The sequence below is a fragment of the Dryas octopetala genome, chromosome 4 (assembly GCF_963921425.1).
Source record: "Dryas octopetala chromosome 4, drDryOcto1.1, whole genome shotgun sequence".
Lineage (NCBI taxonomy): Eukaryota > Viridiplantae > Streptophyta > Magnoliopsida > Rosales > Rosaceae > Dryas > Dryas octopetala.
Window position 1 is genome coordinate 5,392,737 of NC_141369.1, and position 72,089 is coordinate 5,464,825.

Consider the following 72,089-nt stretch of genomic DNA (forward strand, 5'->3'; position numbering starts at 1 on the left):
ACCGCATCGACCAACCCTTCTTCATCTTCTTCTTCTCTCTTGGTTTCTGGCAGCAAGCAGCTTCTTCTTCTCCTCTCCAGGTTTTTCTTCTTCTCCTCTCCTAGTTTCTGGTGTGCAGCAACTTTTTCTTCTTCTCCAACCTGCAACCTCGCCGCCACGATGGACGACCTTTCTTCTTCGACTGCTGCAACCTCGCCGCTGCAATGGACGACCTCAGATGCCATCGCCGCGATGGACGACCTCAGATGCCGCCGCAGCTTCTTCTTTTTCTTCATCTTGCAAGTCCTGCAACCATCGCACAGCCACACCCAAACAGATGCCCTAAGCTGGTCGGTTTGGATCCATTTCGAACCGATCCGACCGTCACTTGCGGTTTCACCGACAGTCGGTTCATCGACAAAGTCTGTGGTGGCAGCGGTTGGCTTTTTGCCCATTTCGACCCTAGTCGGTCGGTCGGCGATATGTGGCTGGCGGTTCGGTTACCGACACCAACTCACCCCTAATTAAAAGCCATAATTTCATTTCCTTTTCTCTCATAACTCGAAACCTCACTCCATGTAGACCATGATCACAATTTCATGGTCATCATCATTGCTTGCCAAGTCTATCCTTTTTTCCTTCAATCCAAGTAAGCTAGGGTTCTAGTCCTAGTTACTAAGGTCGGTCAACTTCTAGGGTTTCAAAGGCCAAACTTTTGATCCTTTTGTATTCCTTTTGTCGAATTTAACAATTTAATTTAACTCAAGTAAAAGTCACATTGGTACACTTGCATGAGCATGCATGTGATCTGAGAACATCACTTAAAACACTTAAACAGATTGTTTGGTTCCACAATATGATTGGTGCATGCATAATAAGTTAACATTTGGAGGAAATCAAGATTGAGCATAAGTAAGTAGATTAAATCATGAAGAGTATATAGAAGGAAACAACTTCCCATAGAACTAAACTTGTGGATTAAATCCACATTTGTGTTTGCAACATGTGAAAACTTAGTTCTAAACTAAGCAATTAATTTGGTAACACCCTTAAACTAAAATCATTAAGATTTGGGGTGTTACAGTACTCGATAGGATAATCTTAGTTTATGCCCAAACAAGGATAGCAAAATACTTTTGAGAAATTAATTGCATGTGTGTCTGACTATGGACATGTGTATGGAAATTGTTTTCATCAATCTAACAAATTAATAAATTGCCAATTAGAAACTAGTGTTAAGAGGATTAGTGGTGGAATCGAAGCCTTAGTGTTCGTCTCATTGATCTCAATCTAATTAGCTACCGTTTACTTCTTTAGTTATTTTTTAACCAAATCAAATCTTTTGTTGAATTAGTTAAGTGATAGTTTAGAATTAGATTGTTCTAGTCTATCTTTGTGGGTACAATCTCGTTCTTACTAGTCTTTGCTATAATAGATTTGTACGCTTGCGAGTTTAATTTGATTTAAATTAATCTATTATTTAGGTTGGTTTAAATTCACATCATCCATGTCATTTGAAACTAACTCTTTTTTTAAGTAAAACTTTCCACATCATTATAAGTTATATACCCAATTTACCCTTATCTGCAGATCTGGAAAATTGTCTTCCTCATCTGGATTAATGTTAGCTTCAAGTTGGATGCGTCTTGTTGCTTACTGCAATGTCCAATATATGTTGCTTGCTGCCTGATTTGGTAGAGAGAAACTTGCATATCCCCGTTATAGGGGACGTATGATGAGTGTGCATTTTGCATCACTTTATGATACTAATTCCTTAACCTAGAGTGTTAGAACTCGATGTTTTGTGTTTCTTATCTTGTTTTTGTGTTTTCAGGTCAAATGAAGCAGAAATGAGAAAAAGAAGCAAATAAAGCCATTTTGGGACATTTCATGGTCAAACTAGGAAAATGAGTGAAATCCTGGTCAAACCAAGTAAAGTGCAGAAATCCTAGTTAAATAAGGATTCCTAGTCACACTAGGAAACATCAAGTCCAGAACCATCATTGCGGAGCCAGAAATGAGAAACCCTGATTGAAACAAGAAATCCTAGTTGAACTAGGAAACCTAACCCAACTAGGAAAAGGAGTTCTAATGACACTAGGAGACCCCAGGGGCAATATGGTCATTACGAGAAGTCGAAATGGATAAGGAATCCATCATTTTCAAGGAATCCTAGTTGCACTAGGAAATGTTGGTCAAAGTCAACTCTACAAGTCAAGCTTCTAGAAGGTGGTGGACATCCATGTAAATGAATAGAGGGAAGAAATGAATTTGAATTCAAATGGAAATGAGGGGCAAAATGGGAAGTCAAAAGTCAATGGTCAAGGGTCAAAGATGGAAGACAACAAGTCAAATGGGCCATGGGCCTAAGGGATGCCGAACTCAAGATGGGCCATGCATGCACATGCATGCGCCAAACCCTAGCAGCCCAAGCCTATGCACAAGGTCCAAGGTGGTAGTCCATTCATGCGCATACATGCCATGCAAACCCTAACAGCCCAAGAAGCCCTATGCACAAGCCCAAGGTGCAAGCCCAAGGTGGAAGCCCATGAAGTGAAACCCTAGCCCATCTTGTGCAAGTCACTTCAGCCCAACACATGTGAGCCCAATGCACCATCAAAGCCCAAGACCAACAGCCCATGCGCAAGGAGGGAAGCCCTAGCTGACTTGCATGCGCCACTTAAGCCCAAAGGGCCATGCCTTTGCCGCAAGCCCACAAGCTAGAAACCCTAGCTATTGCCGCAAGCCACAAAGAAACCCTAGTTGTGCCGTAAGTCCTATCCTTGTCTCTCAAGGATTTGACCTCTATATATACCCCATCAATTCAGAACCCTGGGACTGAATTTTCTTGCCTCCTAGTTTATTTTTCTGTTTTAGGTTTTTATTTTCATTTTTTAGGTTTTTAGAGAGAGAGCTAGCCAAAAGTTGAGAGAGAGAAGGGAGTGGCGTGGCAGCAAGGAAGAGGAACCCAAAGCCGCAAGCCCAAGCTCACAATAGCCGTGAGCCAATTGCTTGTGCAAGGTGCCTTCTTTTCCTTGCCTTGCCGCAGCCCCTCTTACTTGTTTCCCTTTGATTTTTCTTCTAGTCTTCTGATTTATTGTTGAATTATGGTTCTGAAATTAATTAGTTCATAATTTTAATTTCATTTTGTGTATGTTGCTGATTTTAATTAGTTTGTGCTCTTAAACTTAGTTAGGTTGTGATTCTGATTTCGTTGTTTAGTTTATGCCTTTAAATTTGTTAACTTTGCGTTTCTGATTTCATTGTTAAGCATGAATTGGGACTTTATTTACTGTTGCTGTTTTCATTTACTTAATTTAATTATCTAGTTATTTATTTTATCTTGCATGTTAGTTGTAGGTTGATTAATGGATTTGCATGTTCTAACAAATCGTTTATCCATCTCTTAGTCTGTTAGTTTGATGTTTGCATGTATTAAATTTCCACTATCTATTTGAACCCGTCACTAGTTGTTTGCATCCTCTGACTGGCCACCTTAGGGTAATTGCATCTAGTTTAATTGTTAGGTTTAGTTGTGAAATAGTCAAAGACACTAACTAAACCACAAGTAGCAAGGGAATAAAGGATTATTCTTGATAGTGGGGTTGGGCAACCTCTATAAGGAAATAGTCAAAGCTTATATGTTGTGCATGTTTGACGTTCTCATAAAACTTAATGACTCCTGCATGGGTAACAGCTGCCTTAGCTTGAACTAGGGAACATGTAGGTTAACTAGCTAAAGAAGGCCCAAGAAGCTCTTAGTTTATGCATTAGGAGAATAATTGCGAGAAAGTAACTAGTCAAACCTTTTTAGCAGTCAAACTTTAATATGATGTGTTCAAATTAATTGTCATTAGCCCTGGATGGTTATTGCATGCTTATCTGATTTAAAACTGAAAACTTAACATTGCAAAATAGAATAAAGGGTGTGTGCGTGTGGTGATGTGGGTGTGTGTTTCCATCTTTCAAAACCCCCCATTTAGTTATTCTAGTGATTAATTGCATTGATTTGTTGTTTATTAACCATTCCCTGTGGGATCAACCTCGTGCTTGTACGCCTTGCTACTGATGCAATTCGTGCACTTGCGAGTATATTTGGAATGAAATAAATGTTTATTTTGTTCTAAGAAAACATTCAACAACGTAGCATCACAGGCAAGAAACAGAAAGAGGAGAGACAAAGAGAGACATAGACAGAGAGGCAAGTTTTTCTCTCTTTCTCTCTCTTGCCTATGATGCCACATCCCCTATAACGGGGACAAACAAGTTTTTCTCGATTTGGTATACGACATCAAATATAGTTGCCTTAAGAGACTCGTCAAACACACTTGTCAAACTGGGGACTTCAATCCTACTCGGCTATTCTGATGAGCAGCAAGTCACTCTTCAAATAACTTTTTGCTATTAAAATATTGAAGGCTACAATACATTGGGACTATACGAAAATAGTAATAAATAAAAATTTGTTTAAATTAAAAACAATAATAATAAACAAATGATGTTTGTAAAGTCTGTTAAAGTAAAAAAAAATTAAGATAGCAAATTTGACTTTTCAAATTGCCACATAAATTAGCAAAGTACAATTTAAAGAGTGAAAATTGATGTGCTCTTATGTAAAACCTTATTGGTGGAAAAGGCTAGACGTTCCAAGTATCCTTTCCGACCAGAATTCATCAATTTCTAACAAAAAAGGGAAAAAAGAAAAATCACAACCACGTATTTAAGATTGCAATTTGCAAGTATCACAATTCCTCAATATGGTGAATGTGCAAGAGAGGTATATCTCCAACTTCTATAAAAAGCAAATAAGCTTATTACTTTTGATAAGACTAAAATTATTAATAATCTGGACTGTCTGTTTATTAGATCCCCGAATCATCCTTATCAAAGATCATTTAGTCACCTAACTATAACTGAATAAATAAAAAAATACAATATTTCCAATAAATACTTAAATAATCATGATACTAACCAAATGATTCAATTTTGTTGATATTTTACAAATATAATTCATAAATTATTAGACGGTTGAGATAAATAATTAAACTACATTGCAGGGTGGTCCCAAGAATGCAATACATTTTGCTTCAAGTCAAAAGAATCCTCTTAACGGGATCGTGCAAACAAATCTATGTCAATTAAGAATTCTAACACATTTGGGACTACAAATGAGCAATGGCAACGACTGTATCTGGTCGACTATAGTACCAAAGCTTGCTGATGATTCCAGAGTTTTCACTCGACTAGTTCCAAAAGTAAAAGCAACAGTCAGAATATCATTTTCTTTTTCTTTTCTTTTTTTGGCCCTAGTCAGAATATCATTTTCAAATAATAATAATAATACTATTTCACTATTCTGTATCAATAGATAGGGAACTGAAGCTAGAAGGTTAAAGCACATGGACTAGTGTGCAAGGACAGAACAAGTAAAAAGACCCGTGTGGAACACACACATCTTAGAATTACCTTGTAATCTGTACAAAATCTGCAACATAATTCATTAGACTAACAACCATACATAAACAAAGTACACTCTGCAAGCAATAATCATTGCATTAGTGTAGAAATCTAATATTCCAACCAACTCATTGAGTGAACTAATCAGATACATCAGAATTCTCATCAGATGTCACTTCTGAAACTTCTTCCTCTTCAGCATCACCTTCATCGATCCTGAGGGCTCTACTGGCAGTAATTTTGGTCAGTGCGGCAGTCTTGCTTGCTCTCTGTGAGCGAGTGCTCATTGTGCCAAGATTATTAGGAACAACAGAGGTGGGCGAACTATCTTCATCAGAAGATGCCTCTTCATGCCTCCCTCGTCTTCTGGAACGGGTGGTTGGTCTTCTTGAGCAAGGAGCTGGTGTTTGCAGCATTTCAACACAAACATTGAAATTCAAGTTGAAGTCTAGTTCTAACCTCCCTACAAAATATATAAGCAGAAGAATTATAGATATCGTAGTCATAGAAGAGATAACACTCCCAGCAAAACACGGAAAGAAACAGTATACAAAGAAGTGATTGCAGTCCAATATGTACTTGTCAATGAAACAACACCTAGTCGATGTTTTGGTTGCATATAGTAGTAAACAAGAAAAGAAAAAAATATATATATACTTGCAGAAGTTTATGTGACAGACATCAGCATTCATTCCAATTGAACATTATTGCCATGTACAGAAACTTTGTGCAAAATAACAGAGCACAATCAAATTAGTAGATTTGGGGGGGAAATTAAATATATTCTCAAGTTAGCTTTTATTGATATTGTGATGCATGAAAATGATTGAGATGATTGAGCATACAAACAATAATTTCAAAGAACAACTTTCTCCTTTATTCTGGACAGGTCATAATCAATTTTCACTATCAGTCATTAGAAATATTTTAGATCAAATTTCTAGATTGAATTCATAAGGCTGATCAAGCTTGATCAATGAATAACCCTTTCCATGGTATTCCTACGGGCATGTTTAAGGAAATTACCAAATATAAGACTAGCTTGGTCTTGTGACATTTCCTGATCTGGATGTCTATCTATTGCCTTGAGACGGTCAGCCATCTGCCTTAACTCCTTGACAAGATCCTTCTCTGTCGATACGGATTCAGCCACTTGAATTAAGAGCCTCCTCATTAACTGGACTGCCGCTTGCTCTGATAACCGAAAATGGAGTGCAACGAGTATTCTACATAGTGCTGAAACGTATGACCTCTCTGCAGGTGTCTTCTTTGTATGGAAAGTTGCCACCTATATGAAGAATAAACCCAAGTAATTAATAAGCTTAAGCCTGCAAAGTTCTTCAATATAACTATATAAGGGCATCTATGGGGATGCTGACAGCAATTGCTACACATATAAGATATACTTGTACTATAATGACCCATCTATATCGCAAGGTTCCACTAAATTATCTGATATCTAAGTCTTGTGACAAGCTGCCACACTGGTTTACATAATACATTCACTACATCAGATCAGTTTCTGAAACTTAGTTTCGGAAGCAATGATGAATTTGTTTCAAGTGACCTTATTATTTATTTAGATACTAACAAAAAGAAAAGAAAAGAGCAGTGGGGAAAGAGTAATAGCATGATGACCAACAGTGTAAAAATTATAACCTTTGCTAACCACAAGCACAATCTTAAAAACATTCGTTATGTTTTTGAGGCATTGTTTAGCTGCAGTCATGTAGGAGCCTTAAATGTTATTATCATAGTTTTGTTGTCTGATTGCTTATTTTTTGCAAACTTAATGTTTCTATTGTATTATGAGGAGGATATCTTGTCCACTGCGATTTCTCTGTTTCAGAATCAACAAAATGTTGGTTCTTATAAAAAAAAGATTAAATAAATAAAGGCCTTGGTTTGGTTGCTTGTATTCTTTATTTTGGTAAGACCTTGACTTCTTCCAATACCTTTTCTGGTATTAAGGATAGAACTCAAATTGTTTTTCTTTACAGATCACAAAACAATATACATCCAATTATGGACCAGGCATTAAAAATTAGATTTTTGAACATTGAACAGCCATGTAATCACTGAGACTAAAAACCAAACTATATACAGCCCTTCACCCTAATTAAAAGTAGAGATTCATAACAATGATCACAATCACAGCTTCAGAATATGGCATATTGAGCAAAATTATGAAAATTGAAATATCAACTTCTAGCTGTGAGTCAAGGTCAAGAATTAACCATAAAACGATTGAATCCTATAGGCACTAACCTCTGTGGCTATGCGTATTGCGAGCCCCTCCTCACCACATTCAAGTGGAGGTTCCACAATACCACCTATGACCTCTGGTTGTTCCCTAGTATTATTTTCATCCTCCACCTCGTTTGCATATAAAGGAGCCTGCATCATCTGCAGCATAAAACGTGATACTTGGACTGCACGCTTACGCATATTAGACACCACCAACGCAGAACCTCCAGCATTGCCATTGATACCCGGCCACATAGAACGCATGACAGGAATAAAAGCCTTGGATATACACTTCTGCATTTAAATAACCACAAGATTTCAAGCTGTTGACTCATAAAATTTCAAATTCACATCATCTCCAATCATGTTAGACAGATATACACTACTTGCCTTGTGATTGGCTGAGAGGGAAGGGTAATGCTCAAAGAACACAGATAAGCACTGTTTCAATCTGGTGAAAAAATGAAGTGTTAAATTAGGATGATTACACTTACAAAATAGATACAGAATAAGGCACAAACCAGGCTACCTCTGCAAGTCTTTAGATTCATTGCTGAAGTACAAGGTAATGAGCTTGGATAAAAGCAAAGGATGTAGAGAAGCAGGCATGGATTGGTAGTTTTCACTTAGAAGAAGAATTTTTGCAAACCCCTCCCCAAGAGTACCTTGAACGCATTCATTTTCATCACTTGCTAATGAATTGTCCCAATCATCTTTAATGATTCCAGCATACAAAAGATCAAGCAATTTAGTATTCAACTTCCCATCTGTATCAGAAAAGTTTAAAGAACTAGAAGTTATATCGTAATCTTGAAGTTGTGATGACATATCCTGGCCCACAACCCTATCAACTTCCTGAGGGTTATGCCACAACCCAAGATCAAAGAGTGCCTTACAAGCAACTATACTTATTGGAGCAGGACCCTTAAGAAAAGAAAGCTTTAACTGCTTTACTAGTTCCTCACTTGGCTTTTTCTCTAATAACCCAAAAAGCCCAAGACACCTGACTGCAATCCTCTGCACATCCAGGTGAGAATGTTTTGCCTGCAACTCAGAAACCGGAAAAGTTGTTAACTCCTCAAATAAAAAATGGTTCTTATCTATATTACATGGACAAATAGAACTGTACAAAGTAACTCAATCAGAAATGCAAAACATGCAATGCTATCAAACATGCCTTTGTTTATCTGGAGAAGAAAAAACATTTTATTCAAATTTATCAAAAAATAAATAAATACTACCAGCAGTGGACAAGGAGTCCACTTCAAACGCAAGCAAGTAACAAGGCCATGCCCATAACCCATTACAGAACAAAACCAGCCCCAAGCGACCTCCAGTCATCCTAATAATCTAATACATGATCAAATGCTATCAAACACGCCTATTATTAAGCTCATATTCATCAGGGACTTAACAGCACTTCATGAAAGAGAGAAACATATTCTGGTTTACTAGAATCTAGAATTTAGATTTATAACTAACCAGAGTTGCATAGACATTTGGACATCACTGTAGGCATTCATTTAGAGCTAAAGTCATTTTACGGTACAAAGAGGAAACAGATTACGCTTTTATAATTTAGCCTCCCTCCTATCTCTTAAGTTTGAGGTTAGGTGATGGCAATTAATGCTGCATGAGAATTTTCAAGAGGATAGTTAAATGCTCATGGGGTTTTTATAAGGAGTTTCATGAGTCTAAAGATCATTAAATAGAGGTTTTATAACAAGTCTCGTAAGTCTAGGGGTCATTAATGCTTGATATCTGCTGTCTTCTTAAATATACATGAAGTCATTAAAGCTTATATTAAAGTCATGTATTCTAGAAAGTTTAGGGAGTCTATGAGTGATGGATTTACATCTATATAAGTCATGTAAGTCTGTCATTTGAGGGTAATATTCCGAAAATTAAAATTGTCTTGTGACTGATTCATAAATTCTAAGGTGTGAGGCCTTATCCTATCTGGGAGTGATTCCTAGATACTATCAGAGTGGTTCCAGCAATCTCAATTCATTAAATTCCCTTCATTTCTTATCCTTCCCTTACTGTTCTACATCAGCTTGGTATCAGAGCTTTGGTTTTATGTATGGCTGCTCAAAGAGGAACAGCTTATAGGGAAGGCTTCTGAATTTCAGGGGGATGAGTTGCTCCCAAACATTTCAGAGAGGCTGAACAATCTGGAGATGCACGTAAGCAGTGTCGACTCAAAACACAGCAAAACCAGTGAATGAACATCTAGGAAATGAGGAGGAAGGAGCTAATGGGCACAACAAGTAAACCTCCCATGTTGAAGGTGATGATCATCGTCCACCCCATAGGGCTAATTCTAGGCAGAATCGCAATCAAACTCCTCCCCAACCACTGTATGGCAATATGGCATGAGGATTCAGTCATTGGATGGGGGACATCACCAAGAAAGTGAGAGTTTGAACTCCAGAATTTTCAGGAAATATTGATCCTCAAATGTTCAATGATTGGCTTGATGCTATGGACTAATGCTTTGATTGGTATGACATGACAGATGATCGGAAGGTATGGTTTGCAAAAATGAAATTGACTGGCCATGCTAAGGTTTGGTGGAGAGTGTAGAAGATCGCCTTCGTCGGACAGGACATCCTCCAATTGTTGATTGGGAGGAAATGAAGCTGAGAATGAAGGAGATATACCTACCAGTTGACTACCAGGACAGCCTTTATGATACATTAATGGAATTACGACAAGGAAAAAAATCTGTGGCAAACTACACAGAGAAGTTTGATGAACTTATGATCCGTTGTGAGGTGACTGAAGATGAAAGACAAACCCTAGCAAGTCATGTAAGTCTGTCATTTGGGGGTAATGAACAGTATTCCGAAAAATACAATTGTGTGAGTGATTCACATTTCTAAGGTGTGAAGCCTTCTCCTAACCTGAGAGTGATTCCTAGATACTATCAGAGTGGTTCCACAAATCTAAATTCATAAAATTTCCTTCATTTCCTGTCCTTCCCTAACTGTTCTATCATTAGGCAAAACCTACACCTTAAGACAAAGGCCAGACAATTGTCCAAGTTTTTGAGATTTCAAAAGGGATAAAGACAAGGCAAATTCTATTATTAAAAAAAAAAGCCACATGTAATACATCCATTACCGCTGGAAGCAATAAAGATTGCAGTAGTTCAGCAGGTTCGATTGCTCTCCCTTGAATCGAATGATATGATCTTGCCTTCTCCAAGCAAAGGCCGAAAACAGCAAGGCAGTGCATCCACTGCATAAAATCTGCTGTTCTCTCCCTGCAAGGGCGAGCAAGATCCTCTACAACGCCAAGAACAACTTCTTCAAATTCACCACTGGCAGCATGCACCTTCCTTGCCAACCCAGACACCGCATCAGCCCAATCTCTATCGCCACCAAGATTTATTCCATCTCCTATAACAACCATGTTACCATGCTCATCCACTTCATGGTCAAAAGGCTTATGCAGCAGTTCCAGCACAAATTTACTGGCAACCTTCCGGTTTGTAGCATCCGAAAAATCAAGCATCGCACCAAGCAATAGTAGCTGCCGACATGAAAAGCGATAATTTGATCCTGAAAAATTAATATCAAATTAGGATATAGAGTAGGATATAAATCATTGTTCTTAACTGAATGGAACTTACACACACCAGCATCAATGTGAGCTTTGACTAAATCTATGAAATCAGAAATTGTTGCTGGAAGAATTCTCTCAAGAAGGTCATTGTTGTCTGAAGCTTCTGCTGCATACACTGTTGCTTCAGTGCCCATTGTAGAGGCAGCATCAGAGCCTTTTGCCTGTTCAAGCAAAAGTTCTGACTCTTAATAATGAGGAGCAAGCTTTATAGGGCAGAGGGAGGGGAAGATTTGTGCTCTTTTCATGAGTGTGGGTAAGGTGCTCTACTTACTGAAGCTAGAAGCCCCCTTAGAATGAGGAGACAAGTTTAATTGATTCAGTATTTGTAACTTCAAAAATAATATATTCATTGAAATTTATTCTATATATTGTTCAAGACATGGTTATATGCCTTTTCCACACCCACTATCTCCAATTTCCGTATTCCCTTAACTCCTCAATTATGTTTTCCCTTCCATTATACTATGTTTTAAATTACAAAAGATGCCATCAATTGACAACAACATGGTAAAATAGTATAAGAATCAACAAACCAACCCAGTTTGACATAACCCAATCTAAACTGCTAAGCTTTCTTTTTCTCTTTTTTTTTTTTTTTTTTCGGGTTGGTGTGAGGATGTTACAATATTACCAATATAGCAGAAAATAGAGGGAAATGACATTCAAACTTACTTGTGCTTCCATCTGCAGATGCCTACATATCATCCTCCAATATAGGGCAACTTCCGCTTCCATTAATTGGATGCTTGGTGTGCAACATTCTGAGTCTATTAACATCAATGTTTGTGAGCATTATAAATTTGACCAAAACAAAAAAATCCAACCTTTTCTGAAAATGGTCAGAACTAGAACATTGTCCAAAATTAACATATTCAGCACAGATTATTGAAAACAAATAGTTTGCTAGAGCCCTTTAGAGTAACCCAAGACACCACTCATTCAATGAAAGCCATGCTCAAGTGCTCATGAAGACCTGAACCTAGATCTTCAGAATGGCATATTCAAAACAAGCAAATTCTATTATTCATTTGTTTACGTAATTATTTTAAACGCTATCTTTCACCATGAAGTTCAGTTTGACATATATCAGGTACATTACATTTATTCAATGTAAAAGAAAACAAAAATCAACAGGCATAATCATCTGTGTATGCTTTTTTCTCTTCATTGGCAGTTTCAAGACCTTGAGTTTCTGTTCCAGGGAATATCCTAATTTTATGGACAAGTTTTGGATCAAATTTCTGTGGTTTAGTTGGGTTTGGCAAATATTTATGCTAAATTGATCAGTCTCATGCCTGGACACAGAATTTTCAATGCCCCCCCCCCCCCCCCCCCCCCTCCCTTCCACCCCACACGCCAATCCCCCCAATGCATGCTTTTAAGTAATGGAAAAACAAAAAGATTGTGAATCCCATCGAACCTTCAGTTCTTTCACTGGTAGATAATATGAACTGCTGAATACTTTCACCATGATCTAATTTAATTAGACCACCTTTTAACAAGGCCTCCCCCACAGACTCCCCAACCAATTCATAGGTTTCAACATCGAGATACTTGAGAAGTTCTAAAGTATCTCCGTTGCAGCACTTAATCAGCCATTCATCTGTCATTAATTTAAGGCACTCCCTTGAAACAGAAATGGAACGATCAGCAAGTCCCCTCTGAAGAATTGACGTTCTATGCTTGATACTACAAAACAAGCAAATGAAAGTGAGAAGAAAAAGACAACTCTGAAAGAAAAATAATTTTTTAAAGTAATATACTAGCTAACTGTAATAGCCAAGGTAGGTTATTATACATAACACTCGTAGCACACATATATGACTATACGCTAGTAAACGTAATGTCCACTGTTAATAAAGTGAAGGTGATGAGGACATCATAATTAAACCATTCAAGGTTTATGAGCGGAAAAGATGGAAAAAGAAAAAAAATGATCGAGTACTTTCATTGTGGCTGGATTAAGTGCAGACCATTACTTCTCTGCATTTATGGCTTTGTTTCCAGCAATTTATTGGGTTTATTTTCACTTTTATTTTCTTCAATACTTGTGTCAATTTCAGTTCAAATAAACTTTTAATGCATAAGTTTCAGTTTCATAAAATTAATTAGGACACTTATGCATGAGTTATCTTTAGGAATTTGGGGAGTTTTTCTTTGTAATTGGGATTTTAATGCTAGTCCATTTGGGAGGTATTTTAGATGTATCTTGCTGGAGAAAAATAATGATGATGATGAATAAAACATTTTATCAGAAATTTTCTGGTTTGTTAATTTTCCTATGATGGGAACTTTTGGTGTGAAGCCAAGTTTTGGGTGTGAAACCTTGTGATCATCCAGCTACTTTATCTTTCTATAATCTGAGATTAATCTTTCTTGTCTTTGAGCTTTCATTATATATCTCTCAAGTAAGTGTTCCTTGATATATTATTCCCTTTCCCTGCAAACTTTCTTTCTTTCTTTGTTTCTTCAATCTTACATCTATTGTTGAACTCACTACTATATTCTATTTAGTTCTTTGCATTAAATTAGAACAACCCTAATCTATAGGATTCAACACATTCATTATTACTCCTTGAACACAAGATTTTATAAGGAACTTTCTGTGGGTTTAAAGCTGATTCGTTTCATACTAATCTTACTTTTGAATTTTCCTTATATGAGTGTGGGTCTTAGCTAATTTAAATTCAAAGCTTAAAAGTAATTCTAGTTGATCTTGGCTTTAGTATCATATCCTGCATCAGAAGGACTAAAACCTAATCATTATTCATATAAGTGTAACTCTAAACATTCTCCCATGTTCAAGAGTTACACAGTTGCTTCTTGATTTTAAAATTCAGATATGTTCATCTACATTATTAAATTTATATTTCAAATTTGGTAGTATCCCCTTGGTTTTCCATTAGATGTTGGAATTCTGCTGCAAGAGGTTGAAAGAAGGTTGGAATTGCACTGTACACTTACCTGAGGCTTTGAAGAGGAAATTTACTAGCTAGAACACAGTATGCTGCTTTGCGCACTGATTCACTGACATCTAATGTACAATCAATGATTGCTTGTGCTGTTGCATTTGAAGGAGGCAAAGATAACACTATCGTCTTCCGAACCTCCTGCAAAATGCCAGAGTTGGATATTTAAGAAACTTTCAGAATTATGAAGCACTTCTATATTGAATTACTGAGGGTAAGAAACCATACATGTTAGTAAAATTGTTCAATTATAGTATTTCCTTCGGGGAATAATAGTATTGCAAGTTATCCTTTGGAAAAGAGTACACAAACTTGTGTGCGTGTGTGTAGTAACTACAATGCAATTTTTAGTATACCCAAAATATACTGAAATGCTTCTGAAATCTGAACAAGATACAGGTACCACATTATAACATGAGCATGATGTTGAACAAGGAAACTCTAGAAGAACAAGAGGACATGGACTTGTATGCCTCTGTTGGTAGTATATGTGTTCAACATATATATTAGTGTTTTTAGATTTGAATTTCAATCTAACATCACAACAATAAAGAACAGGTACATATATGAACCTCTAGAGGCACTCACCACATTCTGTTCTACAGGAAGCACCTCAAGGAACAAATCAAGGATGTCACTGTTCTCACAGTCACTTGCAAACCTTGAAAGAGCCCTAACTGCAAACGTACGGATTACAGGGACCTTGTCCCCCACGCGCAACTTCATACATTCTATTACCTCATCCCAGAGTTCACTGCTTACTTCGGCATCATCTGGTAATTGCATGATGATCTACAAGAACAAAATTTTCATCAAGTCAGGGGAAAAAGAAAACTTTTGTGAAGCATGAAATTCTTACAACCTATGAACTACAAAAGCAAGAATTTCATGAAATCTATGGAGAAGAGTAAGAGGTATACAATGAAAATTCTGGCTGTGCAGAAAAGAAGCAAATGAAATCTGACCTTATAAATTCAAATGAAATCCAATATTTAGAGTGGATAAATCAAATGTTACATACATATCGAATTTATCTGTCAGTAGAACCAAAGTAAAGCCCTAATAGAAACCCCTCTTTCCCAATAAAACAACCATGAGGAAAATAGTGTTAAGTACCACCAAATGCAATTCATCAACTGTAAAGTTATTCAGCATCTTTTTTGAGAGATAACTCGTAAGCTACAACCAGGGTATCCAAAAGAAAATAAAATCTAAAACCTAAAATCGATATATAGCGCCGTTAGTGTTCCTATCGAGCACCCAAAACAGGGATCCTCTCCTCCCACCTCTTTATTAAGGTGGTCAAAAAGACCCAGCCTGGTTCAATTATATATGACTGGATTAAACACTATAAACAATGAGACATTCAACTCATCTTGCTCTTCATCCCTTCTCTCATGAACCAAACCAAGGGTGACTTTCAGATTCCAAATGGTTTAAATTCGAGTAACAAAATCAAAACCAAATGGTGACTCATGAATCCTAATGAACAACAGCTGAGCATCAAAAAGAGCCAGGCTCCCTTTAAGTGTTACAGATTACAAGTTAAACTAAATTAAAAGCCCTAACTCCAGCTTAAGTGCTTGCCAATAACTTCAAGTTTCACTTACTAACTCCACAAAAATATACTTTCTCAGTTGTGGCCGTGGTTACCACATATACCCACCCAGCACCTCTAATTTCATAAAAATTTCAAATTCCATTATCTTATTGATTTCTAGGGAACCAAAGAAAGTTACATTAAAATCAATTCACTCTTTTTCAAGGGAACTACAATCCAAAATACAATCCTCTGAACACGCCCAAGCCAGACCTAAATAATACAGAAAAACATTCAAAGAACGAAAAAGGAAATCATTAGTCAATCACAAACCACAAATCCATACATCAAAGCTCCTGAACCCTCAAAATGCAATCGTCTTCTTTCTTTAATTTCATATTCTCAGCAACCATATAAAAAGCAAACCATTCAAATACCAAACATAAAAACCCTAATTGCCTCTTAATTTCCCACACTCGTTCTGTAACCAAACTAAAAGCATTACCTCAGAAACAATCTGGCAGGCTCGGAACCTCGAAGTCCTATTAGCGGCAGCGGATGCAGACAAAAGGAACCTGAGGAAGTCCTCCAAGAAAGCGTCGCATTGGGGAGCATGGTCGGGGTTTCGGGCAGTAGCAAAGGCAGAGACGAAGCGCACGATACGCTCGGCAGATGCTGCACGCCTCTGGAAGGCGAAGAGGGGGAGAAGGGTTTTGCTGAATGTGGAGAAGAAGAGGGAAGAAGATGAAGACCAGGATTTGGAGCGGAGGACGGAGAGCTCCTTGAGCTTGCGGTTGTGGGTGGCAATGGAGGTGCGAGCCTCATCTAGGATTTGAGCGATTTTGAGCATCAAGTGCTTCTCCTCATCCATCGTCACTTGGCCCATTGCTCTGTGAGTCTGTGACTCCATGGAAATGGATCTGATTCTGAGAGTATTTGCCTGATGGAGAGTTCAAAGTCTCTTTTTGAATTCGAGCGGGAGATTTTTTATGGGAAGAAAAAACCAATTCAAGCCCAAGCCCAAGCCCAAGCCCAAGCCCTGCTTCATAGCTTGGTGTTGAAGCCTAACGCTATGAAAAATTGGGCTTATATAATCACTATGTTTTGGGCCCTCATGGTTTGTACCTAATTTTCAATGTTACTCTCGTAGTTTAAAAATATTTTATCGTACTCTCGTTTAAAAATGTTATTAATCTTGATTCAATTTCATAATTTCGTCCAATTTCAGCCAAATAATGTGCATCATGTAGAAAGGTAAAAGCTCCCTTTCACTTAATCAATAGGTCATCATGCTAGTAAACATGAGATTTTACCCTTTCACGTGATGCGAACAAGCACATTATTTTACGAAAATTGGACAGAATTATGAAACTGAACCAAGATTGATAACATTTTACCACGAGGCTACAATTAAAAATTTTAAGGTAGTCGCTAACAACTCTTTCACCTTTAAGGTAGTTGCGCCGACCGAAGTGGATTAGGTTTTATGAAACTTTTCTCTTTTTTAATTATATATTTTATGAAATTGGTTAATAATAATTTATAATTAATATCTTTTGTGAATATAATTATGTGGTTGTAATAATTGGTTAATATCAAATGTGTTTTCATTATTTTTGTTTTATATAATGTTTTTCAATCACGCTATCAAATGTCTTCTCATATTTTGAGAATACAAAATTTAATTTGTCATTTTCATTTTATAATACAATTTTAGAAAATTGTTCTGTAAAACGTTATCAGACGGGCCCTTATATTCTCGGGATTTCTAGAACAGGTGCCACTGTGACGTAAGCATTTTCGGGGCGTCACACATACACCCGTGTTTTTGCGTAAAAATAATTGTTACTAATTGTCACTGTTCGACAGTGGCAATTCGTCTAGTTTCCAAAAAAAAAAAAAAGAGAAAACACGCCGAGCACTCGGCACCAAAAACACAGAAGAAATTAAAACATAAACATGAGTTTATTTGTCAAAAACTGGATCTATTCATTTTAGCTGAATTTGTTTATCATTAAGGGTTACAAAATAGACTTTTAAAATAATGTACTGTATTATTTATTATTAATATTGTCACATCTGTAATATTATACACAAAATCAACTATCAGATTGTGCTCCCAAAAGTTTATGCATATGAAGCTTTCATTCATAATCTCATAGTAGTGGACAAGATAACATCCGAGGAAAATTGAATCCATGAAAATACTGGCCATGGCCATTGGGGACTGAAGAAAGGATGGTCTATAGAATTTGATAACCGCATTCGCATCTTATGACAAATTGACAATTGGGAATTGATGGAAAAGAAGTGCTTGCTGAATATTAGAACCCATTCACGTGCACCCATTTATGATAACATATGAAATAATGGTAAAGGCATTACATATTTGTATTTTTTTTTTTTTTGTCAGGAGTTTATTTGTACTTAATATATACGTCAATTATTATGACTAAATGTCAATTGTTGGTCTCCAAAAACTTAAATTCTCAGTAAGAATACACCATTAAACTTTCTAAATTTTAATTAAGCATTGATGATCCAACCATTTTTAAGCTAGCTAGCATAGTTAATATGTTGATCAGAAGATTCTAGTCCTTCAATTCAGACTTCTAGTATTACTCATATAACATATATATATATATATATAGCAAATGATTTCTGATATGGTTAATTTTTTGCAAAGATGATCTATCAATGGAGATGTAAAAATTGAACGGTTTGGATCGACACAAAACGACTCGTGTGGGCCCTAATAGGGTATACCTCAACATAAATAAGTTGAGGTATACCTCAATAGAAGGAGCCTGATATATATATAGTATGGTCCCCAATTGCTTTAGTAAACATAGAATGACACGTGTTAGGAGCCCAATAAGGAATATTAGAAGCATCCAAGTAGTAGTAACCTTTGTTTCAAAGATGTTTGGCTCCAAAAGGAAAATGGTGAAATACAATGGTTTTGGTAATTGATTGAATGGTTGAAGTGGAAGATAGTACATTATTTTCAGTAGAATATGTTCCTTAATCTTTAGAATATTGCAGAGATATATGGACAACTAGTGTTGGTAAATCGCAACCGCCCAATGAAGCTTCTTGTAACCATCAATCCACCACTGTTTATATCCTTGTAGATAGAGTCATAGAGTTAGACATTTTGCAAATAAAGCCTGCCAAATTGGCACCAGATGCCAATAATCTCTCTCTCTCTCTCTCTCTCTCTCTCTCTCTCTCTCTCTCAATCCGAAAGGCCAGAGAGAGGCACAGCTAGGAGTCTGTCTAGGACAGCAGATAGTGCAATCTCCAAGTGAAGTTGTCCCTAGTGACAATTTGGCCACAAAGTTTAATTTGTTGCATGCTACTTGCCATGCACTGCTAGCTAGTGTCCAACAACAAGGCCTAGCTAGCTATCTATAGGTATATATAGGTCAGCTTTGTCATCAACAAGGCTGAAAAGCACAATTTGATTCTTTTAAATTGGTGAAAAATAAAAGGATTAGCATGAAAGCGAAAGGGACTCTCTCCAGCCATGCAAAGTGCCACAATGCCCCAGATTTGTTTATCAAATATTTAATTACTTAATTACAAATCGTTTAATTAATATATAACGTTTTTGTTTTTTGCCTTGAACAATAGAACAACTAACATCAACCAACTAACAAAAGAACTAAAAAGGAAATCTGCAGACTATAGAGAGAAAACTTACTCATGATGAATCACAAATGTCTTTGAATCCCACGATGATTAAATGGAAGGCTGCTACAGTTTTCCAAATTGATAAAGAGATAGAGAGAAAATATAGGAGAGAAATAAAAGAGAAATAAGTAATGTGAGAGTGAGAGAAAAGGCGATTGAATAAATTAAACAAAACTCGAAAAAGAAAAACCATTTCTTCTCAAACAAAAAATTGATTTTTTTTTTTTTTTTTTGTAAGATGGGGCCGAAGCTCAAACAAGGGAAGACTATTTGATTGTTTTTTGTTTTCATTTTATATAGTATTTCATAAACATTTTCTCATATTCCTCTACAGTCTTTACATTTATCATCTTTTTTCTCATCACTATTCTTTCATTTTCTTTATTGATTTTGATTAAAAATAAAAACAAAATTTTACCAAACGGAGAAATTCCTAACTAATATTTTATGCACACATTTTTTAGTCTATTGCACTTCAATGAATATTTTATAATTTCCAATAACACTAATGATTTCCAATTAGTGTTAATAACACCATTAGTCTGTGCAACATAAAATGAAGTGTCAATAACACTAATAATTTCCAATCATATCAAAAATTTATGTTTCACTGTTCAATTAGAATAAGATAGAAGTTGAACAAGAGATGATCGATTGAGACGACTCATAATATGATATGATATGAGATAAATTTTGCTCTCATTTGAGACATTAATTTATGGGGTCGTGCTTGTAATCTTAGCCATATTTTGAAAGGTGTAGTTGACGTGTAATTTGGGTGGTTTACAATTTAATAGCGACAAGGATAAGTTAATTGATCCTCTACTAAAATGAGTGGTAAGGGTCCTCTATATATATCACAACAACAACAAAAGCTTATCACAAAAAAAAAAAGGGTTATTGGCGGTTTTGACCCGTAGTAAAGACATTTACCAACAGTTTTTTTTGTTGATATATAGTCATTACAAGAAAACTATATTTGGGCGACGAAATTTTGGTAGTTGAACTCAAATTCGTCGCCCAAAGCAGCTTTGGGCGACGAATGGTAAGGGTAAGAAAATTATATATGGGCGACAAATTCATCACCCTAAACCCTCAAACAACGTCGCCCAATCCCATCAAAGCTCATTTTCATCGCCTTAAAGAGACTTTCGTCACCTCAAATTACGCGTCAAAATACTGCTTGGCCCATACTTTAGGCGATGAATTGAAAATTTCGTCACCCAAAGCTACTTTGAGCAATGAAAATTTTTGTCACTCAAAGTGACAAAATTTGAAATTCCTCGCCTAAAATGACTTTGGGCGACGAATATTGACGAAAATATTCCTCGCCCAAAGTGACTTTAAGCGAGAAATTTCAAATTTCCTCGCCCAAAGTAAATTTGGGCGACGAAAATTACAGTTCCTTGCCCAAAGTCACTTTGCCTTTTTTTGGGTACAATTTTATGTATGTAATAGCATATGATGCGATCGTGTTTCCAACAATCCGAACCGTTCATTTTTTAATTCCCCACTCAAAGATCATCCTTGCAAAAAATTAGCTCAATTGGAGATGTACAAGTTAGGTAACAGTCCTCGAACTTATAAACGATTGTGAATTTTCTAATACTAATCGAACGAGTAGATGAATTCCGATTTGGCCGATTTTTTGCAGAGATGATCTTTGAGAATAAACGAATAAAATGAACGGTTCCGATCGTTGAAATCACATTGTAGTCTTCACAATTGTTGAATCGACAAAATTTCAACGAAAAAGTTAATATAATTATACTCTTCAAGTGTATTTATATGTAAAAGGTCACATTTTTGTCGTATTTTTAACGATCCAAACCGATCATTGGCTTGTCCCCCACTCAAAGATCATCCATACAAAAAATTATCTCAATTGGAGATGTAGAAGTTAGGTTTAGCGTTTAGGTTGTATGAACGATTGTGATTTTTATAATAATAATCGAACAGGTAGATAAACTTGGATTGGGCCAATTTTTTGCAGGGATGATTGACAAGACCGCCTCCGAATTTCACCATGAAATCTGGAGTGGTCCTGTGGGATCCAAAGTCAAGGGAAATCCTACCGAAAATTCTGCATAATCTCCCCTGAAATTAGACTAACCCAACTTTTTAAAATCTGTAGAAAAACACTTCTATGTCTTTCAACCACGCACCTCTACCACAAAGCATATAAGGGTCTCTAACCCGTCCAAAGATAAATACAACTAATTTTCATAGGTTATCAGGACCATTCTAAATTTTTTATACAAATAAAAAAATAAAAGGGAACTCTAGCCTACAAGGTCCTCAAACGTTTTTAAAATGCTTCGACACTCCTCTTGGCTCAACTGTTCCTACCTGGGGGAAATTTAAAACAAAATAGACAAGACATGAGAGAAAAATCTCAGTGAGTGGATATAAAAAATTTTAATAGCGTGAAATTTTTCGTAAACTCTAAACTTGATTTTTCTTTTAAAATCCCCCAGTTTTAAAAACAAATTTTCAAACCTTCCGAAAACATCATGAAGTCTTCAATTGCATAGATCTTAAATAACTCAAGTATACAGAACACTTCAAAACTTTCCATAAAATAAATTAGATAGTAATACCTTTTAAATCCTCAAATAAAAACACTAATATTCAAATTATTAAATCTCACAACTTAATACTTAATAAAGAAAGATCTCATGGATCGTATAAAGTCACTTCGTACTAATACCCGAGGATTTGTTGGTCATACGTGCACGCAGAGCTTATGATGCTGTCATACATGCATGCAGAGCTTATGATACTGGTCATACACCTCCGAGTTATCTCGAGGCGAGTGCAGAGCAATATGTTATGATGATCATACACTGCCGAGTCATCTCTAGGTGAGTGCAGAGCAATATATTATGATGGTCATACACTGCCGACTAGGCAAGTGTAGAGCGAATATGTAATGCTAGTTATACACCGCCGAGTCATCTCTATGCAAGTGCAGAACAATTTATACCTGTTAAGAGAAGGTACTACTAGGATGGTTTAAATCCTCATCATTAATTTTAATATCCAACAAAACATGCCCAAACATGATTTTCTAACAGTTCAAGATTATCTCATTTCAAACACGTCTCAAGGATACAAATACCTTATGAATCCATATAAAAAAAACTTCCAATGGTTGACGCTAAAACCAAATTTAATATATTATCTTCCGCATAAAAATAAATCTCAAATAGATACTTCAAAACCCATTATAGAATATTATTGTATAACTCATTAAAGTAAGAATAAATCTCAAATTCAATTCTCAATAGATTGAAAAATAATCATTCGGAAACCATAAACCTTTTAATATCAAAATCAAACTCCCCATTGAACAAATCCAAGTGAGGCTCAAGGCAACAAGTAAGAATTTAAATCATGATCAAACTTCATAAAAACGTTTTTAAAACAAAGTCCACTCACGGTGAAGATTCCTAGCTTCAACCCTCCGTCAGATCGTCTCGACCCACGGTCGTCTCACCTATAAATAGAACCATAAAGTATATCATTAGTCTCGACTCAAGGATGTCAAAATGTGTGTGCTAGACTTAACGTCTCACCTGCCTTTTGTTCAATCACAACGATTTTTAACATACCTAAATTAAATCCATAGATGCTTCCTCATTCAGCCCGAAAGCTTTGTGGCTTAACCCAACGTCACTGTCACTTTTAAAACAAAACTTAATTTAAAAAGAACCAGCACAAGTCTTGTTTTTGTCGGAAAGTTCGTCTTATCAAAATTTTCGACATCGGTAAAGTCTCACATTTTCCCCAAAACAAATTTCGGCTTCTCTAAACACACTCAAAGCAGCCAAGAACAAAACCCAACCAACAATCGCCCTAAAAAAATAAACTTACGATCACGAAAAGACTTAGAGTTTTGAATTCACAGTGGGTGCCACCCAAAGTGGCTGTTTTCAAGATAAATTTAGCCTAATAAAAAAATCAATTTTCTCAAAACCACCCAATCCTTAATTGGAGTTCCTAGGATTGAAATTTGTCCAAAAAATACATCAAGAACAACTTTTAAATTCGAAAACCCAAGGAAACCGAAATGGCTACAAATCTCAGATTTTCAATTTCCTAATTACTTGAAATAAATCAACATAAGTCTAGGGGAAGGAAAGCCTATCAAGAGTGGAGAAAAACCCACCTGAAAACACATTGAATGGAGGTCGAAGGTGGCCGAAACCAACGAAGTGAAGGGGCGGCGCGAGGTGGTTTTTTTTTTGTCTGGCGGTTTCCGCATGCAGGGGGCCAACTCGGCGAGGAGGACGACTGGAAGGTGACGGCCGGCTAGAGGGGGAGGTCGTCGGTGGTTGGGGTCGGCGGGAGGTGGCCAGAATTTGGCCTGGGCTGGCTAGATTGGTCGCGTGTAGTGAAGGGGAGAGAGAGAGAGAGAGAGAGAGAGAGAGAGAGAGAGAGAGAGAGAGAAGTAAGTGCGGGAGGGAGAGAGAGAAAGTGAAATAAGAGAGAGATAGAGGGTTCTAGAAAAGGGGAGAAATTTTTGAATTTTTTTTAAAAAAACCCCAAATTCAAAAGTCTAAAATGTCCTCGACTTCACACGTCCATAACTTTTAAACTGTAACTCCGATTGACGCGTGCTTCATGTCTACGAACTCGTGAACTCGAGACCTATCCAACGGGCCCAAAGTCAAAAACGAAGGCCCACTAATAAGAAAAGTCAACTTTGGGTCAAGCCCAATTTAAAAAGAAAAATTAAAAATTAATCCAAAACCTTTTTATTTCTAAAATAAATTCCCAAAATAATCAAAATAAATCTTGAAAAAATACGGGGTCTCCATAATTTTAAAAATATAACACTTTTAGTCGATAAGTTTTCAAATAACGTTAAATCAATTGTCAGTGAACACACTAAATAAATTCTTAAAATATTTCTAAAGTAATTTAGTAAAAATTTTCCGAGGTCTTTCTAATTTCGTTTCCTTATAAAATCTCTTAAAATGAACAAAGTTGAATAAAAATTTTAAATTTCCAAAGAAATTTGGGTCAGTTCGTTACAATGATCTTTGAGTATGAACATAGATGAGGAACGCTCTGATCGTTGTAATCACGTTGTGGTCTTCACAATTATTGAAACGACAAGGTTTCAACGAAAGAGTTACTAGAATTTTATTCTTCAAGTGTATAAATCGTTCATTTATATGTAGAAGCTTATATCTCAATCATGTTTTCAACGATCCGAATAATTCATTTATTAGTTTCCCACTCAAAGATCATCCCTCCAAAAAATTAGGTCAATTGGAGATGTAGAAGTTAGGTATCAGAGCTTGAACGTATGAACGACCGTGGTTCTCTAATAAGGGTTTGGGCGACGAACCATTTCGTCGCCTAAAGTCACTTTAGGTGAGGAAAGGCAAATTTTGTCGCCCAAAGTATCTTTGGGCAGGCAACGAACCTGCAAATTCCTCGCCTAAAGTAACTTTATCATCACCCAAAGTAGCTTTGGGCGACGAAATTTGCAGTTCCTGGCCCAAAGTCCCACTGCCTTTTTTTGTATACAATTTTATGTATGTAATAGCATATGATGCGATTGTATTTTCAACGATCCGAATTGTTAATTTTTTAATTCCTCACTCAAAAATCATCCCTGCAAAAAATTAGCTCAATCGGAGATATAGAAGTTAGGTAATGGTGCTCGAACTTATGAATGATCGTGAATTTTCTAATACTAATCGAACGAGTAGATGAATTCCGATTTGGCCGATTTTTTGCATGGATGATCTTTGAGTATAAATGAATAAAATGAACAGCTCCGATCGTTGAAATCACATTGTAGTCTTTAAAATTGTTGAATTGACAAAGTTTCAACGAAAAAGTTAATAGAATTTTACTCTTCAAGTGTATTTATATGTAGAAGGTCACATTTCTATCGTGTTTTTAACGATCCAAACCGATCATTGGCTAGTCCCTCACTCAAAGATCATCCATACAAAAAGTTATCTCAATCGAAGGTGTAGAAGTTAGGTTTAACATTTAGATTGTATGAACGATCGTGGTTTTTATAATATTAATCGAACGGGTAGATGAACTCCGATTGGGCTGATTTTTTTGCACGGATGATCTTTGAGTATGAACATAGATGATGAACGGCTCTGATCGTTATAATCACGTTATGGTCTTCACAATTATTGAAACGACAAGGTTTCAACGAAAGAGTTAATATAATTTTATTCTTCAAGTGTAGAAACCGTTCATTTATATGTAGTTCTTAAACAGCTCTGGCTGAAGATGTCTTCACCAACCGGCTGAAGTGAATGTGCTTGCTTGTTGATTTATGCAATTGAGTGTGGTTGTTGGTTTATGTAGTTTTGTACATCTTTCTGCCTTCCAGCAGATGTATTGCTCTTCCTATATACTGATTTTTTTTTTTACTTTTCTTCCAAATTGATCTATTATAAAATTAAGTATATTATGATTAAGTGAATTCAATGTTTCTATCCATGTTTGTTTTGGTTGAAATTGCAGGATGTATTCAATCTACTTCCAAATCTCAATGTGGCTGAGTTAATCTAGGCGTTTGCAGGTATACAAGCGAAGTTTGAGTTATATGCATGTTGAGTGGTGTAAATGAATTCTCTGTGTAGTATTGATAGTGATTTTCTTGTATGTTTTCAGTGGAGTAATGCAAAGAACAAACAAAGCGGTTACACTCAAGCATAAATTAATGAGGTGCGGGTTGAATGGGGAGAGTTTGTGACCTTGACTTATCTGTAGCCCTGTTGGGAGGTATTAGGTACTTAGGGTTTGCCATTTTGTTGATATTTAGATCAAGTTTATGCTGCCCTGCCATATTTTTGGTAAAGAAGGCAAGTGCTAGTACACGTGGTTCTGATTTTTGTAAATGTGGGCAGATTATTGAACAAGGGTGTAGATGTTCAGATTGTAGGTAAATTGCTGCCATGACAATAATTTGTAAGTCTAGGCAGCTAGGTTTTGGTACATATGCGATTGATTGTTATCTTGAACAAAAATTGATTGCTTTAATGAATAGATTTTGAATGAATGGATTTATAGTTGAATGGATTTATATGGTTGAATGGATTTATGGTTGAAAATACCAAAAAAAAAAAAAGGTATATGTTATTTTTAATTGCAAAATACCAAAAAAAAAAATACAAGCTATATTTTTAATTGCAAAAATACCATAAAAGCAACGCTCTTTTCCTTGTGTATTGTAAGAAGAGGCAAGAAAATGGTTGTTGCTTATGCAAAGGCAACAAGGATTTCCTTGCCTATTGTGAGAATAGGAAAGGAAAAAGTTGTTGCCTATGAAAAGTCAACTAGGATTTCCTTGCCCAAATTTCTTGTAGTGATATTAGGCAACAATAGAGTCGTTGTCTATAAATAGAATAGGCAATGACGATACTATTGCATAATGTAATAGGAAATGAGGCCATCGTTGCTCAATCCTTCGAAAAATTATATTTTCGAGTCACAATAGGCAACGATAAAGTCGTTGCCAATTTCGCAACGACCGCCGAAATCGTTGCCTATAATCATAGGCAAGGGTCCTAGGGCAACGACCCTAACAACGGTAAAAAGTCGTTGTCTATTTGTTTAGGCAAGGAATTTTTAGCTTTAGACAACAACTTTCAATCGTTGCCAAATCCCTATTTTCTTATAGTGCTGGGTGAGGCTCAGAATTATTGCCACGTGACATATGTGAAAATTAGGCACAAACAATCAATATATTTTTTTATCGCCATTTATTAGTTATTTGATTATTTGAAGGATGACTGCGCTCAATTGACTAATCAAACTGTGATGCAGCTAGGGGACACACAGACACACATATATCTATATATATAGTATCTTAAATTTATTAGTTAATTTTTTAAAAATAGAAAATATTTGCACTTTCAAATTGTGTTGAACTACGCACTCCACTAGAAATCTAATCTGAAAACTTCCCATTTTATTATGGCAATGCAACAGTCGCAGATATGGTTTTACTAGTTCATTTATTGAGCTAATTAAGCTTATGGATATAATGCATGCATAATTTTATAGTTTATACCCTATAAATTATAACTATCAAAGTGGAACATGTCAATTTGCCCTTTCAAGATAACCTAAAAGCACTAGCACCCTCTACGACCTTTGGTTGCTCTGAAATATTATATGACGTAAAAAAATAATAAAACATTACTCTTTGTTAAGAAGTAAGCATATATGGACATCAAGAAGAAGTAAGCATATATATATATATATATCAGGCTCCTTCTGTTGAGGTATACCTCAACTTATTTATGTTGAGGTATACCATGTTAGGGCCCACACGAGTCGTTTTGTGTCGATCCGAACTGTTCAGTTTTTACATCTCCATAGATAGATCATCCTTGCAAAAAATTAGTCAAATCGGAAATCATTTGCCTATCTAACTTTGATCAAATAAATGGACGAACCAAGTATTTTCGATGAAACCGTCCATTTGTTTTATCAAAGTTAGATAGGCAAATGGTTTCCGATTTGGCTAATTTTTTGCAAGGATGATCTATCTATGGAGATGTAAAAACTGAACGGTTCGGATCGACACAAAACGACTCGTGTGGGCCCTAACATGGTATACCTCAACATAAATAAGTTGAGGTATACCTCAACAGAAGGAGTCTGTATATATATATATATATATATATATATACAATCATGCATGCATGTCCTCTTTCTTCCTACCAGACACGTATGTCTCTAGAAAAAAATGTTAAAACACTCACGTATTAGTAATTTAATAAAGCATATATCATGTTTTAAATTGTTGAATTTTTATTTATTTCACAGTTAATAGAAATAGAATAAAGACTTAGGGCATGTAAGTAGACGACATATTTGATATTAACTGTCAAATTTTTACTCAAAGGCTTAGAACATGGTAAGATACATTAAATTTGATAATCAAACAGAAACATATATAATTTTTTATTTGAGTGATTTTTTACAAATGATTCTTGAAAGAGATGTAAAAAAATGAATAGTTGGGATCGTGAGACAAAATAAAGTCAATAGAAATTTCTGTCATATTAAGTTAAACATATTTTTTTAAAAAAATTATATGTGTACATATAAGATGATTAGATACATTAACATGACAAAAGAAGAGAAGCAAAGTTGATCTAATGGAAATGTCCAATGACGTACTCCTTTGTGTTAGCAATAAATCAACAAAAGACTATCATAAATGATATCTGAAGATTTTATAAATATGAGAAATATGAGCTACATAAGTATGAGAAATTTGAATCACTAAATTGGAAGAATTAAGAGGTTCAATCTAATGGCTTATTTTTTCCAATATTTATATATGTATGCTCACATTTCTCATATTTTTTTTTATCAAAAATATTTATACTTTTTTAAAAATACTTTGTGGATGTTGCATGAGATGTTGACTTATTAAATACAAAGAATATGATGCTACAATTAGACATTGCGTACATATAGACTGTCAATTATAAATATTTATTAAAAATATATTAATAAATATAATATGTCTGTAACGAAAATTCTATAAGCAATATGTCAGAACCAGATAATTTATTAAGTGTTAAACTATTTTTTTGTTGGTACCTTTGTGTAGATTTGAATAACCAATATATAAGGGGGAAATTTGTCAACTTAATGTAGTTTTATTCATATTGAAATAATATATAGAAAATTACCAACTTCCAACCTTCTAATTAATTTTTAGGGTTTTTTTTTTTTTTTTTTTAAGTATATTGTGGAAAATACCATGATAGCCCATCCTACAATGTGGGTGCTGTTAAACAGTGATTATACTCACCATGCAACAACAACTATAAAAAATGTATAAACATAATACTCATAAGCTTTTTCTTATATAAATATAAGAAGAAACTGATTTGATAAAAAGAATAGTGATATTTTTTATTTAATTGATATACGGTCGTATAGTGTAATCAGTATATGTATCATAATATAGGTAGATGTTATTAATATTATACCCTAAAAGAGATAAATATGTCATCCAATAATATCCTTATATGTTAAATTAGTTACACCACATAAGTATGTATCGGTCACATAAAAAAATTAGTCCAAAAAATGAGTCAAACATTTTTTGATTGAAATTACTAAAAATGCGGTTAACCTATGCAGTACAAACATTTACTTATAGAATTATTATGCTTGGAGCATTATATAACCAAGATCCTATATATGTACAATAGATCAAATACAGATTTGGTAAAACTTAACAATTTTGGTATACCGAACACTGATATTTCTCAACAAACATTTATACCATTATTTATTTCTTAAACAATTTTATCCTTATACTTAGAAATTCTGAAACATATATGTTATGTATAAATATTTTTTACTCTATAGTTTGAGATATTATGAATTCTCTTATTTTATGTTCGTCTTGTTATTTGAACTACAAAAATTAGGAACACTGTAGATTCTATAATATAGGTTTTTTTTTTTTTTTTCAGCCCAAAACATGGACTCTAAGGACAAAACAACACATATGTGGATGCTTATATCAAGCCGGTCTATTTTAATGAGTCGAACGCTTCTTGAAACTGTTGAACAGTTTTATTATACCCAGTTGAAACTGTTCAATAGTTTCAACACTAAAATCGTATAAAAATTATTTTTTAGTTACATATACAAGTGAAAAATGAATAAAACAACACAAAACACAATCAACACTCATTGGAAATCACATTTGCCATAATGTTACATGAAATTGTTGGCTAATTTTATGGTTGAAATTGTTAAAAAAAAAAAAAAAAAAAAAACCACCGAGCTGTCAGCCTTGCACAAAAACGGAGTGGTCACTCCATTCGCTCCGTACGTTTATAAAGTGAATTTTTTTAAACATTTTTAAACACAGGTGAAACTTTTTAACATCAAACACTTTATTTTATCATAGGAGCCTCCAATGTAGACTTTGATATCACAGGAAATTTCACAGAATAATCTGGTTGAATGCTAATATTACTTTTTTAGCCCCCGCTCAAAATACTTACAATTATAACCCTTTTTGCATGTGAATTGTCCATTATATCCCTGATATAAATACCTCATCACTTGTGCACTATAGCTCATTTTTTCTTCCTTTCACTCTCAGTCCTTTTGTCTCTTTTCCCTTCTCTCTCTGCACTCCCTACTCTTCAAAGGCTTTGATTGCTGTTTTGTGTCTTTCGTAAAATAAAATTAGAAGAAACTGATTTGATTTAAAAAATAAAGAGATTTTTTTGTTGAACTGATACACCGTCATATGATATAATCAGTATATATGTCATAATATGAGTGAATGTTATTAATATTATACTATAAGAGAGATAAACATGTCGTCCAATAATACCCTTATACGTTAAATTGGTTACACCACATAACGATGTATCAGTCACACAAAAAAAAATAGTCCAAAGAATGAGTCAAACATTTTTAGACTGAAATTACTAAAAATCCGGTTAACCTATGCAGTACAAGAATTTACTTATAGAATTATTATGCTTGGAGCATTATAAACCAAAATCATATATATGTACAATAGATCAAATACAGATTTGGTAAAACTTAACAATTTTGGTATACCGAACACTGATATTTCTCAACAAACATTTATACCATTATTTATTTCTTAAACAATTTTATCCTTATACTTAGAAATTCTGAAACATATATGTTATGTATAAATATTTTTTACTCTATAGTTTGAGATATTATGAATTCTCTTATAAGTATGAGAAAAGTAAGCATATATAAATATAAGAAAGGTGATCAATTAAATTGTAAGATTTTAATTCAATAAATTTGTGTTTAATTCACTAGACTAATCGTATATTACTGGCCAAAATATATATTATACACTGAATAATCAAAATGGTTCTTAAAAAATGCTTGTTATGTTATGTAGATAAGATTTATTATTATTTTTTTTCAAGACTAGTAGAATTATAATGAAAAGTAAATGTAAGGACTATCTGTTACATGCACCTATTAAGACTGGGTTATTTGTTACAAATATTTATGGGAGTAAAGCAAGGGTTGGTGGGGATCTACTAAAAATTACTTATATTTATAACATAAGAATATTTTGATGTACACATTACATGTTATGTACATTGGGTATGTTTTAATATTTACAACCATAGCTTTTTAAGTAGAAACATCCAATTCAAGTCCACGTTGTCACCTACACCTTAGATGGGGACATGCGAACAACAAACAGTCAAACGTAGATGACAAGTTCATAAATAAAATGGAAAATTCTGTTTTGACAAATATGTCATTATATTCTATTTTTTTCTCTATAAAAAATAATAGGGCCTTTCGAAAAGAAAAAATTAATAGGGATAATCCCCAACACACTCTAACCCCATAATATTTCTTTGACATTTAGCTATTATTTGAAGGAAATTGAAAAATTATTGGATATAACTGATATACCGCTATATCATGTAACTAACCCAACAGGGTATTATTAGACATCATGTTTATATTAATTTGTAGGACATAGTATTAATAACGTTCGTCCATATTATAACACATAAATTAGTTATACCACGTGACAGTATATCGATTATACAAAATAATTTTTCAAAAAAATGTTCATTCCCAATATACAATTATCGTTTTTCGTTCTAGCAAATATGGGACAAATTAGCTTCTCGCAAATACCTAATTTTTTGCAATGATGATATTTATATAGAGACTTAGAAAATAGACGGCTTCGATCATCAAATTACAATGCGGAGTGAGTCTCACAAACTATACATCATCATGTTTAAGTTGAGATATACCTCAATGAAAATGGCCTCTATATATAAATATATCATTTTATTCTATTTTATTTCTTTTAACTTTTAATTAGAAATGTTCAGTCCACTAGAAATCACTAACCACATGAAAATAATAGGATAATAGGGAGCAAATGCTTGTAATTCCCGTCCACAATGTCAAATACAAAACAAAACAAAGACCTAGACTTTATACAAAACAAAGACCTAGACTTTATACTTTTATGTAATTGTAAAGTGTTACCCAAGAAAAGACCTAGACTTCATGCTTTATATCAACGGATAGGACTTCTAGAGGATTTGGCAATTGCTCTGTCCACACCACGTCTTACGTCTTAAAAGCTCCATTTAACTTCCTTTAAAAAAAAAAAAACTCCTTTACAAGTGAGGAAAGCTCCATCTGGACCTGGTGGCTGATGGGCTAAGTTTTGAGTTCTGTGTTGTTTTTTGTACTGTTTTGGGATGTTTAGTTTGTTTCTGCTGTTTGGATTTTGTTTCTCTTTTGGGTGTGTTGTTTTGATCCTTTGATTAATGAAATGCTTCTTTTCACCGGCAAAAATTAAAAATTAAAAATTTTAACCATAAATACACTTAGTAACATAATTAATTAAAAAAAAGGCAATTTATGCACATTAAGTGCGTCCATTAATGTAAATTAGACTGTCGAACACTCAACAACTACATTTGTAGTTTGAGCTGCATTTGCATCTGCAGTTTGAGCGCATCCGTCAATGTCTTCCACACATTACTGATGGATGTTACAGTCGCTTAAACCGACGAGCAGTAGGCAGCTGCATCTGCATTTACCGCTCAATTTTTTTTCTTGATTTTCTACTTGAATATTAATATTTGTAGGGTTGATTAAGTTTTTTTATAGTGTATTTTAGGAGAATTTATTGGTTGAAGATTTAATATTTGTGTTTTTTATTGAGAATATATAATGTAGTTGCAATGGCAAATTGCAAATGCAATAAATTTGCAGATGCAGTTAAGAAACTCAAATGTAGTTGCCAAATGCTCGACGATAAATTTTATCTTAAAACTTTGTTGTCCTGCTAGATAAATTTTCATATCCTAATATTTTGTTAGGGCCGACATTTGGAAAGTTTACAAGCAACAAAACTAAAATAGAGTAAATAAGATTACTATCTTAATATCAGATGAGTCACAGAATCATGGGATTTTTTCAATTTTTAATGAGATTGTTTGTTACACAAATAATAATATGAGTGGTGTTATTTAACACCCACCGGTCTTACCTAATAATATGAGTGATTTTTTAGAGATTGCGGTGGAGGACCCAAAAGCCGCTGTAGATGACAATTCTCAATTACCTACAACAGTTTTAGTGTTTGATAAAAAAATAAAAAACTGTTTTCTCCCACAATTCTCAACTCCCCACAGAAAAAACAGAAAACAGGTTTCTAGATGCTTTTGAAAGCTGCAGTGAATCACAACAACAATTAATATTTTATTTTACCCATACTACCCTTATTGATTGTTATAATTTTTATTTGTTTATTTTAAATTAAAAAATATGTCCATTGTTAGTTATATTTTATATTGTAATAATTAATTATGATATTTTATTTGTACGATTAAAATTATAATATACCTAAAAAAATAATATGAATACTTATTTTAATAATGTTGTTCTTAAAAAAATTAATGCTAATAAAAATTTGTAGCCACAAATTTAAAAAATAAATAAAAAAACATTTTAGTTTTACCAAACAAATAAGTGAAAGACACTTTCAGCATCATGTCCATTTTAGTAATTATACACAGTCACAACACTTTTACATTAACATTTACCAAACACTTTGATACTGTTTTTTGTACTCACAGCACTTTTGAAAACATAGTTTACCAAACACTCAACTTCTTTACTTTACAGCTGTTTTACTTCACAACTGTTTTTTCTCACAGCAATATCAAACTGGCTAGTTTAAGAAAGACTTATAAAATGAACTGAACTCTAAGTGTTCATAAATTTTAAAATACTCTGGTCTCCATTTAAAAATTATATTTTTAAAAAACTCAAGTCTAATTATTTTTAAATTAAATTAAGAAATCTTATCAGAAAATACAAAGTCACAAATATTTGATTGGGACTTTCAAAGCGTACGTGGGCCCACCTCCTGACTTTGAACCCAAAATGAGTCATGGTCCACTTACAGTTCTGACGACACGTGCCGGTGAAATTTAGTGCCTCTAGTCCTTCGCCGTATAACTAACCTCTAGACATTTTTGCCACCTTCTTTTACCGGCTAAGCAGGTGGCCACTTCCCGATCCTTTCCTTTTTCATATTTTTTTGTTTTTAATGTAAAAAGAAAAAAAGTGCACAGTGTGCCACTGCCTTTTTCTTTTGGGTAGTTAAATCTGAATGGCCACCAATATGTTTCCTTAGTAAATTAGTGTTTCGAAAAAATCTACTTTTCTTTAAAAATATTTTCCAAATTTATATAATCTGCTAAAGTACTTCCAACACTTATTTTTCTAAAAAAGTAATGATATGAAATTATAATTTAGAAACTTTTATGGTGTATTTGGATAGAGAAAAAAACTTGGAATTTAAACAAAATTTAGCATTTAAGAAAATGTAAACTATCCATAACCCCCTATTTAGAACTTAATTATTTCAAAACCTCCACCCTTAATATAATTAATTCAAAACCCCCAATTACCTTCTTAAACTCTTCCAAAACCCCCTAGTCAACTAATACTCAGCTAAATTTGACTTTTTTTTTTTTAATGTTCCTATTATAACCCTAGGTTATACAAAATCAATTTTCAATATATTTTCTCTCATTCTCACGCATTCTCTCTCTCTCATTTCCGCATCATCTTTCTTCTCTCTGTTCTCTTTCCTCCGCGTGCGGCTGTCGCCGGCGCGTGTGGCGTTGTTCGGCAACGGTTGCCAGCGAGACCACCACCATCAACTTTGTCTCTCTCTCCTCTTCCTCCCTCTGTCATCACTCGCCCCGAATCATGCCCAAACAGCCCAGATCGCCGCGACTCCGATCGAAGGTGTTCGCCGGCGATCTGCCTTTTCCGGCGAAGTTGCAATGCTGGACCACCCAAGTCTTCTTCCTCTCGACGTCCTGAGCACGATGGTAGTCTCCGATTCTCCAACTGACCACCGTGGACGGCGACTCGACGCCGAGAAGGTCCGAGACTTACTGTCGTGTCGAAGGAGAGAAGTCGGCGACATCCTCGTCGGCGATCTCTGTGTTCTAGCAGCTAGCAGGTTTGGAGTTGGTACTCTGCTTCTCTGCGCCACCATTGCTGCCCCAAAGGTCGACGATTTCATCTCTGCCTCTCTGCGCAGGTAATACCTATTTTGAAATAGATTTGAGGATTTCATTTTGCTATTTGGGGATTTCGAAATTCTAACAGCACCATCACCTTTGGAAGCCAGCGGCTTCTTTGTTGTTTTCCAAAATACATATATATGATGAATCAAAATTATTTCAAGCTGCAGTTTTGAAGGTAAACATGCATCAAATTTGTATATAAGTATATACAAATTTATTTCATTTATTGATGTAACAGTTTCAGTTCGTGAAACAGTTTCAGTTCGTGAAACATGAGTTTTAAATGAATTTTGAATGAAATTATGGTTCTGAAATATGATGAATCAAATTTGCAGGTAAAAACAGATCGAGGCAGTGGCGGCTGTCGTGTACTCGTCGCGCGTGAGGTGATCGGACGACGTTGTATTGTTGGCTACTTCTCTCATCTCAATGACTTGTTGTATTGTTGAATTTTTTTTTTGATAAAGTTGCTGTGTTCTTTTTAGTGAAACGGAATTCAGTAAAGGTGTAACTGTTTTAGTGAAGTGTAATTGTTTTAGTAAAGGTGTAACTGTTTTTTAATTAAGGTGTAATTGCATTTTAGTCGAGGTGTAATTGTTTCATCACTTAATTCAGTTTCAGTAAGTGAATTTATAACTGAATTCTTCAATTTAGTGTAACTGAATTTCTGAAATTCAGTTTCAGTGTAACTGAATTTTTGAAATTCAGTTTTAGTGTAATGAAATTCAATTTCAGTGTTTGATTTTATTTTTAGTGAAATATTGAGTTTTAGCAAAAACTTCAATTCCAAAAAAAAAAAAAAAACAGTTTCACCAAAATACAGTTACAGTGACGTCAGCATGTGTCAGCGCGCGTCAGCATGCGTCAGAAGGGTAATTTAGGATTATAAGTTTTAGGGGGTTTTGAAAGAGTTTCTAGATGGGTGGGGGTTTAGACAAATTTTTTTGGTGAGTAGGGTGTTTAAAATTAGGCACTATTTAAGAAATTATATGTTCTACTTTTCTTGTTTGGATTCATAAATACAGAATTTTGTAAAGGGTTTATTTCATATTTAGTACCTAAACTTTGACCCTTATCTTAATGTGGTACCTAAACTTTTATTTTGTGTCTAATAGGTACCAAAATGAATTTTTGTTAAAATTGTCAATAAAAATTAGGGGCAATAAGTCAAAGTATATTTTAATTATTTTCTTTATATGTTTAAAATTATTAAAAAAAAACACACAACAAACAAAAAGAATTAAAAATAAAAAATAAAAAATAAATTTTTTGAAGTGACTATATTGCCCCTAACTTTTGTTTACAATTTTAACAGAAATTCATTTTGGTACCTATTAGATACAAAATAAAAGTTTAGGTACTCAATTGGGACAAATAAAAGTTTAGGTACCACATTAAGACAATGGTCAAAGTTCAGGTACTAAATATGAAAAAAACCCTTTTGTAAATTATATGTGAAAAAAAACTTGAGATTTGAGGGCTGTAAATTTCAAGTTTAAATTCCACCTATATTGGTGTCATTTTTAAAATTTCAATTTTCGTGTCCACCCATCACCTTGCTAATTAATCATAATACCACCATGCCACGGCTACCACCATCACCGTCACCACCACTGACACCGCCGTCGCCGCCACCGTCGCCATCACCACCACCACCACCACTGCCGGCACCACTAACACCTCCGCCTCCACTGCCACCATTGTCGCCACCACCACCTTCACCGCCACTACCATCGCTGCCGCCACTGTCACTACCACTAACAACGCCACCGCCACCACCACCAACACTGACACCGACACCATCGCCGCCACAACCACCACCACTAGTGCAACCACCACCACCAATGCCGCAGTCGCCACCATCCAATTTTTCGCCGCTACCATTTCTCCCACTGCCTGTGGGCCATCACCCCTTCTACAATTATCAACTCACCACAATCATTATTTTTATTATCATTATCACTATCACTTTTTTATAAAATTATTATAAATTCTGTATTTAAATTTCATTATGATTACATTTATCAAAAAAAAAAATTTACATATTCTAAAATTTTAAATTACGTCATTTTAAATTCAATCGTTTATAAATTCAACAGTAGTTTCAAACTATTTCATCCAAACGAAGCATTAGTAATAGTCGAAAATTACAATTCTTTCCGGTATTAAATTCAGACTTCTTTTCCTATTTATGTTACCCGGTGAATATTTGGCTATATGTGTAGAGCAGCGTGGACCCCGCTGATTTGATTCTCGCCACGAACAATTATCACTTTATCAGAATCAACTTTTCCTGAAACGGCCACTGCCATGTAAAAGTTAAAAAAATTATTATTTTTTTATTAATTTTTCCAATACAGATTTAATAAAAAAACAATTTTTAGTTCTGCATTATAATATAAAAATAGATAATAATAATTAAAAGATTCGTTTTATATTCTGAATATCAAGAAAACCGTACTATAAAATGAGCACACCCTCCCCTCCCCTGTTTACGTCTCTCTATACAAATTGCAATCTTTCACTGCAAGAGAGAGAGAGAGAGAGAGAGAGAGAGAGAGTTTGATTCCAAGTCTCATTGCTGTTTGAGTGTTTTCGGAACCATGTCGCTGCTCTCAGATCTCATCAACCTCGACCTCTCAGACTCCACTGAGAAGGTGATCGCAGAGTACATATGGTCAGCTTCTCTTTCTCCCTCTCTCTTATTTTCCCTCTTACTCTTCCTCTGTTCTCTGTACGTGAACATGGTACATATATGTGTGTATTTGTATGCATTTTTGTGCGTTGTCAAGTGGGTATGCTTGTTTCAATGAATATGCAAATGGGTTGGCCTTGATTTTGTGTTTTGTCCCTGTTATCGATCTTTCGTTAAAATCTTTTCCCCTCAGTTTCTCTGTTTTGCTGCGAGAAACTAGTGAGAAATACTTGATTTTGCATCCGGTCATTTACTCGATTTGATGAATTTTCCATGACGAGTGTGGTTTGTTATCTTTAATTTTATCATCTTCTCTCTCTCTCTCTCTCTCTCTCTCTCTCTCTCTCTCTCTCTCTCTTCCTCTGATGGATTGGGTTTCTTATGTGGGAATCTTTAAATTCGTCTTTCCCTACTTGGTAGGATTGATTCAGAGTTTTTGTTTGTTTTGACCTTGTTCTTTGCGTATGCTTGTATTCATTCTGACCAAGTCATAAGTTCTTGAAGTTCCATTTTCTCTTCTTTTCTTCAATTTGGTTGCTGAAATACCAAGGTCACTTCTTTTTCCTTTTGATTTTTGTAATAATGGGTAGTTATCTGGAGTAGTTGTGTGAGTAAAGAACCCAGCCTTTGTTTTTATCCTTTTTTTGGAGTTATTATGGAGCTTTGCTTAAAGACGGGTATCCTCAATTTTTTGTTTTTCTTCTCTGTGAAGGTCTTTTGTGATCTTAGCCAAAAAAAGATAAAAAGAAAGACACGGTCTTTTAAGATTTTAGTTATAACTTATAGTATGTTGTCTTATTGTTAACTCCTTCCCAGCTTAATTATTACTTGGGTTTTTCTTTAAATAGCTTAGGAATACTTCTGATGGGGCGGTGCTTACATTTTTTATTTTTTATTTTTAATTTCGTCCTAATGCTTTTGGAACAGGATTGGTGGATCTGGTTTGGACATCAGAAGCAAAGCAAGGGTAATTAATTTTCTCCTGTTTTTTTTGTTTATTGTTTTTTTTGTCTTGTTATTCTTGTTTGGTTAATTCATTGGAACAACATTATTTGTTTTGGGTGTATGAAGACTCTGCCTGGACCCGTTAGTGATCCTTCAAAGCTTCCCAAGTGGAATTATGATGGCTCCAGCACTGGTCAAGCTCCTGGAGAAGATAGTGAAGTTATCATATAGTAAGCGTTCTAATTATGATTTTTCTGACCCATTTAACAATAATTTTCTGTTATATTATTTGATCTACGTTATGGTTTTTTATGTATCTTCTTATTTCTAATGAATGAAACAGCCCTCAAGCCATTTTTAAGGACCCATTTAGGAGAGGCAACAATATTTTGGTGAGTTATCTTAATTTCCTGTTTTTTGTCTGCTCAATTAATTAGAGAATATGGTATGCTGTGATTTCTATTTATTAGTTCCTTCTTGTTATTCATCTGTGTTTCTCAACAATGATCGACTTAGGTAATGTGTGATGCTTACACTCCGGCTGAAGAACCAATTCCAACAAACAAGAGATGTGCTGCTGCAAAGATATTCAGCCATCCTAATGTTACTGCTGAAGTACCCTGGTATCTTTCATCTTATGATACTCTTTCCTAACTTCCTCTTGTATTATATTTTGTTACTATGCTTCATATACATGCATGTGTCTTTGTGTTTATTCATGTATATTTCTATATTTGATTTTCTTGCAATATAAAATGGAAAAACAGGTATGGTATTGAGCAGGAGTACACCTTGTTGCAGAAAGATGTCAAATGGCCTATTGGGTGGCCTCTTGGTGGTTTTCCTGGCCCTCAGGTAATGGATTTTTCTTTCTTTTTAAGGCTTCAAATTCCTTCTATTATATTTTATGCTTGTCTGAGTTTTCCTAAAACTTAAATCTTGTCTGATGTTGGCACAAACTTGTACGTATTGTTAATTGTGTAACAGGGACCATACTACTGTGGTGCTGGCGCTGACAAAGCCTTTGGACGTGACATTGTTGATTCCCATTACAAGGCCTGCTTATATGCAGGCATCAACATTAGTGGTATCAATGGTGAGGTGATGCCAGGCCAGGTAAAAATCACAAATTGGATATATATTAATCTTTATTCTTGTAGGTCTTTTTACTTTTAATTTTCTTTCCAAATTGTTATGAAAATGTAAATCGTCAACTATATTATACAGTGGGAATTTCAAGTTGGGCCTTCTGTCGGCATATCTGCCGGTGACGAATTATGGGTTGCTCGTTATATCTTGGAGGTAACTTAACATACTCAATGGTATAAGAAACTAGTACTATACTCTGCGCTGTTGTCCAATGAATTTTTGTTTTATGCTAACAGAGGATCACAGAGATTGCTGGAGTGGTTCTTTCTTTTGATCCCAAGCCAATCCAGGTGACAATATTTTCTTTTATGTTAAATACAATTATCTCTTATTTCTCTTTTCTTGTTCCATTGCATGATTGGAGGCTGCAAAGCCTTGCAATATTGGTTCATTTTTATGGAACTTGGTTTGCATACTGTATTTTTCTTAATCTCATGGGTCCTTCTAACACCAGGGTGATTGGAATGGAGCTGGTGCTCACACAAATTACAGGTATAATACCGCCACGTCTGATGTCAAGAATTGCCTGTCTATATCAAACTCCTTTAATATTGTCAGTATTGTTTTCCTAAACGATGAAATTTACAATATTGTTTCAGTACCAAGTCCATGAGAAGTGATGGAGGCTTCGAAGTCATCAAGAAGGCAATTGAAAAGCTGGGACTAAGGCACAAAGAGCACATTTCTGCATATGGAGAAGGCAATGAACGCCGTTTAACAGGCAAACATGAAACAGCTGATATCAACACTTTCAAATGGGTAAAATTTAATATAACCTCATTCTTGTGTCCGTTATCTCAAAATTGTAATCTTTGTCATGTAAAACAGTTGTTGAGTTTCATTACATCCAAATGGTGTGCAGGGTGTTGCAAACCGTGGTGCCTCTATTCGTGTTGGTCGAGACACAGAAAAAGCTGGCAAAGGCTATTTCGAGGACAGGAGGCCTGCCTCGAACATGGATCCATATTTGGTGACTTCTATGATTGCAGAAACCACCCTTCTGTGGAAGCCATAAGTTCCTAGCTACTACAATTTTAGTTGTGATAGTGTCATCAACTATCACAAATGTGGAAATGTGGAAATGTGTTTTACCCGATCCTTTTTTAGTTCCAAGCCATAAGTTCCTTCTGTGGAAATGTGTTTTACCCGATCCTTTTAGCCGGATCCTTCAATGTCTTAGCTACCAGAAATAGTTGTCTGCATTCCATTTTCCTTGTGTTTTCTGTTTTCCCTTTTTTAAGGTGCCAAGGTGATGGCTTCATTGCCTCATGGTTGTGTCATAATGTCATTGTGTTCAATAATTGTATGTCTTATAATAATAACAATTTTCAAAGGGCCGTTTTTTATGTGATCTTAATTTTGTATAATGTGATTTCTTCATCTCCCCATCTGGTTCCTAAATATTAAATGTCTGTTAGTGTAAGTTTGGTACTATTTGTTGTTTGGAAGTTTAGAGGACCTGAAATTCATAAGGAAGTCGGTCTACGTTAGAGTTAAAGAGTAAACAACCAATAAAGGGTGAAACGTTCGGACCTGAAACGTACAAACAACCAGACTGAAAGTTTGAAGTATATATTGGTCTGATCCAAATTGTGACCAACGGTGGACTGACCAAGCAACTTGCTCTTTTTGGTTGGACTGACCGTGCAACTTGCTGCATTATTAGTGTTTACACACAATGTGATGCGATTGATGGCTTTGGACCCATTTTGGAATTGAGGGCCACAATTTTCTAATGCATTATCTACACTATTATCTATTACTATAATTCTATTGCCACAAAATTCTTATTTTCCCACCACCCACCACCAAATTTTAGAAAATATTCATCTACTCTTCCCAACCATAGTATTCATAATGCCCATAAATTCTAATTTTAATTTTTCTTAAATATTAAATGACAAACAAATAGACTCCACATCAAATTCTTCTAGATAATTATTCCTTGTATTCTCATGTAAACTGGTATTAGGATTCTTGACTTGTGTTGTAATGCTTCTCCATTATTTTTAGGAGTCTTGTACATGCTTATATAAGTACATAACTAATACACGTCCCTGTCATTGGTCTGAGTTTTATGCATCCAATCAAATATTAATTGGATTGTGAATTTTACAATCAATTCGATCCAATATCATATTATGATCTAATCCAAAGAATTAAATTTCGGATTTTGAGATTTAAAAATATGAAAATTTAGAAAAAATTTTTGATCTCGTTAGAAATTTAAACTAAAACAATTGAAACTTTTAATAAAATTTTGATAATATTTCGAAACCTCAAAAAAATGGAAATTTCGAGGAAATTATCGAAATTTAATTCCATGATCCAATCCAACTGATATTAGGGTGAACAAAAAATTGGAGTCCACTTACTATTCATTCCCACAAAGGCAAGGTTCTTCATTTCATGCGAATCCTAACAACAAGAAGAAATTATAATTACATGTAAGACTTAGTACATGCAAGACTTCGAACACAGGCTGCGGCTGAATTGTTGCAGCTGAACAAGTTATGTGTAACGGATGGGCAAATTTACAAGCTGGCCCAAATTTGCAAATGCCATAGCGACTGTAATGTGTGCAGATCGTCTGAATAAAGAACTTCAATACTTTCTTCAATAATTAGAGAACAATACATATATAAAAAACTTCAAATAAAAAATTATTTGAATAAAATATTCGGGTATCAGGAAAAAAAAAACATTTTTGTTTGTTCATAATTTTATTTTAGACGGAGCTATTCCGACCATCCTAAATTGCTGAATTGACCACCCTAAATTTTTTTTTTTTTTCAGATTCTTCCTATTTTACCCCTATGCAAACAACCCAGACAAAAAAAAAAAAATGCAAACGACCCACCCCTCCCAACCCAGCTGACCACCACCCCCAGTTGCCGTCGGCGGTCAAACCCCTTGCCTCTTCTCATCTCTCTAATCTTTCTTTCTTCTCTCTCTCTTCCTTATCTCTAAACCCCAGCCAAACCCCAACACCACTGCTCCCAACCTAGCCTACCACCAACCAACCCAACGCACCACCCCCAGACGCCGCCGTAAAGGTCGCCGGCAGTCCAAACCCCTGCCTCTTCTCTCTCTCTCTCTCTCTCTCTTTCTCCTTTGTCTTCTATATTTCTCTCTTCCCTCTCTCCAAACCCAGCCAAACCAAGCCCTAACACCACCGATCCAACTGCACCCAACACCATTACACTCAACTACCACCGCACCCAACACCATTGCACTCAACTGCCACCGCACCCAACATAAAGAGAAATGAAGAGAGGGAAGAGAGAGAAATGAAGAGGGAAGGAAAGAGGTGGAAAGAGACAGAAGGAGAGAGATGGAAAGAGACAGAGATAGAGAGAGAGAAGCGAGGGGAGCTGTCACGGACCACCGGCGGAGGATGGGGGTGGTGGTCGGGTCAGGAGTGAGGGTTAGGAGGGGTGGTGGTGGTTGTGTGCTTGTGTTGGTGGGGAGAGGTTTTTTTTTTTTTTTTTTTTAATTGGACTAAGGGTAAAATTGGAATAAATTGTAAAATAATGTTGAGGGTGGTCAACTCAGTCATTTTGAGTGGTCAAAATAGTCCCCTCCTTTTATTTTTAGATATATTTATATAGTATTAAAGAAAATAGCTCAAAACTAGCACACAACTTAATTGGGCCACAATTCAATCCTACAGCTCAAATATCAGCAAGAACCCAGCGCACCCAAGAGAGTTGGGCCTCATTCTATAGCTAAAAAATTAGTAAAAGACCAATGCAAAGAATTGAACGTAGGTGTGCACCGATGCATAGTAATGCTAAACCAACTACACCTTTTAGAATGAATGTTAAACCAAAGCTAAACCTTTACGTACTGCACCATCCAAAACACCAACGTCCAAGATTCTCTCTCCTTGGGTAACTGGAAATCCAAGTCCCGCAAAGCAATGACTTAGTCAAAAGTCAAATCTGACAGACTTTTGATAGGACATTTGCTTTTGATCATATGTCCCTAGAAAGTTTCAAAATAAGTCTAAGTAGATCGAGTTTCGATACTTTCTGAGTACCATTAAGAGTTCTACTTATTTATACCCTCTCAAAATCGGTCATGGCCCACATGAATAGTTATTGGATTCAAATTGGTGTCCTTACTACCTAGCTCATTTCGAGATCATTTTTATCTCATGGACAACTGTTCACCACTAAAAGTACAAGCCATCTTAGCCAAACATATGATTGCAACCTTTTGAAAGAATTGGGGGCAAAGCAATTGGACCACTATAAAAGGAAGCTCACAAGGAAATTTCGAGGATTCCTCCCCTCTCAAGACACAACCCAAAAAACTCACAACAATTTGAATCTATCAGCAAGCTTTTTGCTCCCAATTCAGCCCACTGGTTTTTATTTCTCAAACCTCTCTTTATTTTCATTTGTATAGTCTTTCAAGGCCCTTTTAATTGTATTTCCTTATGCTTATACAATTTCCTTATATTTTGGGTTTTTCAAGAACACCTTTGAATATATTTTAGTGTTATTTCCCATTAAGCTTTCTTTTAAATTCATGTTGCTATTTTATTTACATTTTGGTTGTTCAAAGTCCTAGTCGATCTAGGCAAGAAAAGAATCTAGATAGGCTTTTCCCGTTCCTTTCCTACCGCAAATTGTTGGTTAGAAGTTAGATTTCTATTTGGTGCAACAAATTTATTTTATTAAAGTTTTCATTCACTCATTTTTCTATTCGGCTTCTTATAGCCGAATAGTGGCATGCCCGCATAAGGTCGGAAACCTTGCCTCACACACGGAGAGGCATGTTTTGACTAGATGCTCGGCCCTCCACGTGGCCAAGCATTTTTGTGTCAAAACACTACTTAAGTCCAAATTTTAATTTAGGTTGAGAAGGTAAGTACCTACAATGTAACCAAGTCAGTGCATGGGGAAATATGGGGAGCTCTGTCCTAGTACCCAATGCCCGTATGTTCATGGAGTGACCTTAGTCATCACTTCGTTTGATTATTATTGATGTGGCCTGTAACGGCCCAACTCAAATTCCACTAGAAATTTGAATTTTTATCTAACTTTGGTTATAAGAGGTTTTTTTTTTTAATTTTTTTTTATAGGATGATGAATTGTGAGATCTTGTATTTTTTTTTCCAAGGATTATTTTTGAAAAAAAAAACATTTTAAGTATTTTGAGAATTTATTTTGATCAATTAGGGAATTTATTTGGAAAATAAAAAGGTTTTGGTTTAATTTTTAAATTTTGTTTTAAATTGGGTTTGACCCAAAGTTGACTTTTAAAATTATTGGGCTTTCGTTTTTGACTTTGGGCTTGTTGGATAGGCCTTGAGTCCACGAGTTCGTAGACACGAAGCATGCGTAAATCGGAGTTACGGTTTGAGAGTTACAGGCATTTGAAGTAAAGGGTAATATTGTAATTGGTACCAAAGGGGTTTTAAATACCCAAAAGTCTTTTTTTTTCTCATTCTCTCTCCTCTCTCCTCGATTTTCTCTCTCTATGTCTGTCTGTCTGTCTTTCTCTCTCTCTCTCTCCCGTGTGTCTCTCTCTCTTTCACTCTTGCCGCCCCTGTCACCAGCGCGTGAAGGCGAGTCTGGAGGCGACTGGGGTCGGGCTTTGGCTCCCCGCCATCGTCGTCCCTCCCTCCTCCTTCCCTTGGCCTCCCCTTGCTCTAGCGACTACCCTCAACGGAGAAACGACGCGAGACAAATAAGATGTTCTCACTGACGATCTCCAGTTTTTTGGCCAAGACGCGACGTCGGACCCACTGGGTCTTGATCCTCTCACCACGGCGAGTTCAGCCATGGTACTGCCATGCTTCGATAATGCTCCATGACAGAGCAATGAGCTCGGGAAGTCCAATGCAGCCGCCGGCTTCCACTGCCAATTTCGGCCATTTTCGACGACTTTTGGCCGTCGGTCCAGTTTTCAAAAACGATCCTCTAGGTATGAGTTATCTTTCCCCTAAGGTGTGGTTGTCCAATTTTGAGAAATTAGAAGATCAATTTTTAAGGTTTTTGCCTATTTCGAATTTCTTAAATTGGACTTGAATTTGAGTTGTTTTTGTGCAATTGTGTGTTTCTTTTTGCAATTAGGACTATTTGGGATTGAATTGGGTAATTTTCCAGGTCGTGCCACCGCTGCCATCGCCTGTTTCGCCACTCGTGGTGGTGGGTTGGGTGATTTTCGATGTCAATTAGTCTTCCTGGGACTCCCCGAGACAAATTCTATGATCCCTTGACATTTTGGTGAGTGTTGGTGAGTTTCTGTGAATTTCCTGGAATTTGTATGCGAAAATTGGGGTCGGGCAGCCACTGTTTGTGGTGGTTGGCAGCCCGACTCGGCCGTGAACGGTCAAAGTTTGTGAAATCTGAAATTTGATTGAATTGTCTAGTCTTAACAGGTAGCTGGCTCGGGAATTCTATTCCCGATGCCGTTATGTTGCCAGATTTGATATCCAAGTAAAGGCGCTGTGAAGGGCATTTCAGTCTTTTCACAAGTTGCACGGTGAGTGAAACTTATCTGGTTATATTGTAGAGTATCGTTAGCGAATTGGCTATTTTGTGTGATTGTTGTTATATGTTAGAGGAGGCTAAGTGTAGGATTTGGATCATGAGAATGAATTGACGAGGATTTTGAGGCTAATGAATTAATTGAGAATTTTAGAGATACTCTGAGAATAATTGCTGAATTAGAGAAGAAATGTTTATTGTCGAGGTTAATGATTGATGATTAGACAATTATTATACAGAATGATCAAATTAATTATTGAGGAAGTATTGGTATGATTTGAGGATTTTTAATTATATCTTTGGTATTATTATGGCTTATATTGATTATGGAGAGATTGAGAAGTGTTGGTTTATTTGATTTGGAAAAACTGAGATTGTTACTCGAGGTATACGCTGATTCTTGACGTTGGTTTAAGTGTGTTGTTCGGATTAGAATTGTTGTGGGAAAACAAAAACTTAGACCTCGTTCGATTAGAAGGATATATCGATCATTTTACCTTTTTACTCGAATTCGTATATCTAACTTCCCAAATTATTAAAGTAGACGTGTTTTTATACTAGGTCGATATAGCTTCATCTCTCGGCTGTTCTAGTAGCAAACAAGTGAGAGGTCGTGAGTATGAATCAATTTCGGAAAGGATTCAGCATAGCTCGGAGTAAACAGTGAGTTGGACTTTTATTTTGGAAAAGTTTCCCTTGAATTTTGTTTTAATTTATTTTGAGTTTTGATTGAGAAATAATAATTCATGAGTTAGTTTCTTGGATTCGTGATTTATGAATCATTTTCCATAAGCTTACTTTAATGTGTTTACATGAATGAAAATAATTTGATTTGTGAAGTGTGCATGAGCTTAGGAATCATTTATGAAATAACTGTATTGACATGAGTTAAGGAAATGAGATTTTGAAATTATGGTCACATTGCATGATCACTACAACAAAAAGTATATATTATAGCACTTTAGTATAGCATTTATTTCAAACTGCTGTTATAAGTGATAAAATTATAGCACTTTAATTAAAAACGCTGTAAGCTATTTTAAGGCCCACAATCCTTAGGCGCGCGAAACCCAACATTTTGTTTATTTCCCTCCCACTTGATTTGGGATAGTTTTAGCCTTCCAAGTCAGAACGTACTAATGCTTTTCCTCTCTCTCTCTCTCTCTCTCTCTCTCTCTCTCTCTCTCATCTTCCTCTAATCTATCTTCCGATCGAGCACTTGGCTGAGGGACGCTCACTCAGTCCTGCTCACTCTCGCTCGCTCACTCCTGCTCGCTCTCTCAGTCTCCCTCACCCACTCTCTGTCATGTCCATAGGTAAGTCTCTTCTCATGATTTTCTACAATTTTGATTTTAGGGTTAGTGGGTTTTGGGGAAAATTGTGTGGGGAAGAATCAATTTTTCATGTGCTTGAACTATTGACAGCATAAAATTTATTCATATGTTTTTTTTTTTCTCTAAATTTTCATGTTCCATGAAGGACGAGAGCGACGAGGACAAGCACAAGGCCGAGCTCTGGTTCGACTCCGCTTTCGCATATGCCCCTTCACGTACATTCCCTATCTATCCCTCTTCTAACTTCTCTGTGTTTTTTATTGTGGTTGAATTTCTTCAATTCATTTGCTTAGTGCTTCTTCTTTGTTAGGGTTTCTCTCAGATATATCTTTCTTGCATTGCATTTGGTGTCGATTTTAGGGTTCTAGCTTGGCTTTCTTCTTTGAATTCTGTTACCTCTCTTGGAAGTTTAGGGTTTCAATTTTCGTTTTTGCGATGAATTTTGTTCCAATTGAAGCGATTGGTGTCTTGATGCTTGCTCTGTTTTATGGTGTATGATTGCTGAGAAAATTAGTTTGGTTGTCTTTGGATGCTAAGAGTTTCGGGACTAGAAAAGAAAATTCAGTTTATTTATTTTTTGTTAGTGATTTCGTTTGCACAATTGAAAAACTAAACTCAATTGTGGGGTTCCAAATTCTTGAAAGCAAGATTTTGTTCTTTACTTCTATTTTTGGTTAATCTATTTTCAGAAATTAAATAAGAGGTTATGGGTGTTCTTCAATTAAGCCATTGATTTGCCTGTTTTTATTTGGCTTTCTTTGATTTTCTTTGTAGTTTTCATTAGAGCTTCAATGTCATTTTGTCTACAATCACTAACACCATTCATATTTAACTTTTTCAACATAGAAAATCAGAGTTCTGTTGTCTTAAAATGTTGTACCATCTGGGGCAACATTCATCAGCTGTATGATCTTGACCCTGTGTGCTTGGCTTTGGTTATTTTGAAATTGAAATGAACATATTACCAGTGGCCAATGCTTGCTTGCAAAAGCCGAATGCTAGGTCAGTCTTGTTATTAATGCCTCTGTGATGAAAATCAAAAAGCATACAGTGATGAATTTTAAATTTAGGTCGTCATTGATAGATGTATTCAGAAAATAACAGAAATCTTTGAATTCATATAATTGCTTTTAAGTCTTATTATTATAGATTATATCTTACTGCTAACATATAGCTATTATTATATAGGGTCTTGGTTTCTTACTTGATTTCATTTGATAGGATGTACCGTGGAAGGCATTTTTCCAAAATCAAGCTGTATGGGCTATGATATATGCTCATTTTTGTGGAAGCTGGGGTCACTATACTTGCTTAGCATGGCTTCCTACCTATTTTAGGTAATTTATGCAGTCCTTACCTTTGACTTTGTTCTCATAATGATAGGGGGGTATGATTTCCTTTTTCATCTATTTAACTCTTAACTATTGTCTATTATATTTCTTTTTCCAGTTTCAATTTTGGCTATTGTGAGTTATAGATTAGTGGCACTTGTCATCAATGGTGATCTGAGAATTATTGTGCAAGTTATTTAAGTTTTCTATTGGCTGTATATGTTCATCATAAGTTATATGGTAAAGAAAGAAAAAAGTTTTATATTCTATATTAGACTACAATATGTACACCTTAATACGTAAGGTGTTATATTTGCTTTAAAGAAAGGATTAGCCAATAACATGTTTGATTTTAGCTCCAATTGCTTAACTTTTTGGATGGAATTTTCAAGCATACTCTTTTTCTAGACTAAAGCCATCAAGTGCACCTAATTTATATAATTCACCAACTTAACACAGAAGAAAAGCGAAAATAATACATACCCAATATGAATAGACTAACAGACTTGTTTACCTGGTCCAATTAGGCTTAAAAAGTTCCCTACAGCTATTTTATGAAGGTTATGTGTTGTTTTTTTGTAGAAAATGTAACAAGGTCATTGATGCAATACCTTGTGTCTATGAAAGTTTAGTTTGCGAGAGAGAACAATTTTTTTTCCTTGTTATGCACTCATGTAATGATAAAGATGCTAAAATTTCAATTAATGTGATATGCAGCCAGGAGTTGAACCTGAATTTGACAGAAGCTGCATGGGTAAGTCTAAAAATGCTAATCACTTGTTTTTTCTTAGCAATTCAAGAAGGAATTAGTTATTCATGCCTGAATATCATGATCTGTGGTGTCATATTACATTCAGATAACAGAATTATTATTTTCCTAAGAATGTGCCTCCCATAGTGTCATAAAGGTCTTTTTAACTTGTGAGAAGTGTCAGCTCAATCTAATAGCCAGCACAATTTCCATGTTTTATTCACTTGGGTGTCTGGTCCAGCATGGTAACTTGCGAATTCTATGCACTGTTGCAAAGTAGAAACAATTACAAAAAATGCAATTATTAGAAAAAAAAAAAACAAAAAAGAAAAAAAATTAGGAATGGCAATCATTATATTTATGCACAAGATATTGTCAATTTAGAAAAAACATTTACCTTTCTATGTCTGAAGGTGCATCAAATATTCAGTTGTATTATGGCAAGGGTTTTTATATTTGTTTCAGGTCTCTATCCTTCCTCCATTGGCTTCAATCTTTGTGACTAGCATTGCAGCGCAATTTGCTGATAACTTGATTTCTAGTGGAGTTCAAACCACTACGGTAAGGAGATATTACAAATGATCACTTTGTTGTATATGATAGTGTCAGAAAAATCCAATCTAGTAGAAATTTGTAGGTTTTTGCAACAAGAAATAAGAAATTCTAAGCAGTTTTCTTAAGTTAGTGGATTCACTTTATTTTGCTTATTTATTTACTTTCTATTTTACTTTTGAAATACATAATAAGCTTGTAACTGTCATAATATTAGTTTTGCCTAATAAGTTTCTGGTTCAGTTATCATGCATGCCTTGACTTGCTATTAACTTTTTGCATTGAAGGGCAACTCCTTTATTAGTCTTAACTTTTTGTTAGTCTTAAGTTTTTCTTTATTTATATTTATTGGGGCTGAATTGTATTATCTATATTTAGCTTTGTTCTATATATCTAATTTGGGGGAAGGTCAATATTTGTTTTTATGAAAAAAATTGGGGGGAGGATGACTTCTTTGCAACTTATGCTACTTGAACCATTTAATTGATATTTAAACTCCAACAACCAATCACAAGTTTTCTTGCTTATTGGATGATTTCTTGCTTATTATTGTTTTTTATTCAATTGATATGCAAGAGAGAGAGGTGTATACTATTTTGTAAGTCTTAGAACATCTTTATCTTTCTCTTTGGCATTGTGGACAGAAGCTAGCTAGGATATGGATCTATATCTTTTTCTTTCACTTTCTATTTTTCTCTTTGTCCTAAAAAATGTTGTCTTTCACTCTCTGCACACATCAACCATTCCCTTTTCTCTTTCTTTTTATTTATTTTTCATGTCAATGTAGGATTGTTTTATAGTTTATAATGTTATTTATATATAGTTATGAAGTAACAATGTTATTTTGTTGTAACAAAAGCAGAGATTCGAGGGTAGATTGGTCTGAAGATCAATTAAACCATTGCATTTACAGACGTTTTGGTGCTGTTGAGTGCAAAGAGGTATTTTTAAATGCTTAATTTAAATGGAGTCATTACATTAAATGAAATCATTGCATTTGACTATATGTTATTAGACATATAGACAACTCAATTGAGAAAATCTCTTGTTTGGTACTAGTCTTTCTTTACTAATTTTCATTTATATATCTATTTTTTGCTCTATCACTTTGAAATGCAGAATTTGTTATTTTAAGTTTTGTGCAATTGAGTAATTGATATGGGATCGGTTCTCTAAGAGTTTAGGCTACAAACAGTGCTGAAGAGTTTTAAAAAAGTACCTTTATGTACAAAGATTTATTCTGAGTTTGCTGAAATCATCTCATCCTGCAGTACATTTATGTACGATAAGGTTTTTTTATCATTGGGCTAGATTTATCAACTGTAACTTTTATGGCTATATAATGTCAATTTCTCCTCCAGAACAAGTTTATGTAAATATTAAATTTTGTTCATCTGTCTAGGTAGATGCTTGCAGGATATTTTTTTTTTTTTTCCTTATTGTCTCTAGGTTATAGGCTTATAGTGTTCCAATTATGATTCTGATTGTATTGACAGAAGCCATACATGGGTTGTACTTGCTGTGGAGTTGTATCTTGCTGGTGCTGCAACAAATTCTCAAGATGGGATTACATATCTTTTTGGAAGATGCCCTACATGAGCTCAAGGAGATGGTTGAACAGAATATGCGTTGATTTGTTAGTATTCTCACTGTTTTAACCTATAGGCTTGTTTTTGTTACTATATGACCTACATATTAGTGTTTTTTAAAGGCCAATTTGAAACTATGACAGTTGTGAAACTATTATGCTTATGCAGCCTTAACATTGGTATTTGAAGTAACTTGTATATATTGTATTTCAGGACCAATATATTTAATGATGTGTTTTAGTTCCAATTGTTTCTTTTAATTTATATATATACTTGATAGCACATAAGTTTCATACTTAATGCTATATATAAAAAATTTCTAGTAGCAATCTAAAAAGCCTAAAAAAATAATTTCGGAGGCACCAAAATATGTAATCAATAATTATTATATATTTGCAAAAATTAACGATAGCATTTTAAAATTCTATAGTAATAATTATTATAGCTTCTTTAAAATGCTACGAAAGATCGTTACATATTCTAGCATTTTTAAAACGCTATTAAATACCACAATAATAGCATTTTAAAAATGCTATTGCATATCTTTCTATAGCATTTTAAAAACGCTATTATATAGATTTTTTATAGCGTTTCAAAAACGCTATAGAAAGGAATTTTTTTATAGCGTTCTAAAAATGCTATAATAAGTCTTGGGTCTATTATAACGTCGGCTGACATAGCGTTTTCAATAACGCTATAAAAGGGCTTTTATAGCGTTTTTTGAGTGCTATAAAAGCCCTTTTGTGTTCTAGTGGATTTTCATAAGGAAGGTTTATGAAAATGGTTTTTGGGTATTATTCTAAGTTGTCTATGATTAAAATTTCTATTTCTTTGGAAAAGATTTTCATCGAGCGGCTTTCACGATTTGAGAATGATTTTATTTAAACGGATTCATTAAAAGAATGATATTTTCAATTTTTATCTGGATGAGTATTTCTGAGATGTGGTTTATTGAGATATCTAGAAGCGGTTTCAAATCGCCATATTTGTACCCCCCCTCAGCAGGTATAGATTGCTCTGCACTCGCCTAGAGATGACTCGGCGGTGTATGACCAATATTTGCTCTGCACTTGTCTAGTCGACGGTGCATGACCAGCATTATATATTTACTCAGCACTTGCCTAGTCGGTGGTGTATGACCAGCGTTACATATTTGCTCTGCACTCGCCTAGAGATGACTCGGCAGTGTATGACCAGCATTATTAGCTCTGCGTGCACGTATGACCAGTTGTTCCCCAGGTACTAATGTGGCGTGAGGTTTCAGTTTGTGGAGCATTTTGAGAAATGAATTTATATCAGTAAATATTTTAAATGACAGTTTCAGTAGAGCATTGCGCTTTTATTTCAGATATTTTAATAGTTTTACAGCTTGAGAATATTATTTGTTCTTCAGAGTTCGAATTACAGTTTTGAGATGATTTAAAAATGGATTTGAGAAATGATTTTAAAACTGGGGGATTTTAAAAGAAAATGAGTTCAAAGTAAATGAGCAGTTTTACAAATGGTTTTCAAGGGTTTTTGTCTAAAGTTTGTTTTTGTCCACTCATACAAATGGTTCTCACGTGTTGTTTTTAACGTTTTTCCCCTAGGTATTAGAGATCGCAGAGGTCGGACCACACCACGTCGAGGCATCAGTTTTCCATACCTTTCGTTTGTCAACATTGTTGGCGCAATGTTATTGTCTCATTTGTTTTTTATGTTTATTGATGTTGTAAAAATCTATGTAGTTATGCTATGTTAAATTTTTCGATACTATTTTGGTTTGCAGTGGAGGTTAGCGGGCCCGACACCTGGTTGGTGTTGGATTCCACAGGATCACTCCGGGTTCCAGGGTGGAATCTGGAGACGGTCCTGTCATGGCCTCAATATTTAATTAGGTTGATTGACTAACAAAATAAATCATGCGTGAGTGTGTAGCAATTACACTATTCAATTTAATTAATCCAACTTTAATTCTTAAATTAAAGTAAACTATAGCCTTAATTAAATAATAATATTCTTCCCAAATTAATTAATTAAACATGATTAATTAAAAATTAAAATTAAAATGATTTAATTAATTATGATTAATTAAATTAATAGATCAACCTAAAATAAATAAAGAGGGTTGAGAAGATTATCTGGTTATAGACTTCCTTAGTGGGCACCTAGGTGAATTTAAATTGAAAAAACCCTAGTAGGCAGCTTGAGACTACCGAACCAAAAATTTTTAAACTGTGAGCTTCTCCAAAAATAGGAGCTTACTCCAAAGAATAGAAAAATTTTAACTAAGGACTCCCAACTTTTGTTGTATGTCCTAGAGGATAGATATTTTCTAGAGAGAAAAGGGGAAACCAAGTTTTAGAGAGAGAAGCTCTTCAACTCTTCATGGTGGTGCAAGTGAAAGTGAAGGGTGGAGGTCTCTCTTTATAGGCTCTTGGGGGTGAAAAATGGAGGGATAGGATCATTTGGGCGTATAATTGGATGGCTCAAATCAAGTTTGGTAGGTTGCTGGGATTAGCTATGGTGGGTGGCAGCATTTGGACGTCCCAGATCGCATAAAAAAACAAAGCTCATAGTGGAAGTCAAGGGAGGATTACGCCAAAGCCATTTTCTCATGAATATAAATTTGGATAGTTCAGGTACATACGCTATACTCATCCGAGAAGCCGTTCGGTATGTATGCATAGGCAGAATACTGTACTTACAGGGAAAGGCCTATTCCTCGGTATCAAGAAGAAGAACAACTATAAGGGCCATCAGTAACACCCACACAAAAAGGAAATTACCGACCTCCTCTAGGAAATAAAAAACAATTTTTGGATAAGAAGCAAAAATAAAGGAAACATATGACTTTTGTCATTACATCACAATACGAGTCATATACTCCACTCACAATGACTTATGCAGAGTTATTCCCAAAAATCCAACACCTCTTTCCCCAATGACCACCTCTGCGGTACTGTTGATGCCCAAAAATGGTAGAGCAGTCAACGTCGAGTCGAACCACGTAGGCCTGTTGACCCACCACTGAGCGGATGACACGTCGAAGTGGGGCAGGAACGGGTAGCTGGTTCGACTGGTGAGGAATGAGAGAAAATGATATCCAGAGCACCCTGCACAGGAACACAAAAGTGAGCGGGAAGGGCACCGGTGTGGTGCCGGCCAAAGCTCCTCCGACGCTCAAGTCAGTATTCAGAGAGATCTGAGAGCAGAGTGAGTGAATAGTATAATAATGATTTCAGTTGTTCTTTTGTGACAAGAAGGTACCTCTTTTATAGTACCTTTGGAAGAGTGTCAACCAATCCGGTGACGACACGTGTCCTTTGTGGTGACTTGCACTGTAGGAGCGCCACGTGGCACCGGTCTCGAGGATCCGAGTGAGTTGACACGGGCCGGGGGCCCGGGAGGCTTGAGCTTGGGAGGCCGGAGCCTAAGAGGCCGGGGCCCAGGGGGCCGGGGCCCATGAGGCCGGAGCCTAGTGGATCATGGGCTAGGAGCCCAGGAAGGGCTTAGTCTTTTGGGTCTAGGCCCAAACAGCATGGTGTTGGGCCTTGTGTGACTTGTCGTTATGCCGAGATGATTAGTCATACGAACAGGTACCAACCCAAAAATGAGAGCGAATGAAATATCATTGTGATTATCATAGGGAAGGAGTTCATAGTACGAAATTCTGTCGTGCCCCGAAGGATGTGGTGGAAGACTTAGCTCAACAGGGCAAAATTGATCAGTTCATTATCAAGGAGGTCAGGGTCACTCAAACTATGACTTGGAGGAGGGTTGACATCCTATCAAACCAGCACACATTTACCATAAGTGGGGGACCAACCCTGTCTGGAATGTCACATCGGGCACATAAAAGACACGCTCGGTAGGCATATACCTGTAATAGCATCCAACCTCTCAAACACAAAAAGCTATGTTGTCTGCCATGGGACTCCATTACTTTCTCCTCGGACAATGAACAAGGTGTTATTTTTCCACATGATGATCCCTTTGTCATTGAAGCAATTGTGGCAAATTGTGAAGTAACATGAATTCTGGTGGATGGGGGTAACTCGGTTAATATCATTTTCACTCCTACTTTTGGATACAGGTAGAGATCGCTTACAAATTTTCAGATCTCCAATTGTTAGTTTCTCGGGAGACATGGTACACTTGCTTGGCAGTATTTACTTACCAGTGATGGCCGGCAGTGACCCAGCAGTCGGTAACATTACAACCAACTTTTTGGTTGTTGATTGCCCAACTGCCTATCACATAATTCTCGGATGACCATAAATTAATCAGCTAAACGCTATTGTTTCAATGATGCCTAATAATGAAATTCCCCACTAAATATGGGGTCGAAAGTGTGCGAGGTGACCAGGTCCGTGCTCGATCTTGTTATGCAACAACAGTGAGTAAATGTTTTAGACCACAATGAACTTATGCTATTACAACCAATCCGACGATCATTTCTGGCCATAGACTAGATGACCCCCGAGGATACTGCCCGCCTCCAACCTCGACCAGTCAAAGAGACTGAGACAATCACACTCTCGGAAGATTACCCCAACAGAACGGTAAAAATTGGATCCCAATTGCCATATGAAGTCAGAACTTCGCTTGTCCAATTTTTAAGAGAGAGCTCAGAAGTCTTCGCATAGTCTTATGAGGATATGCCAAGCATACCTCCCGAATTCATATCTCATCGCCTCAGCATTGACACATCTTTCTGACCAATCAAACATAAGCGACGAATATATGAATTCGAGAGATTTGAGGCAGTGAAGGAGGAAGTAGACAAACTCAAGAAAATTGGCTTCATCAAGGAAGTAGACTATCCAAACTAGTTTTCCAACGTAGTGATGGTAAAAAAAGCCAACGGAAAATGGTGGATGTGCGTCAATTTTACCGAGTTGAACAAGGCATGTCCAAATGACAGTTTTCCGCTACCACGTATTGATCAGTTGGTTGATGCAACAGCGGGTCATAAGTTACTCAGCTTCATGGAAGCTTATGCTTGGTATGACCAAATACAGATGCACCTTGGCGACCAGAAACACATAGCATTTACTACTGATCAGGGGACTTATTGCTACAAAGTCATGTCATTAGGACTAAAAAATGCTGGTGCTACACATCAGCGTTTGGTCAACCACATCTTTTCCGACTACATAGGCAAGAAAATTGAAGTGTATGTAGATGATATGTTGGTAAAAAGCTTCCGCGCGGCCAATCATGTTCAACGACTATTTGAGATGTTTGAAGTGCTAAAAAAATACAACATGCGCTTAAGCCCAACAAAGTGCGTATTCGGATCTTGATCTAGAAAATTTTCGAGATAAGTGGTAAGCCAGCGAGGGATCAAAGCTAACCCAGATAAGATCCAAGTGGTAATCGATATGAAAGCACCCAAGACACATAATTTAGAACCTTACTGGTCGGGTGGTAGCGCTTGCACGGTTCATTTTCAAGGCTATTGACCGATGCACCCCTTTTTTCAAGACTTTGAAAGCGAGAGAAAATAATATTGAATGGAAAGATGAATGTGAAAAAGCTTTCCTTGAACTCAAGGAGTACATGGGTCGGCCCCCATTACTTTCCAAGCCATCAGTAGGAGAACAACTTTTCCTTTATCTCTCCATTTCAAAAACTGCTCTTAGCTTTGTACTAATCCGACGACCGGATACCATCGAGCTACCTATCTTCTACACTAGCAAAGCTTTTCAGAAACCTGAAACAAGATATCCAGACATTGAAAAGCTTGCCTTCGCCCTCATCACCTCTACAAGAAAACTTCGGCCTTACTTCCAAGCTTACCCAATCACCGTTCTCACTAATTACCCATTACGGCAAGTATTGTAGAGGCCAGAAACGGCGAGAAGACTGATCAAGTGGTCAATAGAGCCCGAACAATTTGACATTTCCTACATACCATGACCAGTAATAAAGGGATAAGCAGTTGCTGACTTCATAGTTGAATTCACATATATAGTGAAAGGTGCCCTACCACCCTCACCAATTGTACCACCATCTATCTGTGCTCCAGAGACATCTAATCAACAGGGTAGTGGAGCAGGAATTGTACTCACTACTCCAGAAGGAGAAACAATTGAATATGGATTACGATTTGGTTTTCCTGCTTCCAACAATGAAGTAGAATATGAGGCATTGATTACTGGTATCCACCTAGCTCGATTTTATTCAGCATATCATTTGCAAATCTACAGTGAATTCACAACTCATTGTGAACCAGATCACCGAGGAGTACCAAACAAAGGGAAAGAACATGTCTACATACCATGCCAAGGTTAAAAATTTACTTCAAACCTTCCAGAGTTACGAGATAATATAGATCCTGAGGGCTAAAAATGGAAGGGCTGATGTCACATCCCAAAGTGGGGTTTATCACTTTGAGCATGTGGCAGCGCCACATTGGTCACCAACCTTGAGATTGAATCCATCCCAAAGTCAATGATCAATGTTAGGCTAATTGACACTAGAGTTTAAGAAAATATCAGAGTAAAATCTTTGCTTTTTAATTAAACAAATATCACCAGCAGAAGCTTGCTTAAGTAGTGAGCTTGTGAGTTTTAAAATGAATTCATGCAAAAGAAACATAGACCCTTACTTTTCATATCATTGAGTGAAGCAGCACAACAAACAGAATTCATTAAACCTTTTTTAAAATGGAAAACCAAATGTGAATTGAAACAATGTAATGAGTAATGAACCATACTAATCCTTATAACATTTAGTCACATATTCTTCAACTAACAGATATAAACAAGGTAAAATAAAAATAAGAAAAAGGGTTGTTACACACTCATCCATGCTAGGATCCTCCTCACTCGAGTAGTGAGATGTTGGTGGGGTTGGCACTTCTATACTTTGAGACCTAGCTCTCCAGCTACTCTTTCCTCCTTCAGAATCCGAGAGGTCTATCATACTAACCATTGTAGTTTCCTAAGTTGTTCCTGCACTATTAAAATTGTGTAGGGGTGAGCATCACCAATACCACTGATCACACACTCAACTAATCCAAAGCATTTACAAGCATTTCAAAATAGTTTAGATAAGAAAATAAAGTTCCATCAAACAGTTTTGCCAAATTGGCCAGTATCACCATCACAACAAATATAAAGCATTCAAGCAATATTAACAAGTTCAAACCAAAGTTATACTATGTGGAACTAATAGCAAGATTGCACATTAACTTTGTTTGAGATTCTTAGCATAGAACAATAACATAAATCCAACAAGAGATTGTTTTTTGGTCTCGGGTTATGACTATAACAGTTTCCATATTATAAAAAATATTCCAAACAACCATGAATCAATTCATGAGATGCAAATGCATGTTTTAAAAGTAAAGTACAATGCAAAGCGTACCTTTTCTCCATTTCAAAGCTCACCTGTCAAAGTTTTAAGATAAAACAGTGGACTTATTCCCTAATTTGTAATTTTCATTACCCCTATCCATATATCCTATTTTTCAGTAGGTTTTGATAGTGAGATGTCTTCTAGTTAATGCAAATACTCTATTTCTTCTCTTTAGCATATTCTTAAATCACATAATCTTCTAAAGTAACCTGTATGCATACTTTTAGGGGATTGAACCTAAGGATAAAGATTTTTGTTTTACCCTTTCATCTCTAATTAGGAAGTCCAAACACTCAAAACACATTAGGGTACACATTCATGATTCAATAACATGAATGCTAATGTAATGCAATTAATGGCAGTTACCTAAAGAGGTAAACCTGCCCCTTAATGAACCATGTATCAGTTATGCACATGTAATCAAAAGATGACAATTTAATATATGCATGAGTAGTTCATTAAGTAATCCATACAAGCATGCTATATAATTCAGGAATTAAAACCAATAACTCATACTAACCATAATGTAAAAGTGGCAAGCTTGTATCATTTTCACTCCATGGAAAAGTAAGATAGTTATTTACTTCCATTTCAATTTCACATCCTTTAGTTTCCTATCTAACTGTTGTTCTGATCTAGGAGGATCTGGACAAAAAAATAATAATTAAGTTAAATTATTTTATTTCTTATAAAATAAATACTTTAACTTAATTATTAAAATATTTTAATAATCATTAAAAATAAATAGTTTAGAAGCAATCAGCTCTAAACTATCAAAAGTTAATGGCTTACATCCGTATTGGGTTTTAAGCCATTAGTATTTTGTGATTTAAATTCATTTAACTATTATAGATTAGTTATTTTTAGAAGTATCATATGTATATAAGTCTGAATCATTGAATCAAATAGACAAGCAATTCCAGAGCTTCTTCCTTTGTTCTTTAACTCTCCTAGCTTTCTCTTATTTTAAGGACGTTTGCTTCCAAAGAGAAGTAACGACTCCTTGTTTTTATTAATTAGGAAATTATAGTTCGATCTCCTAGAAGTTTTGGATCAAGTAGTATCAGAGTGAATAGATCCAAGAAGGTGACAGTGGTTTATAGTCCTAACTCACGGCCGATGCAAAACTTCTGGTGAAGAACTTGTAGGTCCTTTGATTGTCCATAGAAGAGCAAGGTCCAAGAAAGGCACCATGATAGGAGAAACTCAAGCGAAACACCAATTGGTGATGGGGAGCAAATCACCAAACTAGAGAAACAAGTGGAAACCTTATCAGCATCAATTTCTAAGCTTGTGGAAAAATTAATTTCCACACGGGCATCCACTTCTAAGGAGAAATATCTTAAGAAGAAGAATGACGAGGAGAGCGAAGAAGAAGACGACACCAACCATAACACATGATATAACAAAGAAGAAACGAGTAAGAACAATAATCCCGTAGATACCTTAAAAATTGATTTTAAGGTTGATATCCCTGTGTACAGAGGTGATGTTGATGCTGAAAAATTAGACAACTGGATTGACACATTAGAAACTTATTACATAATGTATAAGTATTCTAATTCTCAGAAAATAAAATTTGCAAGCTTGAAACTTTCAAGTCATGCTCTAACATGGCGGAGGTCCTACCAACGACACCACGATAAATCAGAGTTAACTTGGAAGAAATTCAAGATGCTATTAAGAAAACAATTCTATCCAGTTGGCTATGAAGAAGAAAGATGGTACCGGTGGCAACACTTCAAGCAAAGATTTGGATAGACGGTACAAGAGTATACAACTGAGTTTCATAACCAAGCTATGGTTTTGGACATCGATGTCTATGACTACGATGTATTGATGAAGTATACTGGAGGTCTTGCTGACTATATACAGAAATAACTAAAATTGTTCACCGTAGAGTCGATTGAAGAAGCACAACAACAAATATGGCCTAAAGCCACCATGAAAATAAACTATATTAGAGTTGGTGACAATTGATTCATGTGATTGCCATTAATTAATAATTTGGAGGAAGTAAACATTATCCACTAGCCCAAAAAGTTGCTGACTGTCCAACTATTAACAATATAAGTTGATTAATGGGTATCAGACCTCAAAAGGGAAACCCATATGGTGGGATAGAGAGTACATGGAACTAAAAGAGGAGCGTGGGGTGGGAAACCTTATTTGTCTGAAATCCTTTCTTCCCACCACAATTACAAGCGAAAATCAAGACCGGTGGGAATTCTGTTTTACTTCTTACCGAGGCTAGCGCACGAAGCCCCATTGTCTTGTTTTGCAACGCCTTCAGCCACCAGGTAAATCTGTGTTGCTGCTAGGATATGAGTGTTTAACTCTTTGGGGGTAAGAAGCTTCCACCGGAATTGGGCCAAGGTGTACCCTTGCTAAGCTTTTGAGGAAATTTCTGAAAATTTTGTTAAGGGGTCTGTTGACACAAAGTTTGCCTCTTGGTTGATCTACGCCCATTATTGGTTTGAATTGTGATAGCTAGTGTATAATACAATACTATGGGGATCTGTAGCTTCTTTCATGTAATTCCGTCAAGCCAGAGCACACTTCCCTTTTCTACACTGGTCAATTTCCATCTCATCCATCTTACTTGAAAGAAAAAGAGTCAATCCAGTCGCAGGTGAGCCATATTTGGTTTGATTACCCACCTTATATATCCCCGAGCCTTCAGGTCAGTAAACCATTGATTTATGCATTTTCCCTTTCATTAAATAATGTCAAAACATTGTGATGCTGAAGATTGGCTCTGCATATCATGACAACTATACATCAATGTTTTGGCATCACTTGTTGAATGTGGTCAATGAATGGATAGTTTATGAGTTCCCTTTCTTTTAGTGATTTGGGGCATGTGACTTGAAATTGTATTTTCTATGTCTGAATGATATTCTGACTTTGCATATTCATATTGGGCATGTTATGAATTAATTTTAATTCACCATGGTGACCACCCTCAATTTCATATCTATGTCTGTATGATGATTTACTCTATTTGAATTGGAGTTGGTAATATGATTGCCACAGTCTCCATATGTCTTTAAGCTTATAAATTGACAAGCAAAAAACAAATGTTCAGGGTTGGAATCCAGTTAGTTTATGAGATAATGACCTATGGTTTGGTTTGGAGTTACTGCAAATGGGAATAGCTGAACTAATGATTATATGTACTATGTAAGTGCAATGGAAATAGAAGACTAATTAATAATACCATACATGAAGAATAAAATATGATACTAAAAGATACGTACAGAGGCAGAGATAATTGCTTACTATTCGAATCTCCAATTCACATGAAGAAGATCACTTTATTTTGACTTTGAAGTCTTTGTTTACTATTTTCTTCAGTTTTTCATGAATCTGTTTAATTATATAAGTCTTAATTGGTTGAAGTCTTTGCTTGATCACATGGGATATATGGGAAGAAAGAAATTAAAAAATTACAGGAAGAAGTTCTGAATTTTAAAGTGGATTTGTTACTTATTTTGAGATTGGTTTTTCCTTGTGTAATTTATGGACAATTAATCTTATATGAAACCTTAGTACTCATAGACATTCTTTGGCAGATATCATCTCACTTCTTTGATTATATAGCTGGTGCCTTTGGCAGAGTGATGTGCAAACCATATTACATGGTTTTTCTACACTTTCTCAAAGCTATAACTCAAATACATTGGAGCAACATCAGGATGACCTTTATCTAACTTGTGAGTGATGGCTGCTTGTTTTTAAAAATAATACGCTAATTAATAGTTTCATGGTTTCCAAGTGATGCAAAATGTGTACAGGTAGTTATCCCCACCCCCTCCAAAAATAAGAAAATCCCCCCCCCCCCCCCCCAAAAAAAAGATAAAAAAGAAAATGATTGTTGTTAATTAGTTGTAAAATTGAAATTTGACTTTTCTTTTTTACTTCCATTGTTGATAATTCGGTCGTCTCATATTGAACCTTCTTGCACCAAATTTGACAATGAGATTGAATTACATGTCAAAGTCTACTGTATTCTTTGTTTAAACTTTGAGATTTTGGATATAATTTGTCTTAATTTTTTTTAAAAAATTTTCAGAAATGCTCCTGAACACTTGTAATACATTGCAGGGTGAATTTCCATACACATTGTCTGTTGCTGTCTTCAAGTTCATAATCTTCTCTTGTTGTTCTTGTGGTTTGGTCTTTAGAATTTCGAAGGATTCAAGCTGAACTGTCATCAATCGATTGCAGCGTGACATCATTCATGGATAAGGGGTGGGTAAGGCTCGATCGCAGGGGTGCAGAGTATCAAACTAGATTGAGACAGTTCTTGGATTCATGTTTCCAAAACCATTCCATTGACAATCGAGTCAAGTGTCCCTGTCGCACATGCTACAACCGATTTTGGAAGACTAGAGCTGAAATTGAGGACCATCTTACTACTCAAAGTATGGACCCTCGATATATGAATTTGCCATGGATCAATCATGGAGAGGCAATACATAACCCAACCATTCCCCACTATGACACTGATTTGGGAGTGAATGAGCAGGACAATGAGATGTCTGACATGCACTGTTTGCTAGATGATTTGTTCCAACCACCAATCACAAATGATCCTACAGATGGAAGCTCCACAATACCACATGCAGCCCACGGGTGCACACCAGATGCTGACACATTTTACAAATTTGTGGAAGACGCAGACTCTCCGCTTTATCCGGGTTGTGAACGAATTAAAAAACTTGAGTTCATTGTTGCATTGTATCATATCAAATGCTTACACGGGTGGACTGACAAGTCAGTTTCAGACCTTCTAACCTTGCTAAAGAGATCATTTCCCGAGGAGGAGATGCTGCCTCCATCTTTTTATCACACTCGGAAACTGATTGGTCAACTTGGGTTATCTTACGAGAAGATAGACGCTTGCTGCCATGACTGTATGTTATTCTGGAAGGATAACTGCAATGATGTTATATGCAAAGTATGTGGAGCAGACCGGTGCACCACTCAGAGTAGTCACAGTGGTCACTGCCAAAGTTTTGAGGTACTTCCCACTAGCACCAAGACTTCAGCGCCTGTATATGTCAAGACACACCGTTGAGCACATGACTTGGCACACTTCCAAGCTTGTCAAAGACGGTGTCATGAGGCATCCGGCTGACTCCCCTGCCTGGATGGAGTTAGACACCCGCTACCCCCAGTTTGTAAGTGAACCTCAGAATGTGAGACTCGGTCTAGCAAGTGACGGTTTCAATCCATTTGGGCAGATGAGTAGTCAACATAGCACGTGGCCAGTTATGATGAGTGTACAACCTGCCCCATTGGATGTGTATGAAGCAACCACACCTGTTTCTATCATTGTTGATTCCGGGTCCTAAGGCACCGGGAAATGATAAAGACATCTATTTGGAACCCCTTGTTGATGAGCTTAAACTATTGTGGGATGAAGGTGTACGCATGTATGACATTAAGAGTGATGAGACATTCAACATGCGAGTTGCTTTGCTGTGGACCATCAATGATTTTCCGGCGTATGCTAATTTGTCCAGATGGAGCACGAAGGGGAAAATGGCTTGTCCACAGTGTTCTCACTCCACATAGTCTCAATTCTTGAAACGAGGACATGAACACTACTATTTGGGCCATCAGAGGTTCCTAGGAGCTACTCACAGGTTTCAGAGGGAGAAGGCTGCATTCAATGGTTGTTTTGAGAGACAGGATGCCCCAATCCCATTAACCGGGACTGCCTATTTGCGAGAGCTATCCACGCTGTCATTTAAGGTTGGAAAAAAACGAAGTAGACCATTCACCTCGCAGCGTACCATTGCAGGAGATTATGTTGAATACACAGGTTCATGGAAAAAGAAAAGTGTATTCTTCAATTTACCATATTGGGAGTTCAATCTACTGTGCCATAATTTAGACGTGATGCACATTGAAAAAAATGTCTGCGATAGTCTTGTTGGTACGTTGTTAGGACTGGAAGGCAAGAACAAAGATGGAATCAATGCAAGGGCTTATTTAGAACTTCTTGATTGGAAGCCTTGCCTTCATCCTATCAGGTGTGGAAATAAAACGTACCTACCACAGGCTGCTTTCACTTTGAGCAACAAAGAGAAATTGATGTTTTGTCAGTTGTTGAAAAGCGTGAGAATCCCAAATGGTTATTCATCAAACCTTAACCGGTGCATCAACGTGAAGGAAAAAAAAATCACAGAACTCAAGAGTCATGACTGCCATGAGCTTCTACAACATTTAGTACCATTGGCTATTTGGAGGATATTGCCAAAGCACACCACTCAAATATTTCTTGAGTTATGTACCTTTTTCAAGAATCTTTGCAACAAATCTTCCACCTCAGAGGCCTTCCTTGATCTGAACCACCGGATAGTAGTAACTTTGTGCCAATTAGAGTGTGTTTTTCCCCCTTCCTTTTTCGATGTCATGATTCATTTGCCAATATATCTTGCAAACGAAGCAGCCACTGGTGGACCAGTCCAGTATAGATGGATGTATCCGATTGAGAGGTTTTTCTGATTACATCAATTTTTTTTTACCGATTTTTTTTTTTATAAGCTGTCGGATTTAGTCTCAGTTCAATTACTGTATTGCAGGTTTAGCAATTACTATCTTCCAATTACTATCTTCCAATTTATTGATTTATTTATTTTTTAAAATAAGTTTAGCACTCAAATTGCAAGCTTTCTCTTTAAGCTAAACATCACGTCAGTGCATCCTAACATCTTTTGGACTTTTTCGGTCTTGTTTAGGTACCTACACACTTTGAAATCTTATGTCAGAAACAAAAGTAGACCGGAGGGCATCATAGCAGAAGGTTACATCATGGAGGAATGCCTCTCCTTTTGCTCAATGTATCTACAAGGAGTTGATACTCGTCGTAACCGTGTCGGCCAAAACAGCTATGAAGGAGAGAATGTCCCCCGAACAGGTTATGCCATTTTCCATGGCCTAGGAAATTTTAAGGGTGCTGGAACTGATTTTGCTTTTGACAGTACACTTTGGGAACGCGCACATTGTACGGTTCTTTTCAATTGCACTGAGGTTCAACCTTTCATTAGGTACGAATTCATTTCACACCTACTGCTAGCAGTTAGTAACCATACATATCATGGTGTATTTGTGGCTTTTTGGTCTTCATGATTTGATGAAATATATAAAAACAATGTTCAAGCTCTATCTAATGCTTCACATATGATAGGGAGCATCGGGAGGTTGTTCGTGCAGGCAGGGACAGGCGAACAACTCTTTTAGTACCTAACAACCAGGCTGATACCACTTTGACCAAAGCATTTCAGCGTCATGTGAGTATGCTCGACCATTATCTACCTTAATATGGTCCCCGAAAGGTGGAATTGCAACTGGAATTTTTTTAAAATATTTTGAACATTTTAACCATGATTCCCTCACATGATTTAGGTTCAACGTTTAGTTGAAGGCGGTGGTGAAGTAGATGCTGACTTGATCGCCTTGTGCTACGGTCCTTGTCAATGGGCAAGGCGGTTCAATAGTTACTTGGTGAATGGTTTTCGATTTAGGATAAAAGAGGTGGACGTGAAGAAGAAAAACCAAAATAGTGGTGTATTTGTTGTGGTAGACACTAATAGCTACGCCAGTACAAGAGATCGGAACCCACGGGTTGGATCGGTTGGCTATTATGAGGTGTTGACGGATATCATAGAGTTGGCATATGATGACGGAAGAAAGGTGGTGCTATTTGATTATGAATGGGCTGAGAACCATAACGGGGTTAAAAAAGGACGAGTTCGGATTCAATCTGGTTTCTTTTGAGCGATTGCAAAAGTCTGATGACACCTTCATAATTTCATCTCATGCTATGCAAGTCTTCTACGTCGACGACCCGGTAGAAACGGATGGCAAGTTGCGGTTAATACACAGTCCCGTGATTTGTATGACATGACAACTAAGGGTTTTGGTGATGTGTGTGCTGCATAGATTCTAGATAGGCTCGGTGTGGACCACAGGCAGCTCGAGCATAGAGTCGATATTGATGGCATAATAGTTGATCGCCTGCTCACCCCACCTCCATCCGTGTAGTGAGTTGATGTGTATGTTTTTTTTTTTTTTGACTAAATGGTGAATCACTAAAGCATGTTCAGTTCTTTTTTTTTTCTTCTTCATGTCCACCTCTGTTTTTTTTATTTTTTATTAAATGGTGAATCACTAAAAGCATGTTCAGTTATTTATTTATTTTTTTTGACTAAATGGTGAATCACTAAAAGCATGTTCAGTTCTTTATTTTCTTCTTCATGTCAACCTCTTTTTTTTTTTTTTTACTAAATGGTGAATCATTAAAAGCATGTTCAGTTCATTTTTTTTCTGTTTCATGTCCACCTCTTTTTTTTTTTTTTTGACTAAATGGTGAATCACTAAAAGGAGACTCAGTTCTTTGTTTTCTTCTTCATGTCAACCTCTTTTTTTTTTTTGTTGACTAAATGGTGAATCACTAAAAGCATGTTCAGTTCTTTGTCTAGTTAGAATGTAACTAGGTGAATAAGCTTTGACTAAAGTAGAGTCCTTGTGTCAGCTTGATTTGAAAGTAGAATCTTAACCAAGTACACTTTGCAGTTTAGCTTGTGGTACACCAAAATAATTGGGTGACCATGTCATTCAGTAGGTGCTGCCAGATTTCCCACTTGAAAATAGATATTTATATATTTGTTATTTAGTCATCTTGCTAGTGCTGAAATACTTTCTACACAGGCAGCTCCCATTCTCTACACTCATCATACCCATCATGCCAAAGAAAATAAGGAAACCTGTCAATCTTGCTGCATACAGGTAGTTGTTTGTCGACGATGTTCCAGACTACGGGGCTCCTGTGGATGACGCCAGCTCCCAGACTGACTCAACTCCCTCTATTTAAAGCGACCTTGATTTCGTTAACAACTTGGTGAATAATTGGGTGCCAATGAATCGTTTTGTTCCACGAGTCTCCAGAAATGGCCAAGGTGAGCAAACTTTTGTTCCACAAAATTATGATGTTAATAATGGAATTCATCACAACAGGGAGTTGTCACCACAATTAAATAGGTCTGCGAACACTCCTGTGGCCCCTGCTAGGATGCCATCCGTTGTGGACGATGGAGAAACTGAGCGGATAATCAATAAGTACTTCCTGCTGAGCGAGAATGATCTTATAAGCACTGGTCATTACTCTCCCATGGTTCCCATGATGTTTACACCACCACACAAGGCTGCAGTGGGATTGGGTGGGGATAATCGTTTGGCTGCAGGCAGCACTGCCAACAATTCAGTGGACCCTAGCACATCTCAACATGGTGAGCAGAGTACCGAGAACTTGTATGTTCCAGACACATTTGATGAGTCGTGGGTGACTCCTACAATCTTCCAAGAGTGAGGACCATTAGCTATGCCAGTAGGACTTTGTGTTTAAGGCTATCATTTAGGTGCTTAAGTATGTGTATGTGTTTGATGTTTGACAATGTAATACAAATCTAAAATTAAATATTTGTTGTCTTGACCAAGCAGGATGTGATCAATTACATGTTTGAGATTAACCTCGAACCTGAAAATGAGCCTGAGGATGAGATTCCTGAAATGGATGATGATTAGTTGTAAAAGCATTATATATGGCTACTAAGAAGGTGTGTGTTGTGTATTTTGGACATGATGATTAGTTGTAAAAGCATTATGGCTAAAGAAGGTGTGTTTGGTGTATTTTGGGTAGTAATTAATATGGGCTTAGGTGATCAATTATTGATTTGTTGAATATATGGTTAATTTATATATGTTCAACCACACTAATGTAGTGCTATATATCTGATGTTGCTTCCTTTAATATATGGCCAATTTGTTTGGGAGATTATGTTCATTCTTTTTACTTTGGGAGATTATGCTTGCTTTAATGGCCGGCTAGGTGGTTCAACACTTAGTGCTATCACTTGAAGGTGTCATTAAGCTGCATTAGTTGCTTCATCATGTTGGTTTGTTCTCATGCCAAAATCATTTGCTTTCTTTTTGTTTCCCAGTTTATTCTTCTATCCACTTAATCAATCCTTCTCTTAATCAATCAATCCACACAATATATGATTCTCTCTTACTAATTTTAGTGAAAATTCAAAAGTAAACAATGGTTCAACAATTGACACAGATAACACAGTTGTACTCATTGAAGGCCTGAGCAAGCTAACACAGTTGTATTAGCTTGGTGTAAAGGGCAACACAATCTCCTAGACTTTGATATCGTCTCTATACGATTAATAATGCACATAGTGTTGTAAATATATTATCATGTGTGGTTATTCCTGTAATTAGTTGTAGGGGCATACTAGTAAATATTCAAAACCTAGTAAACCCTACCTCTATATAAGGATATTTATAAGATGAATGAAATACACAGATCATATTCTCTCTGCCTCCTTTTTCCACAAACCCTAATTTCTACATACTTTTACAACACGTTATCAGCACGAAAAGCTCTTTGGATTGTGGATCACTAAACAAAAGAGGATCATCATTCAATCTGTTCTTCAACCAAGTAGGTTTTATAAAACAATTTTATGTTCACTTTTTTAAACCTTGATTGATTGAAAAAAATATCCATGAAGCATGAACCCTAAATTTATGTGATTTGATTTATTTAGGATTATCTATTTTATACATGTATTTGGGTTGAATGATTAAATAATAAAAAGTAAGAAATTTATTAGGGTGATCAGAAACCACCCCGTGCGTAGCGCTTCGCTACCAGCACCAGCACCAGCCACGCGCGCGCAGCACCTTGCAGCTCCTCAGTCATTCGCTGCCAGCAGCCTTGCTGCATCGCAGCAGCCTCGCGCTTGCACCAGCAGCCTTGCTGCTAGCCTTCGCTGGATCACGTCAGCGCCACGCTGGCAGCCCGGCAGGCCCACCATGTCGCTGCCACGTGGACGCTACGCAGGTGCCACGTCAGCTGCCACGCGGTCGCCACCAAGCTGCCACGTCAGCTCCACGCATGCGCCACCAAGCTGCCACGTCAGCGCCACTCTCACGCTGACATAAGGCAAGCCTCCTGAAACTTTGTAAAAATGAGATTTTAATTCTTGCCATGCCTGGGGTTTAAACCCAGGACCTCTTGTGTACCACCTTGCACCTTAACCATTGTGCTGCTGATGGTTTATTGTTTGTATACAAACCATTTAATATATATACTCTAAATGTCAGAAACTTTTATTCAAATAATTTTGTGATATTTTTCTGTTCTACTTGGGTATATGAATATTTTACTTGTTTACATTTTTGCACTAGAATATATGTGTAGAAATTGCAGGTAATTAATGAACCAGTAGTTCATACATAAATATTGAACCTATAGCTTCAATGATGCCATATAAGGAACTTGAAGTTTCCTTCATAAATTCACCATACATGATAAAACCAGTAGATTTTACATGTCTATACTATGTTATAGAACTTGAAGTTCTTATTTATTGCTTATGGATGTTATTGCCCAAAGCACTAATTATGATTATTTGTTCCTTTCAACCAAAGAATGTCAAATCTCAACAAGCTTGATTTTGTCGCTTTGGAAGTTTCCGGAAGAAACTATCTAAAGTGGACTCAAGATGTTAAGCTTCATTTGACTGCCAAGAAGATGAGGTTGACAATCAATGCAGACAATGTTGTTGCAGAGTCTCTTAAGGCAAGTGTCATGATCTTCATTAGGAAGCATATGGAGGAAGCACTTCAAGTTGAGTACCTCGCTGAAGAGGATCCACGAGCTCTTTAGGTCGCTCTGGAAGAGCGGTTTGACCATCAGAAAACCATTTTCTTGCCTGAAGCAAGACATGATTGGCAAAACATTCGTTTCTAGAATTTCAAATTCGTGAATGAGTATAATTCGGAGATCTGCTGGATCCAGTCGCTCCTCAAATTTTGTGGGGAGGAGCTCACCAAAGCTGACCTATTGGAGAAGACTTTCTTCACCTTCCCTGCCTCCTATTTTGTCCTGCAGCAACAATACAGGGATATAAATTTTACCAAGTTCTCAGCATTGATCACTACTTTGTTGCTCGCTGAAAAGAACAACTTATTAATGAGGAATGATCAAGCCCGACCTGTTGGTACTAAAGCAGCATCATTGCCTGAAGCAAACGCTGTTGCTCATCGCGATTCAAACCGTGAAAGAGGATACCGAGGTCATGGAAAGGGCACAAAGTCCGACCGCTCGAGATATGGAAGGAAAGGTTCTCAGAGGAATGACCTATATGACCGAGACCAACGTG

The 72,089-nt window shown here is 36.0% G+C and overlaps 3 protein-coding genes and 1 long non-coding RNA gene across 5 annotated transcripts in view; 3 read left to right on the forward strand and 1 right to left on the reverse strand.

Annotated features, from left to right (window-relative positions):
* Window positions 1–5,442: 5,442 nt before the first annotated feature.
* Window positions 5,443–16,715, reverse strand: EMB2656 (ARM repeat superfamily protein). Its single transcript, XM_086241468.1, has 12 exons — window positions 16,328–16,715; window positions 14,871–15,074; window positions 14,278–14,423; window positions 12,734–13,002; window positions 11,986–12,080; window positions 11,327–11,474; window positions 10,810–11,249; window positions 8,213–8,727; window positions 8,074–8,134; window positions 7,705–7,977; window positions 6,463–6,724; window positions 5,443–5,899 (listed from the first exon to the last, which is right to left on the reverse strand). The coding sequence occupies exons 1-12, from the start codon at window positions 16,706–16,708 to the stop codon at window positions 5,577–5,579; spliced, it is 3,117 nt and encodes a 1,038-aa protein (XP_086097594.1). The 5' UTR covers window positions 16,709–16,715; the 3' UTR covers window positions 5,443–5,576.
* A 21,425-nt stretch (window positions 16,716–38,140) lies between these two features.
* Window positions 38,141–41,767, forward strand: LOC147286287 (glutamine synthetase cytosolic isozyme). 2 transcript variants are annotated; one of them, XR_015121760.1, is made up of 13 exons: window positions 38,141–38,322; window positions 39,268–39,307; window positions 39,412–39,515; window positions 39,629–39,677; window positions 39,802–39,908; window positions 40,053–40,140; window positions 40,273–40,401; window positions 40,513–40,587; window positions 40,671–40,724; window positions 40,889–40,926; window positions 41,034–41,193; window positions 41,297–41,508; window positions 41,563–41,767. XR_015121760.1 is itself a non-coding variant. In XM_086240214.1 (12 exons), exons 1-12 carry the CDS (start codon window positions 38,249–38,251, stop codon window positions 41,447–41,449), a joined length of 1,071 nt encoding a protein of 356 aa, XP_086096340.1. In that variant the 5' UTR covers window positions 38,141–38,248; the 3' UTR covers window positions 41,450–41,646. The 2 variants fall into 2 exon arrangements, 1 of the variants encoding a protein (XP_086096340.1); XM_086240214.1 differs by having other exon boundaries at window positions 41,297–41,646.
* Window positions 41,768–49,114: 7,347 nt separating this feature from the next.
* On the forward strand, window positions 49,115–51,123 carry LOC147286288 (uncharacterized). The gene is made up of 3 exons (XR_015122066.1): window positions 49,115–49,608; window positions 50,320–50,356; window positions 50,819–51,123. It is a non-coding gene; the product is annotated as an uncharacterized LOC147286288 (long non-coding RNA).
* Window positions 51,124–71,458: 20,335 nt separating this feature from the next.
* LOC147286289 (uncharacterized) overlaps window positions 71,459–72,089 on the forward strand; it is a 933-nt gene continuing 302 nt past the window's right edge. The window contains exons 1-2 of the mRNA XM_086240735.1: window positions 71,459–71,506; window positions 71,678–72,089. The exon at window positions 71,678–72,089 is cut by the window's right edge and continues 302 nt beyond it. Coding sequence (XP_086096861.1) covers window positions 71,459–71,506; window positions 71,678–72,089 — 460 coding nt within the window. The remainder of the gene's footprint in view (window positions 71,507–71,677) is intronic.

Bases quoted from the DNA above. Each gene is read 5' to 3' on its own strand.
- EMB2656 (XM_086241468.1), bottom strand. From the start codon at position 16,708: ATGGGCCAAGTGACGATGGATGAGGAGAAGCACTTGATGCTCAAAATC. The intron at 15,075-16,327 runs GTAATGCTTTTA...TTGTTCTTGTAG, and splicing joins CCTGCCAGATTGTTTCTGAG to ATCATCATGCAATTACCAGA. The intron at 11,475-11,985 runs GTAAGTTTGAAT...TTGCTTGAACAG, and splicing joins ATCTGCAGATGGAAGCACAA to GCAAAAGGCTCTGATGCTGC.
- LOC147286287 (XM_086240214.1), top strand. From the start codon at position 38,249: ATGTCGCTGCTCTCAGATCTCATCAACCTCGACCTCTCAGACTCCACT. The intron at 40,588-40,670 runs GTAACTTAACAT...TTATGCTAACAG, and splicing joins TTGCTCGTTATATCTTGGAG to AGGATCACAGAGATTGCTGG. The intron at 40,927-41,033 runs GTATAATACCGC...ATATTGTTTCAG, and splicing joins GGTGCTCACACAAATTACAG to TACCAAGTCCATGAGAAGTG.